Source organism: Ascaphus truei, chromosome 19 (genome assembly GCF_040206685.1).
Source record: "Ascaphus truei isolate aAscTru1 chromosome 19, aAscTru1.hap1, whole genome shotgun sequence".
NCBI classification, from domain to species: domain Eukaryota; kingdom Metazoa; phylum Chordata; class Amphibia; order Anura; family Ascaphidae; genus Ascaphus; species Ascaphus truei.
Window position 1 is genome coordinate 31295000 of NC_134501.1, and position 72089 is coordinate 31367088.

The window sequence follows — 72089 nt, forward strand, 5'->3', positions numbered from 1 at the left end:
CACAAGAACCAGGAAGCGGACCTCCCTGGGGTGAATGCAGCAGGTCTCAGGAACAAGGTAAGGCTATGGCAATGTAGCTTGTGGCAAACACAGTTACATCCAAGTGAATCTTGAGTTATGCTCAGCAATGAGGAAAAGGGAAAGCCCAGTATAAGAAGGGCAGATAGCCAATCCCAAGGCAGGGGTGTGTGGGAATTCCTCCAATGCCAGAGCAGAGAGACAGAGCTGCAGTGATTGCAAGCACAGGTGATAGTGCTTGCAAATCCAAGGGAAGGTCTGTCTGATAGCTCACCAACTCTGCAAGAGTGAGCTCCAGCCAAAACCAGGAACAGATTCCTTACAGTACCCCCCCTCTTTAGGCAAGGTCTCCGGACGAGACAAATCAATCAGAGATCTGGGTGACATAGAATTGTTTCTGAAGTGTCTTAGGCAGGAAGTAGGCCTATGATCCAGCAGTCCATTGGCGAGTACAATCTTTGGACAAGAAGACGAAGGTACTGCAATTCTTGAGGCAAAGAAAGCATCACAAAATGATTTGGAAATCCAGAGCTGTGCAAGAACAGGAGAGTCCAGAACAGGGATGTCCGAGGTGCACAAGTCAGGTGCCCGGTACTCAGCACTAGTCCCAGAGTACAAGACAAGGCAGAGTGATTGTTGATCGGTTGTGGTAGAGGAACATTCTGGAAGAGTAATGGTATTGCTCAAATGGGCATGTAGAAGTTTGAGAGAATTTTTTCCTCCAAAAGGAAATCCGGGCGGTCGTTAGCGAGGGTATAAGGCGGGAGGGTTCACCAAAAGATATTGATACAGTTTTTTTGTTAAAGTCCAGGCCTGTTAACCCTAGCAAGTTGAGTGTGATGGTTGAAGTGTTTACATATCGTTTGCCAGTACCGTGGCAGAAACTAAGAGGCCAGCATCACATGGCATATGGGGTTTAGGGAGCATCAGGTCCGAAGTCTGGACATCCGTAGAGGACGCAGTAGACACCAAAGAACAAGCAGAGAGAAGCATGCCTGTGCCCACAGTGGGAGCACCAGAAGCAGGGATAGGCACCTCAGGCAAGACAAGGAAGTTCAATGGGGGTATTTCAGTTTTAGACGATGACGACAAGGAGTCCAGAGGGAACACATCAGGCACCACACAGGAACCCGCGGGTATTGAAGCTGCTTGTAAAGTGAGAGAGCTTGGATCAATACAGATCTTATCCAGTACCGCAGGAGGCTGAGTGAGCGGAAAAACAGATTTAGACATAAAAGTCTTGGGGTTAGAACTGGGTTTAATCCTAATAAAGGTATATTAGTATTTTATCTGGTAGTGTTAGGCCTTGCGAACAGGTGTCTGCCTTGTCGTGGCTCGCAAGCTTACAACACTTTGGCCAAAGGGTTAAACTAAATGACCCTATTTCAAGAGAATATATAAGTATTTTACTGTGTGTTTCTGTCATGTTGGATGTAGCATTGGGCTTCTCTGTCGTCTGTTGTATACATATGCCACGCTCAATAGCACTCCATTTTTTTGCACACTGCACACACTCTCACTGCATACACACTGCTCACTGCACACACACTGCTCACACTGACACACACTGCACACTGCACACCCACTGCTTATTGCTCACACTGCACACACTGACACACTGCACACCCACTGCATAATGATCACACTGCACACACTGCACACTGCACACACACTACTCATTGCTCACACTGCACACACACACACACACACACACACACACACACACACACACACACACACACACACACACACATACACACACACACACACACACACACACACACACACACACACACACACACACACACCTCCCAATACACATATACATAAATCAGCCTTACCTTGGGGATGATTGGTGAGGCCTGTGGCTGCAGGGGGGGGGCGCTGCGTGCCGGTGGGGGTGGTGCTGCGGTGGAGGGGGGTGGGACGTCATTGTGCTGTGGGGGGGTGGCGGGGCCCTGCGCTGCGGTGGAGTGGCAGGACAACCCTGCGCTACGGCGGGGCGAGGGGGCCCTGTACTGCGGCGCGAGGGCCCTGTGCTGCGGCAGGGGGGTGAGCGGTCTTCCAAAGAGATTCTTTGCTGTGTGGGGGCCCGGTCCTGCGAGGGGGGGTGATGGTGCTGGGGGAGGGGAGGTGACGGTGCTGGGGATGGGGGGGGTTGGTGCTGCGGGGGTCCAGGCGGCTGATCACAGCAGGCACCTGTTCCACAATTCTGCTCCCGCACGAGCGCCGGGCCTCCCTCTCGCGCCGGAGCTTAAGCCACTTGACTTCCGGCACTGTCGATAGGGACACCAGTGCCGGTGCAGTTTTTTTTTTTTTACATATATTAAATTAACGGGCACGGCCCTTTGCCCTGGGAGGGAGAGGGAGGGGGCTGGGAGGGAGAGGGAGGAGGCATGATTTTGCTGCATGGAAAACCGAGGCAGCTAATGTCTTTTCATTAGATGGGGACATTACCGACACAGGTGTTAATAACATTAACACCTATTTTTCAGGTTTGGAAAAAATATACAAACGAAGGGCCAAACTGTGGTGGGAGGTAGCAAGTTTAGAAAACTATCTATCCACAGACCTCATTCCAAGAGGCCTGCGGGTGGATCTTGCTCCCTCCACACCATATACTGACCCTGATTTCCTGATTAAATGGAATAACATACTTGGCATTTGCTCAGCGTCCCTTATGAAGTTATTGGTTGAGACTGATAATAACACACTTCAGGTAGTAAACACAGAATTGGCAGAATTTTTACATATATTAAATTAACGGGCACGGCCCTTTGCCCTGGGAGGGAGAGGGAGGGGGCTGGGAGGGAGAGGGAGGAGGCATGATTTTGCTGCATGGAAAACCGAGGCAGCTAATGTCTTTTCATTAGATGGGGACATTACCGACACAGGTGTTAATAACATTAACACCTATTTTTCAGGTTTGGAAAAAATATACAAACGAAGGGCCAAACTGTGGTGGGAGGTAGCAAGTTTAGAAAACTATCTATCCACAGACCTCATTCCAAGAGGCCTGCGGGTGGATCTTGCTCCCTCCACACCATATACTGACCCTGATTTCCTGATTAAATGGAATAACATACTTGGCATTTGCTCAGCGTCCCTTATGAAGTTATTGGTTGAGACTGATAATAACACACTTCAGGTAGTAAACACAGAATTGGCAGTGCAAAGCAATGATGCGGATAAATGGAGAGGTAACTCCGAATTTATCAGTTTAGAAAACAAATTGGAAGAGACAATATGTAAATTCACGCGTGAACTTAAGGAATGGAAACAGCGTAAATACATTCGCGATAGTAAGGATTTTAAAGAAGGCAAAATATACAAACAGAAAAAAGAGAACAAGAAAGTTAGTTTTCACCATCCAGAGTCCTCGACTGATTGGGACACCTCCAATGAGGAGAGCGATGGTGGTGAGAGAAGGGAACCAAGATTAGTTGAACCCCCCAGGGTCGTTTTTTTAGATCAGGACCCTCGCTACCCACCACCCCAAGACAGAGTAAGACCAGAAGAGGCAAGATGGGGTGGGTTGCGAGACAGAGACACTTGGGGCTACAGGGGGGGACCAAGGAGACGATCCCGTCGACGCCGACAGTAGTCCCTACTGATGACTTTGGTCAGGTCGTGAATTTGTCCAGTGTGGTCCTCAGTGAAGGTCAGACGGCGGTCCTGGAAAAGGGACTCTCTTTCTCACCCACTGAGGACTTCAGCAGATTTGATTGGATAAAAGATACGTATCTCTTCGGACGCAAATTGTTGCTGCTTAAATGTTTCAAGAGACGAGCTCAAAACCAGCTAAGGGCTGTGGGGCAAGAAGACTTTGATGACCAATATTTAGAAAACATCAATAATCTAGCAGCCCTAGAAGAAGAGAGTTTAAGGGTTCCTGGTGAAGGTCCCTTCTCTACTCTGAAACCGAAATCTAGCTTTACACCTGCCCTTGAGACTTGTTCGAATGTAGCCACTTTTATTGGGTTAGTCACCGCCGACCTTGAACGCCTTAGGCCAAGATCTTCTCTGACTAATCTGAACTGCTCCGAAAGACAGGCACTGTCGGATTTATGAACTAACACTCTTATCACGATCAAGCCCTCCGATAAGGGGGGTAATGTCGTAATAATGAACACCTCTGATTACGTTAAAGAGAATTTACGTTTATTATCTGACAAAAATTGCTACGCACTTTTGAGAACTGACCCAACGATTAACTTTCTGCGTGACCTGAAATTGATTCTGGATCAGGATGGCCACTTTCTATTCCCTCCCCAAGATACATAAATGTCTTGAAGCCCCTCCTGGACGCCCGATTGTCTCAGGAATCTCCAACCTGACAGAACAATGTAGTGTGTATGTGGATCAGGTCCTTCGCCCCTTCGTGATCTCGTTGCCCTCTTATTTAAGGGACACGAAGGATGCACTTAATAGACTCAGGGAGGTGTCAATTGATGATGATATGTTACTCGTCAGCCTGGATGTAGAATCCTTATATACATCTATAATACATGAAAAAGGCATCCAGGCTGTAGAGTATTACCTTGAAACACGAAGCTGTGATTTTAGCAATCATAACATGTTTGTGGTGGATCTAATAAGATTCATCTCCCTCTCACAATGTTTTTACTTTCGATGGTAAATTGTATCACCAGCTCCGTGGCACAGCCATGGGGACCACCTGTGCCCCCACCTACGCTAACCTATATTTGGGATGGTGGGAGGCAGAGGTGGTCTTCCAGGAGTGTTATCGTCTGTATACCTCACACATTATGTTGTGGATGAGGTATATAGACGATATTTTTGTTTTGTGGAGGGGCACCAAGCAGCTTCTTGATGAGTTTATTGGTGAGCTGAATATTAATCCCCTTAACCTCTGACTTACATCTGAGACTAACCACACAAGCATTACGTTCCTTGACCTCACTATCATTAGGTCTCCCCAGGGAGCCCTAGTTACGTCCCTACACCGCAAATCTACTGCCACCAACAGCCTCCTCAGAGCTGACAGTCACCACCCTAAACACCAAATCAGGGGAATCCCTATAGGTCAGTTTTTATGCCTGAGGAGGAACTGTTCATCTCACGAGGATGTGAAAAACGGGTAAACAGCCAGTTAACCCACCAGGCGCTCAGAAAATGTAGCTGCAGCTGTGAAATGGTGTTTTAACAATAAATCTGATTGAAGGGTGCCACTATCCCCCAGTGTGTGTTGGAATATGTGTAATTCTCTACAACTGGCTAGCTGTAAGCACAATGAAGTTGGAGAAAGACTTGAAGGGAAATAACTTACAGTTGCACTGGGGGACGTGATGAAGTGGCCCGTCTGTCTTCCTGCATGAACAATGCTGTGTGTCCCTCTGTCTGCGATGTCTCTTGCTGGAATAATGGGAAGATCTTCTCACGTTGCCAGCACTCTCTTCCGCCGCCAACCCTGCACCCGCTCGTTCGCGGTGGGTGGGTCACCTGACCGGCGGCAGTGCCGGTACTTCCGGATGCAGCGGGGGAGACACAGAAACACCATACACAGCCCGGCGTGCAGGCAGCAGGCACCAGAACACTAGAAATCCTCCCTAGAGAGGTCAGTACGCCGCACAGCCGTGGAACAAAGCTTCAGAGAAGGCTGATCAGTGAAACATGAAGCTTTAATAGAACAAAGTGCAAACGGATCCTCTTGACGCGTTTCGGCCCGTCAGGCCTTTGTCAAAAGAGTGATCCGTTTGTAAAACATGAGGCATATATAGCAAATGCAAGTTACAACACCTGTGGTCAAGCCCCAAACAAATGGGTAACAGGTGTACCATCCTGACCTTGCTAATAATGGCATGTAGAGTTAAAAACCTAACTGGGTTAAAAATGACCAATCTATATGCGTGGAGCAAGAAAAAAACATATACAATACAATGCATGTTTAACCAAAATCACTGGTATATTGGTCATGAGAACATAAAACCATGTACATTAAAAGAAAAAAAAATGCAAAAAGCACAAATGTAAATTAAAGTTTTTTGATGAAATACAACAATAATATTATGAAATCACCCGACTCCTAATTATTTAATCTTTGCAAGAGAAAATTAAGAGAACTGTCGTTCACGAATAACTTGTTGGTATTACTATTTAAATAATAATTGTCTTGACAATGGAACAATAAAATACAATGAAATATATTAATAAAGGAATAATTGTGAAAACCAGATGAAAGGGAAGGGGGGGGGGGGGAAAGGGGTAGGAAGGGAGGGGGAGGGGTATAGGGAAGGGGGTGGGTGGGGGGTGAGGTGAGGAAGGGGTAAGAAGGGAGGGGAAGGGTATGGGGGGGGTGGGGGGGGTGAGGGGGGGGTGTGGGGGTTGAGTGGGGGGGGGGGGAGGAGAAAGTGGGGGGGGGTTGGTGAGGAGGGGGGGGGGGGTGGAGGGGGGAGGGAAGGGGGGGAAAAAGGGGGGGGAGGGGAAAGGGGGGAAAAAGGGAGGGGGAAGGGGGTGGAAGGGGAAAGAAAGAAAGGAAACATATGATAAATATGTACATTTACTTTATGCATAAATTAATCTCCAAGAAAATGTTTCAGTTCCCATTCAACATTTAGGCCGTGAGGCTGCAAAGTATTCAAGGAAAATATCCATGACATCTCCTTTTTATTTAGTCGGTTCAATCTATCGCCTCCCCTAATGCAAGAGGGGACGTGTTCGACCGCACAGAATGAGAAATTTTTAAGTCCACCAAGTGGACATTGTACAAAATGTTTGGATAATGGATGTAATAAATATTTATTACATCCATTATCCAAACATTTTGTACAATGTCCACTTGGTGGACTTAAAAATTTCTCATTCTGTGCGGTCGAACACGTCCCCTCTTGCATTAGGGGAGGCGATAGATTGAACCGACTAAATAAAAAGGAGATGTCATGGATATTTTCCTTGAATACTTTGCAGCCTCACGGCCTAAATGTTGAATGGGAACTGAAACATTTTCTTGGAGATTAATTTATGCATAAAGTATATGTACATATTTATCATATGTTTCCTTTTTCTTTCCCTTCCCCCCTTCCCCCCCCCCTTTTTCCCCCCTTCCCCTCCCCCCTTTTTCCCCCCCTTCCCCTCCCCCCCCCTTTTTCCCCCCCTTCCCCCTCCCCCCCCTCCACCCCCCCCCCTTCACCCCCCCCCCACCTTTCTCCTCCCCCCCCCCACTAACCCCCCACCCCCCCCCACCCCCCCCCCTATACCCTTCCCCTCCCTTCTTACCCCTTCCTCACCTCACCCCCACCCACCCCCTTCCCTATACCCCTCCCCTCCCTTCCTACCCCTTTCCCCCCCCCCCTTCCCTTTTCATCTGGTTTCACAATTATTCCTTTATTAATATATTTCATTGTATTTTATTGTTCCATTGTCAAGACAATTATTATTTAAATAGTAATACCAACAAGTTATTCGTGAACGACAGTTCTCTTAATTTTCTCTTGCAAAGATTAAATAATTAGGAGTCCGGGTGATTTCATAATATTATTGTTGTATTTCATCAAAAAACTTTATTTACATTTGTGCTTTTTGCTTTTTTTCTTTTAATGTACATGGTTTTAGTTCTCATGACCAATATACCAGTGATTTTGGTTAAACATGCATTGTATTGTATATGTTTTTTTTCTTGCCACGCATATAGATTGGTCATTTTTAACCCCAGTTAGGTTTTTAACTCTACATGCCATTATTAGCAAGGTCAGGATGTACACCTGTTACCCATTTGTTTGGGGCTTGACCACAGGTGTTGTAACTTGCATTTGCTATATATGCCTCATGTTTTTACAAACGGATCACTCTTTTGACAAAGGCCTGACGGGCCGAAACGCGTCAAGAGGATCCGTTTGCACTTTGTTCTATTAAAGCTTCATGTTTCACTGATCAGCCTTCTCTGAAGCTTTGTTCCACGGCTGTGCGGCGTACTGACCTCTCTAGGGAGGATTTCTAGTAGTCATCTCACGAGGACTTTGAGATACAAGCTGCCGCTATGAAGCTTAGATTTCAAGCCAGGGGGTACAGCAATAGGTCCATCAAAAGGGCCTACCAGAGAGCTAGATCTACTGACAGGAACACACTTTTTGACCGACAAGGCGATTTCAGCGAATGAGAAACAGGTCATACGCTTTTGTCGGTACGTTTAATAACCAATGGCCAGAGATTACAAACATCTTGAACAAGTACTGGTATGTTCTTCGTGAGGATAATGACCTGAGAGAGATACTCCACGAAAGAGCCACACTAGTTAGCAGAAGAGCAACTAGTATTCGTGACCTGTTGGTTCACAGCCACTACCAGAAATCCATTGCTGGGACATGGCTGGCCAACAGGTCCATTGGTTTTTTCAAGTGTCATAATTGCAGAGCTTGTTCATCTAGCACACCAACCAAAACATTTAATAACTGGAATGACACACACAGTTTCCACCATTAAACAATTTATTAACTGTAGAACTATGGGCGTTGTATATCAGACTGTTTGCGTCTGTAACAAGAAATATATTGGAAAAATCAAACGCCAGTTACGCCATAGAGTATTAGAACATCATCGCGATACTCCCATTGCCAATCACGTCCATAATCACCATCAGGGCCAAACTACGGGTTTACAGTTTATTGGTATTGAAGCTGTTTCCAACCACAGTAGAGGGGGAGATTGGGACAACGAGATTCTCAAACGAGAATCTCGTTGGATTTACACTTTAGGTACCCTCACCCCAAAGGGATTGAATGAGGAATTTGTGTTCTCTCCCTTTATCTGAAATTCTCCCCCCCCCCCCTTTTTTTGGTATTAGTGTGTCTTTTGTTCAAGGCTCTGTCACTGAGCATTTGCTTCAGAATTCCTGTCAGCTCAATTTCTTCAATCTGCTATTATGTACTCCATTGCTCCCCTGGGTTCGCTTCATTACATCATAGGGTTTAATATGTACCCTTTTGATTATTTGACTTTTTCTTTTATCCACACTGTTTTTATAAGTTCCTACACCTCACGGTTACCTATTTACCCCATCACCCCGGGTAAGTATGACCCACTTTAGTGATCTATGTGGTATTACTTGTCTCCCGCAGTATGGAGTTTTTACATATATATTTCATATTGAGACTTTATAAGAGTCCTAGACTCTGCAGGTCATTCACTTTGACTTTACAGAGCCTTATAGTCATTGTTGAGCTAACAGCCAATCTGTCTACTTTTCCTTCATCAATCATACATCAGTGGTATCCATGCGCTTGTTACTCTGCTGATATGTACTTAATCTACTAGTGTTAAGATAGCTGGTATGTTTCTTACCTATACCGAACACAACCAATATGCACAGCTTCTGGCATTATGACAGGTTTCTATCCGGCAGCATCGGTTAAATTTCCCTATGTCTGCCTATGACTACCATCTGCTATAAATTGCTCATGCTTACAAATGTGCACTCACCTTTGAGAAAGCGCGAAACGTGCGTCAGGTGATCACACGGCGTGACGTCACCCTACAGGACGGACGCTACTGATATGCGCTCCAGCGTTCTGGCGATTCCAGCTGCTTGAGTTATACCTCTGCTGCCCTGCTGCTGGAGTCTCCTGCTCTCCCCACTCCTCTGGGCTGCATTATGTATCTGCCGATACATTTGACATTGAGCTAAGTATACTGCTTCCTAGCTTTTTGTGCAGACATTATGCTGCGCTGCCCTGAGAGGGGGTACTTATGAACTTAAGTGTTTCTATGTTGGCAAGTGTCACACCATGCGGTTGCTACATGTCGAGACCTTTGTATGTATATATATGTGTTGTGCGGTAGTGCGTTGACTTTAACTGCTGCACCATAGGTGGGCATTTATGACTTCATGTGTCTCTGTGTTTGCAAGTGTTTCACTGTGCGGTTGCTACATATTGAAACCTTTGTTTGTATACATGTGTGCGGTGAGCCAGCACTTTGACTTTATTTGCTACACCATGCGTCCGATTTTGACTCATTAGGATTAGTACTTGATGCTATTTTCCTGTGCACCACCAACATATATACTCTCTATGAGACTCATACTCAGTGGTTCAGTTTTATGGAGGACACCAGCTAAATTCTGATATATGTTAACACTTTATACATTTCTTTTTATACAAAAGTTAATGTTTATGTAGAGTCTATATAGTTTTCTGTTAATGAGGCTATAACTTGATACGGTCTGTGAACCGTGCCTCAGGGCGTTACATATGCACACTTTGTGCCAGCCCTTTTACAGGACTATATACTCTAATGCTAGGTGTTTTTTCTCCATTTCAGCATGTTAATCATATAGACTAATTTGAATGTGTCTGTATTGTGATAATCACGCTGTTTCTCTTTTGATCTGCATCATCATATTAGGTTTGACATATTTATTATTTGAGTCAGCCTGATTCGGCACCTTATGTTAGTGCCAGGGTATTCATGTCCTCCAGATTCAGCATCAGCAGCCTTATTTTTAGAGACTGGTGATTTTTTAGATATAAGTGCATCCTTATTAGGGGTTAGCACTTTGTTCTGCAGGAATTTCATTAGGTATACCATGGCATCTATGCCGATGTGATTTGATGTCGTGATTCTTTCAGCCACCTTCCGTTCTTATATTATTTAGGAAGTTTTGTTTGGTATGTAATTAGGGGGTGGCCCTGGACTTTTGCACCACACCCCTCTATACAATTACTATTTTATCATTGATTTAAAGGATTTTAATATACCCTATCATTTCACATTGATCAATCCGAGTGCATTCAAGGGGGAATCTTTTGTTTGTTTGTTTACTACAGAAGGTTCCAAGAGAGATAACCCTGAGTTCATAGTAGCAGCCATGCAGTCTGTAGCGGATACCTCAAATACTGTGGGAGAGTCAGTGAGAGAAAGTATTGTCTGAGGAGTGGGAATCCCGGATTCAGAGATTGCATGCGGTACTATGGTGAAAATAGGGAGGAAGGGGTGATGCTTTGCTGTGGGAATCTTAGGATCATCCATGGTTATAACAGGACCTGCAGAACAGTCAGTGAGGGATATGTTTGTTCCAGAAATGAAAGTGTGAGAGACAGCAGCGGTTACCCTAGGCACAGCACAGGGGACCGAAAAAGGTATACAGGTCACTGAAGTGGGTATTTGAGAAACAGCAGGGACCAAACTAGGCACTTCAATTGAATCAGAGAAAGTTGCGCTTATCTCTGAAGTGGAGAGTTGAGAAACAGCAGGAACTGGACTAGGTACTTCGATTGAATCAGAGGACGTTGTACTTGTCTCTGAAGTAGGTATCTGAGAAACAGCAAGAGCCAGACTAGGTATTTCGATAGTCAGAGGGCATTGCGCTGGCCTCTGAAGTGGGTATCTGTGAAACAGCAAGGGCCAGACTAGATGCTTCAATTGAATCAGAGACAGTTGCGCTTGTCTCTGAAGGGAATATTTGAGGAACAGCAGGGACAGGACTAGGTACTTCAATAGAATCAGAGGACATTTTGGTTGTCTGTGAAGTGGGTAGTTGAGAAACAACAGGAACTGAACTAGGTACTCCAGTTGAATCAGAGGACATTGTGGTTGTCTCTGAAGTAGGTATCTGAGAAACAGCAAGAACCAGACTGGGTACTTTGAGTGAATCGGAGGAGATTGCGCTTATTTCAGAAGTGGGAATTTGAGAGACAGCAGGGACTGGACTAGATACTTCAATAGAATCTAGGGACATTGCACTTGTCTCTGATGTGGGAACTCGCGAAACAGCAAGGACCAGATTAGGTACTTCTATGGAATCAGGGAAGATTGTGCTTGTTTCTGAAGTGGGTATTTGTGAAACAACAAGGGCTAGGTTAGGTACTTCAATAGAATCAGAGAAAGTTACGCTTGCCTCTGAAGTGGGTGTTTGAGAATCCATAGTGGGGGCATCAGGCTCTATGGGAGACTTTGTGGCCAGGGTCTTGGCATCAATTAACGAGACTGCAGGTATTACAGACATAACAGAGAAGAGACCTTTTAAAACAGGAGTTTTAGCAATGGTGATAGGCATCTCACAGACTACATGAGAGTCGGAAGGAAGGAAGCCTTGCTTTACATCAGGAGTTATAGCAGTGGCACAGGTTAACACAGGAAGTGCTGGGGAATCATTAGAAGCAGTAAGGGGTGACTCAGAGCTTAGTAAGGGCTCAGAAACAGGTAATCTGATCTCTAAAGTCATAGCCTGAAAGGCAGTAAAAGGGGTACTACTCGCTGTAAAAGGTTCCAAGGAGACAGACTTAGAGTCAAGGGCAGCAATTTCAAATGTCTGAGACACAGGCGGAATAACATTGGGTATAGCAAAAGTATAGGAGACAGTGGAATCTGCGTGCTGGCTCTTGGCTAAAGCAGACTCATGAGCATCACTTTTAACTGGGATCAATGTTTCAGAAGAAGTCTCAGGGACCTCAGTAGCAGGAACTTTAGCTAGGACAGGTGAGGGAAAGCAATGAATCTAAACAGACTCAGCGACTTGAACCTCAGGAGAGGCATAATGTGCGAGGTCTGCCTTTAAACCTAGGGGTTGAGAACTATCGAGGGTTAAAGCAGACAGTGCATGAGAGTCAGAGGAAAGGGGAACAGACTTGGAAACTGGGGGCATAGAAGGTTCATCTTCAGGCTCTAGGAAGGCGACATTGGCTTGGGAATTACAAGAATGCATAAATGGTGCCTCTAAGGGTTTACAAGCAGGAGTTAAAGCAGGCAAAATATCAGAGTCAGAGAAATGAGAGGTTGAATCAAAACCAGGGATCATGGCAAACTCTTCTTTTGGCTTTACAGGAACAAAATCAGTTTGGTAATTTTCAGGAGAAGGAGGTACCCCCAAGGGTTTAGTAACAGGACTAGTAGCGCAGGGGAACCACCCAGTAACAGCGTAGCTGGTGAGAAGGTCATGCTCTTTTATGTACTGGTCCAAAGATAGGGACACTTCATGAATTTCTTAATTCCTTTAAAAATTGTGTCGTGGGATCACCCCGTAATACAGAGCAGGAGGAGACATCGCTTAATTGACGTATTGCCTCATTTCTATATAAAGTCCTGCTCTGAACCACGGTGGCCCCTCCCTTATCCGTGCCCTTTATGACCAGGGAATCATTAGATCTAAAAGTGTGTAATGCATTCTTTTCTAGACTGGTTAAGTTTCCAAACTTACATTGTAATGATGACATATCAAACATATCAAAAGTATATCCCCTAGAGAGCAGAGTTAAGTCTCTTCAACTAGTTTTTGAAATGTCCTTATACAGCGCCCTTTCATATGTGTGGGAAAGAAAGTGGACTTTTTCTTAAATCCTGAGTTTTGTCTACCCATTAGGTTAGATGGATCTATGTTCTCCCCACCCTCATTGTCATCAATAAGTGAGTTCATATCTTGCAGTCAACAGTGTTCTTTGAAGTTTAAGGTAGTGCCAACAGTGCTCAAGGAAGTGAGAGATGGAGTATGATGATTACAAACGGTAATATACTAAAATCATTCCAATATTAAAATGGCACATCTTTAATAGAAAAAAATGATAGAAGTGAGCTGGGGCGCTCCCATAACACAACTCTTGCACCAAAAACTGTGCAAATGCAGGAAATCAAAATATAAAATATACCAGACATAAAGAAATGATCAATGTCTGCTGCTCAGCCCCAAAGAGAGGATCTTCCCACGATCCTCAAAATGACACGTGGAAAAAAGAAATAGTGGGTCAAATACAATATCAGACCAGAAAATAAACAAATGCAGTGATACAGAGGTGATGGGGAATGCACAGAAAATGTACTCACACGGACCTGTGTGGTACCAGGTGTTGCTATAGGTATCTTTAAGCTGCTCCTGCTTGGCAGTCAATCCCACTCCTTCTCCCTCTGTTCGTCAATAATAGCCACTCAGGGCACATGTAGTGGGAAACGGCGCCACACAAATTGATTACAAAAGCATTTATTGAAGATAAAAGTGAGATAACAAACTCACACATAAAATAGCTGCTCCAGGGCCACGACGCCAGCCTCCAGCTCTCCGGTGCAGTGTGTTCTTGTTCACCGCGTCCGGTATACAGGTGTCCCTGTGCTGCCAACAGTACTTCCGGTCCAGGTCTCTGCATGCACAACGTGTTTCAGATGAACTAATCCTTCGTCAGGTGTGGAATTAACTGCCAAACAGGAGCAGCTTAAAGATACCTATAGCAACACCAGGTACCACACAGGCCCGTGTGAGTACATTTTCTGTGCATTCCCCATCACCTCTGTATCACTGCATTTGTTTATTTTCTGGCTTAATAGAAAGAAATATATAAAAAATAAGAAAAGGTATCTGTAGGTATTGATATACCTCTTATGTTCTCTTTTCCTAGTCAACTTATGTACAGGTTTGAATTTTCTAATGATCTAATTTTGTATGCATTACAATATTATAATATACAAAGGGTATTTTGCTATCGAAATTTTGCAATATGAGGATGTAGAATTAATTGATTCATATGGGGATGTATATGTTCTGGGTATATTATTACCAATATTAGGTTTAAAGATGTACATCTCTGTCACGGTAGACCAGGTCTTACCAACAAATAGTACCGGGATTCTGGACTGAGCAAGCAGTACAAGGCAGGTAAAATAAATTCTAATTTATTTCCTTTTAAGACAAACACACAATACTTCACAATGACAGTCAATATACACTGACTGGGATGGGGAAACTACATAAAATGTCCACAGAACAAAACAAAGTCTCTTTGCACCCCTACACGCATGCAAGTGGGTGCGCGATGTGAGCCGTGCGACAGTCCTTGGCTAGGGGCGCAACTTGCCAGCCCTATATCTCCGCCAAGAGGAAGTCTTTCGTAGTGTCCTTACAGGATTCGTTCGGGAATCCTCTGCTCAAACGAATTCTGGAAGAGGGGTGCAATTCTTCGTTACGGTGTAGTTAACCCCTCACACTCCGGAACCACTGACTCTGTACTTGGACGTTTCTTGGTAAAATCTGAGATGAATCTGACTGGGCTGCAGGCATTTTTATAGGGTTAAGGGTCCTATAGTTAACATATACACCCAATCCTCTCATGGGAATAATTTTCCCCACCTATCCCAGACTTGTCAGTACCTTACAAAGAGGGCAGAAGTTGCCTTCCGGTTAGCACAGAGCATGTGCTAACTTCACACTTGAGCTACTTAGCATACCGGGCCCAACCTCTTACCTGGCGACAGTAAGTCTTGGGGTTTGGCTACAAAGTGTGAGGTGCCCATACTTCCCACAGGTATCTGGTACTTAACAATCCCGGCCACCCTAACACCTGGGGTCTCTGAGGCTTTTCAACTCCAGACTCCTCTTAGACACGGGGGCACCACCTTAGCAGGGTGCCCTTTGAAGTCCAGAGATGAAAAATCCCTCAGCTCATTCATCCTTAAATATGGGCATGTTAATGGATTCATTGCCGGACGGGCAGAAAGGGTTTCCTGCCTTTGCATTTAGAACACCATTGAAATACAGTATGTTTATAAATGTATGTTCTGCATGTGTAACAAATATAAAATTCATATGTATGTTCATGGTACGTGTAACTGACTGCACTCAAAAAATTAGAGCGCTAGCTCTTTCCTAACACAAGTTATCCACTTAATTGAATGAGCTCTGTGATGTGGTTTGCGGTTTGACCTATAATTGGTCTGGGTTAAAAGCCGGCATACAATGTATCCATGCTGGCTATTGATCGGTAATCGCAGACACGCCAATAATTCAGCTTAAGTGGATAACAAGACTGCTGGATACATTTTGACAAGACGACATGGTACAGTATCCGGAGTCTCTTTCCAGAACTCTCACTCGGGTCACAGTCCTGCACGGGTTTCTGGGCTTAGTCGAGCTGCAGACTTGGCTTCCCAGCAGTCCCAGCCAGCATACAATCACGCAGCTCTTAGTCACGCTATCCTGCCAGTGTGCGCATGCGCACAGTCCTTTCGCTCGTGCTGAATGTACACTCCTGTGACATCACTAGGGGCAGGAAACACCCTCCGGTCAATCCTGTACCTCTCCACTCCTACATGTTTCACTAAACTATCTCGTCTTCATCAGGGATGATGCCTCAGTCCTCCTCTTGCTCTTGGTATATCATTGGTTTCCCGAGCAATTTATTCAGTCAGATGGGCAGCAGGAGACATAGTAATAAAAGCTACATCGCAGGTCACATCGACCCTTTATCAAGCTCTTCAGAAATCAATGATATACCAAGAGCAAGAGAAGGACTGAGGCACCATTCCCTGATATAACCAAGATAGTTATGCAAAACGTGTAGGAGTAGAGGTACAGGTTTGACCGGAGGGTGTTTCCAGCCCTTACTGATGTCACAAGAGTGCACATTTAGCGTGAGAGAGCGGAAGGACTGTGCGCATGCACACACGGGCGGGACAGCGTGATTAAGAGCTGCGTGATTGTATGTGACTGAAACTTCTGGGAAGCCAAGTCAACAAAGCCCAGGAACCCGTGCAGGACCGTGACCCGAGTAAGAGTTCTGGAAAAAGAGACCGGATATTGTACAATGCCCAAAAGAATGTGCAAATTGTGAATGAGACTATTGAGTGCTATAATGTATATTTTAAACTTTTGGAACATATTGCAATATTGGTTCTCTGGTTTTTTTCTCGGCCCTCTTATGTTTATGTGAGTTTGTCACTTATATTTACACTAGTGAGGCGCGCACTATTTCAAACTTTTTAGACATATGGACTTGACCCCAGTGGAGGGTGAACTTTTAGTGCTGTGCCTGCTTAATATTAACACTTACCACTATATTTATATTTGAGTAGACACTTCTAGATCGTTGCACGTTTTATACACCTGTACACATTTATATATTTTGTGCACTGATTAGCTCTACAAATAGTGTTCCTAGTTTTTGTTGCATGCCTTGCTTTGCCAATGTAACTCAATGCAGTATGACTTATGTCTAGCTCCACCTACCAAGAGGAATTAAATATATTCAGTAGAATAAGTGGGGTCCCAAGGACAGGCCGCCATCAATTAATGCGGTTCATATCATACTGTAGCTCTCACCTAAAAAATAAAAAAAAAGAACGAATTTAACAACCACAGTTTACAGCCAGGAAAGGACATAGTGTAGATTACCTGTGGAACGCCCTCACACTCAGTATGCGCCAAGCACCTTCACTCCAATCCTTTAAAGCAGCAAAACACCTTGCACTACATCTTTTTTGTTCTAGGATCAAAGCAGAGGGGCTCTGGAGCTGAACTGCATTTATTTCAGCTCCTGGTACCGCCTGCTTCCCGAGATACTTACCTCCATAGGGGGTGCCGGTATCTACAGTTGCAGATATCCCATTAGGCCCAGAAAGCAACATTTGAGGGTGGCAATTTTTGCCGCCCTCATATGCATTTGCCATGTTCTCAGGCCTATCGGACCTAATGAGAATGCAATTACGTGTCAGCCACCTCCTTGCTGCCGCACTCTATCTCATTTGGTACCCAATCATCAATTGGGACGTTGCAACATGACATCACATGGTGTCTCGTTACCATGGCAATGTGACACTGTGTGCCTCCACGTTGACTCCCTCTGCGTCGTCATTTGACGCTGGGATTCCAAAGGAGACGTAGGGCGGCAGCAAGGAGGCGGCCGACACATGGAAGTGCCATGGGGCGGCGGATTTTCAAATCTGCCGCTGGGTATCTATACAGACCGGGAGCTTGTTGGGATAATGAAATGGCTGCGTTTAAATGTCACGTGGGCTAATAGGAAGCTGTAACATCATCCTTTGCGACATCCTATTGGCCAGGGCGACCAGGGGCTTTAAACTTAAGACAGATACCAGCACCCTCTACGGAGGCAAGTCTCTCAGGAGGCCCTCAGAGCTAAAATGAACCCGGCTCAAGCTCGAAGACCTCCTGCTTTAATCCTAAGAGATATCTATTCTTTCAAAATATTCAGCACAATTTTTTTTTATTTATTACTTCTTAGAAATCATATAACGCATTTAACAGGACAGCAAAAGCATTATTTACTTGCAAATGGCAGCCATTCTACATGATCTAATATCCTAAACCTAAAACATATAAGCAGATATCTTCAGTGCTACAGCACAATAGAGGAGTATGGATCACTTTAGACAGCGTCGTGTTTTAAATACTTTAAAGAACAACATTTTCATTTTTTCTTGCTTTAAGAGTGTCACGGCTCCTTTAAAGGAAAACCCCCTCACAATTTATAGCCTTTAACTGTTATCTTAGTTGTCAAGTGCAACACGAGCTTTCGCCACACTGTACACATTCATGTGGATTCGCCCATGTCAGTGTTACAATAATTACCGGTATGTAAAATGATGTTTTAAGTAGAGCTCTCTACTTTCAGTGTATTAATAAGAGCCAACTCCAATGTGTGTCCTCAGGTGTCCTAGAAAAAGTGATTCATCTGTAAATCTTTCTCCACAATCAGTGCAACTATAGTACATATCTTCTGTGTGGATTCTAGTGTGTCGTAAAAGAGTGGACCTTTCTTTAAATCTTTTCCCACAATTGGTGCAGGCATAAGGCCTCTCTCCCGTGTGCACACGTTGGTGTCGCACAAGAGCTGAACTGCAACTAAAACTGTAGCCACACTCAAGGCATACAAAGGGCCTGTCTTCTGTGTGGCTCTTCTGGTGTCTTATGAGGTGTAAACTATGAGTAAAGCTTTTCCCGCACTGTTTACATTTACAGAGCCTTTCCGCTGTATGGAGTTTCCAGTGAGTAACGAGACTTGAACTCTGAGTAAATTGTTTCCCACACTCAGAGCATATGTAGGGCCTCTCTCCTGTGTGAACTCTCCGATGCGTAGCTAGATTTGAGCTGCTACTAAAGCTCTTTCCACATTCTTTGCACAGATATGGTTTCTCACTTGTGTGGACTCGAAGATGGACACGTAGCTGGGAACTTGAAGTAAAGCTTTTCCCACATCCAGGGCAGTGCCAGGTTTTCTCTCCCGTGTGAACTTTTTGATGTTTAACTAGATTTGAGCTGCCGCTAAAGCTTTTTCCACATTCACTGCAGGTATAGGGCCGCTCACCCGTGTGGATTCTCTGATGTGTAACAAGATGTGTGCTCTGAGTAAAGCTCTTTCCACACACTGTGCACATGTATGGTTTCACCTCTGAGTGGACTCGAAGGTGTCGAGATAGACTTGAACTCTGAGTAAAGCATTTACCACATTCAGTGCATGCATAGGGCCTTTCTCCTGTGTGGGTTCTTTGATGAACGGTATAATTTGGTTTCCTAAAGAAATTTCTACCACATTCCTTGCATTCATATTTCTTTCCTTGAATATTTCGGTGTACATTCACTGTTCTTGTACTCCCATTGATGAATATCTCCTCATGAATAAAAGAATGTTGAGTCCCAATAGGTTCTCTATTATAAACATGAGTGGTTGTTAAATTACTTCTTTGCAAAAAAGTAGAGTCTTCAGGTACGTTTTTTGTAGCGTCTGTGTTTTTATTGGTTGGTTTGGAGAAGGTCTGGGTGCTTTTTTCCTTATAACTCATCTTCAATTGCACACGAGACTCAAATGGGGATCAGTGATGTGTTGACATCTTTCTGACATCTTTCGATTCATGGATCCATCTGGTGGGAAAAGAAAAAAAAGTAAGTAACTGATTTACCATTATATAAGAATACTGTATTAATGTTAAACTGTTTAAATCAGTATGAGAACTAGAATTAATTGAACAGTAAAAATGTAGATTGCATGAATTAAAAAATATATATAATTAAGTAATAATACCCGAAGAACAGGGTATTACTGGCCAATAATGCCCTGGCTGGAAGAGTTGAAGGTTTGAGGCGAAGCCAAGTGACGTTAACCCAGCCAGGGCATTATTGGCCAGTAATGCCTTGTTCTGAGGGGATTATTACTATTATAGGCTAAATGTAGGCTTTTTTCATAAATAATAGACACTTTTGTATAGTTATATAGATTTTTTAATTAAAATAAAATGGTAAATACATTATACTACCTCTATATACTGTACGCTTACACTGCAGCTATCTATATCCACACACTGCCGCCCCCTCTGTGTACACACTGTGGCGATGGGGGGGTGGGAGGGTTAATCAGGCCCTTAATAAAAGGTATTATACCCGGCTGATTAACCCCAGCTCGCATTGGGAGTGAAGGGGTTACAAGTATATACATGACACTGATGTATTTGCCGCTGACCCAGCCTTCTTCCCCCATGTTACAGCCTATTCCCTGCCTGCAATAATAGAATTACATACAAAGTGTGCTATAAGGTTTTCAGGCACAAGATGGCGTTGTGAGCACTGAAGCCAGAGCTGATTGAGGAAGTGTGGCTGTATACGGGAGGTCTGCTCTGTAGAATAGGTATCCATTTTCAAGCACTCAACCTCGTAACCGCAAAGTTAATTGGATAAGTGGCTTGCGGTTAGATTTGAAGTGGTTTTCCGACAGAATGTATCCGTGCCTTATTAGCTCGCGTAACTTGAAAGGAGGAAAGTCGGTCAATTGACGAGAGAACTAGGTGAACTTGGTATCTCACAAGAGCGCCTTTTAATTAAGCAGGCTAACTTGCGAACGGAGACAGCTAGCACTCCAATTTTGAGTGCAAGTCCCAATAAAGAAGTCAACCACACATATAAAAATTACAGTAGTGACACCCCCAGAACATAATGTTTTAATAAAGTGTAAGATACTGTAAGTTTTAAAATGTACAGGCAGGAACAGTTTTTTGTGTGAGCCTGGGAAAAAATCCGTTGGCATGTAAATATGCTAGGGGTGAATGAGCCGAAGGGTATTTTCCTTCCTGCACTTCAAAGAGGCCCCGCTAAGTGGGAGCCCTTGAGCCTAGTGAAGTACAGGGATGAAAAGCCTCAGAGATTCAAAGTGTGAAAATGGCCGGGATGTTGCTGAGTGCCAGATCCCGGTACTCAGCATGAGCCATTCACACCTTGGGGCCAAACCCCAGACTAAGGGTTGCCAGATAAGGGGTGTTCCCCAGGTATGCTAAACCGCATGGGTGTCAAGCTGACACATGCGCATTGCAAACAGGAAAGCCTTTTTCTACAGGCAAATCGGAGATTGGTAGGTTAAATATTCCCACGGAAGGGATTGGGCATGCATGTTAGAGATAGGTCTGAACTCTATAAAACTGCCCACCGAGCTATCCCCTGTGTGATTCATGACATAACCAAGCTCTGCATAAGATTCTGTTCGAGCACAGCGGTAGCGGTTCCAGGACGCAAGGGGTTAATAACATTGCAACTAAGGATTTACCCCAAACTCAGGAATTTGTTAACCCTAGTGACTCCCGAACGAATTCTAACGAACTTCTACGAAATTCCTTCATTTGATGGAGATATTAGATCGGCAACTTGCGATCTAGCCAAACGGACTTTAAATCAGAGACTGCATTTCTTGCGCTTTCATTTCAAGGACAATTTATTTTGTTGTCCCATCCCAGTAAGTGTTGTATTAAGTGTATTCTAAAGTTGTCGTGTTTGTCTAGCAAGAAAATAAATCACAATTTATTTTGCTCCTTGTTGTGTTCAATCAAGAATCCCAAAAATATAAAAAGTGTTGATAAGTTTGTGTCCACCGTGACACCTGTTAATAAGTAGTGCGCAGTCTTGTCATAAATCTCTCTGATTACTCACTGTCCAAAGTAGAACTACTGTAGAAGTTCTATCTAGAGGTCCTTCGTTTTGGACATAACAGATTTGATTTAGAAGTAGAATTTTTTTAAATGGAAAAAAATTAAATCTGAAATCTTTTTTCTTTGACAGGACACTGGTCGTGCAACAACAACAGCCACCATCAACCATTCAGGTATCGACCAATAAAGAGCCGGTATGTAAATTAAAATCTAATTTTATACCCCCTGTAAAAAATCCAGCAGTACAGGTTTTTATGAATCTGGTTAAAAAAGATGTCAATTCATATTTTAAGAATAAACATCACATACACTACAATCTAAATATTGGTCAGAAAAAAATGCCTGAAACAATTGGCAGATAATTCTAAAATAATTTTAAAAAGAGCTGATAAAGGTGGGGAGTTAGTACTTCAGAACTATGAGCAATACAGGACAGAAGCTTATAGACAACATAGCAATTAACATCAGCTAGTTAAGTTAACACATGATCCTACGAGTACATACCAGAAAGAGATAGAACAGATTTTGCTATTGGGTTTGGGGAATTCATGGCTCACAGAAAAGGAGAAAGAATTTCTGACGATGGAGCACCCACAACGTCCAGTATTGTTTCTATTACCCAAGATACACAAGAGTTTGCATAGCCCCCCAGGCAGGCCGATCATATCGGCCTCAAGTTCTATAAACCAGCCATTATCTATGTTTGTAGACACATTTTTACAACCGTTTAGTGACAAAGGGAAGATCTTACATAAAAGACACTTGATTTTTTGAATAAAATCAGGTCTTTACAGGTATATGATAGAGATATATTACTGGTGACTATGGGGGTCACCAGTCTCTATACTATTATCCCACACACTGACGGTCTTAAAGTGGTCAGAGAGAAATTAGAGACATGTCACACAACAGACCCGCTAGTTGATTACATCATGCTCCTTGTTACATTTCATCTATATCTATATTTTTGAAAACATTGTATGTCCGTGTCTAGGGGCAATCACATTGGACCTTTGGCCCGTCATTCCGCCTCAGGCCAATGAGATGGCTCTCTTGGCCCACCTCCCCCCCCCGCACACCTCTCATTGGCCGGTGTGGTCTAACAGTATATACACACACATATGTCTCACCCTTCCGGATTGCCCGCCCCCCCCATGGCTCTCATTGGCCGGTGCGCTCTAACCCAGGGGTCCCCAACCCCTGGCCACACTGCTGCTGCTGCTGCCTGAGGTAAGGAATTGCTACTGCTGGAGGGGGGAGGGGGGAGGGGGGAGGGGGGTGGGAGGTGTTTGACCCCCCCAGCTCCGTTTTTGCCCCCTCCCCCAGCTCCGTTTTTGCCCCCCTCCAGCTCCATTTTTGACCCCTCCCCAGCTCCGTTTTTGACCCCTCCCCCAGATCCGTTTTTGACCCCCCCCCAGCTCCGTTTTTGACCCCCCCCAGCTCCGTTTTTGACCCCTCCCCCAGCTCCGTTTTTGACCCCTCCCCAGCTCCGTTTTTGACCCCTCCCCCAGCTCCGTTTTCGACCCCTCCCCCAGCTCCGTTTTTGACCCCTCCCCCAGCTCCGTTTTTGACCCCTCCCCCAGCTCCGATTTTGACCCCTCCCCCAGCTCCGTTTTTGACCCCCCCTCCCCCCGACATACACAGTGACAGACACACTGACACAACAATGACACACACAGGGACAGACACACTGACACACACAGAGACAGACACACTGACACACACACAGGGACAGACAAACTCACACACACACAGGGACAGAAACAATGACACACACACAGTGACACCCCCCTTGCCTCCTGCCTCCCCCCTGCCCCTGCCTCCCCCCCCTCTCCTGCCTTCCCACCCCGCCCCTGCCTTCCCACCCCGCCCCTGCCTTTCACCCCCTCCCCTGCCTTTCACCCCCCTCCCCTGCCTTTCACCCCCCTCCCGCCCTTGCCTTTCAAACCCCTCCCACCCCTGCCTTTCACCCCCCTCCCGCCCCAGCCTTTCACCCACCTGCTGCCCGTACTCCCGCCACCTCCCGCCTCTGCCTTTCACCCGCCCTCCTGGCTCTGCCTTTCACCCACCCGCCACACTCCCGCCTCTGCCTTTCACCCACTCGCCGCCCACACGCCCGCCGCACTCCCGCCTCTGCCTTTCACCCACTCGCCGCCCACACGCCCGCCGCCCTCCCGCCTTTCACCCACCCGCCGCCCGCACTCTAGCCGCCTTTCAGCCACCCGCCGCCTCACACCCCTGCGCCCCACAGTCGCCGCCCTCACTCAACAGACACCTGCCGGCTCTCACCCACCTGCCACATTCGACACACACCCGCCGCCTCCCGCCCCTACGCACCGACATCACTGACCAGCCACCGCACGCACTCACCAGACACCCGCCGCCTCACACCCTAGCGGGACTCCCACCCACAGCCAGTACTCCACTCCACTACCCACCCGCTACCCGTACTGAACACCCACCCGATGCCTCACAAGGGACACACACCTCACATTTTTTCTTTACTTATGTCACCAAAATATACATTGTACTGTGGTGTGTTTACAATAAACCATTTTTAAACAACAATATCGTATTACATATTCTTCCATGTTTCTTTTCAACTATTTATAAATAATAATACCTATTACGGATTTACATCCCGGGCAACGCCGGGTATATCAGCTAGTTTTACATAAAAACTACTTTAAATTTGAAACAAACTTCTACTTCCAGACGACAGGCACCGCAATGGGGAGCAATGTAGCACCATAAGTGATTAACATACAAGAAGAGCCATAAAAAATGACGCGTGTCAGCAAGTATACTACGGCGAGTAGATTTGTCAAACAAACCATTCAAAAACATTGGAGGGTTTTACAATCAGACCAAACATTAGGTCAAATTTGCAGAGAAATCCCTAGATTTGCATACCAAAGAGGTAAAAACCTCAAGGATATTCTTATTAAAGCAGACAAAAAAGAGCATTATGTAGGATCGCATTTCCTCAGTGACCCAAAACCTGGCTGTTTTAAGTGTTTTAATTGTTCAGTGTGTAAAAATTTAATGACAGGAAATGAATTTAGTCACCCGAGGAGTGGTGCAAAATTTAAAATGAATAAACGGATCACCTGCACAACTACACGTCGTGTATATCATTAAATGTCCTTGTGGTCTCATGTATGTGGGTAAACCAAACAGGAGTTTAAAGACCAGATTTATTGAACATAAAAGTAGAATAAATAATAAATCAGAAAATACCGTTTTTATTAACCACTGCATAGACTGTAAACATTCTGCCTCATTCCTTCGTTTAATGGGGATTGAGCACATTAAAAGAAGCATGACAAGTTTGGATATAGATAAACTTTTATTACAGCGGGAGACATACTGGACCTACACTTTAGATACAGTACATCCAAGAGGGTTAAACGACTACATATCTTTTAATTGTTTCCTTAAAAGAAGATAGGGCTGCTATTATCCCCATCTTATTACAGGTTGCATGGCTGCTGTTGTTGTTATTGCCTCTTGAGCAAGCACTGATTTTTCGAGTAAGTAACACAAGGGCAGATTGACAAGCATTCTAAGTTCTTAGTCCTTTTAAAACTCATTTTTCTATTCTTTAAGCATTTACTTTGGAACACTATTTCTCATATAAGGATGTCACCCCTGATTATATATGATATGCTCATGCATTAAAGGACAGAGAGACCGTTAAAGAAGGGATGCGGATGTTATAATATGACACAGAGCCTGAATATACATCGTGAGATATCCAGAGCAGGAGAGCTGAGAAAAAGGAAGACGTCACGGGACCCATGGCAACGGAGGACGCTGCATTCCTGTACAAGATACAAGCGCAGATGAAGGAAGGAGAACTAGTACACAGGACGCATGTACAGTGCTACCACCATCGCGAGAAGCGGAGGAACAATCCAGACGCGGCACATGACATCATGAAAAACCGGAACGCGGAAGAGGACGTTGAAACGCAAGCGCAGATAACGCATGCTCAGAAGACATGGGACACGCAGATGACCAATCAGGAGTTGCGATGACGTCACTGACATGCAAAACCGGAACTAAGCTCTTCTGAACTTTATGCCCTAAGCATGTGCATCGGACTAATCAGGGGAGGCGGATTGGGGTTAGCTTGGGTGATTATTTACTTGATCTCACCTGTGGAATTGTTTTTGGTTGAGGGTATATATGCTGGGCTTATCCTCAGTTGTTTTATGCCTAGTCACTTGAGAAAGACCTATCTAGGTCGAAACGTTGTGTGGCACAAATAAATTAGCATTATCAAAATCCGTAGAGCATTGGATCCCTTTTTCCTGAGATCCCCTATAGCCCCACCCTCTCCCAACAGTGCCCACATTTTTCCATTTGTCCCAGTATCTGAAGAGATTACGCATACGCTCCTCAAATTAAAACTAAGCAGCCAATGTGGACCTGACTTACAGCAATCAAAGTTCCTACGCCTTAGTGCCCCTCAGCCATTGCCATATCGCATGGTTCCCTAATCAAGTCTATTTTGTCTTCGCTCTACAGGACATATCTTAAAGACCTAGAAAACTGCCAGAGTTGTCACAATCTTCAAAAGCAGGGACAAAAACACTGCCTCAAACTACAGGCCAATCTCTCGTCTCCCAATTCTATCCAAAGTCATGGAAAAATGTGTCCACTCCAAATTAAGCAACTAATATACCAAAACAAAGGAGGCCTTTGTAAACATACTTCAATGATATATATATATCTATAGATATATATATATAGATATATATATAGGTACCGTGTTAGCCGAGCTTTAATAATCAAAAATGAATAGACGATACCGTTCCGTGATTTTATTTGTTGAAAAACATGCAACATATACAATAAAGAAACAGACTGTCAAAACATTACATATTTACATCGGGAGGGAATCAAATACAAATAAAACAATAGAACACAAATTCAGTGCAATTATTTCAAATATTTACATTTCTCCAGTTTTCCCCCACTGTTTCTGTTCTATTCTGCTTTCTTCCCTCTGTTTCTGCCCTCTGATCTGAGCAACCATCCCTTGCAATGTTTCCTCCTCAGAAAGTTCTTTATTATTTACTGACACAAGAACTCTTGATATCCAAAGGTGATACAAAATGGTGGAATTAACGATACCGTTCTGTGGCTAACGAAATGCTTTTATTTGTGCCAGCTATGTCATTCATTGTGCAAAGATAATATACCAATAGTGGCACTCTAATTCTAATTCCAAACACGTGTTAACTTAGTATTAACATATAAAACCAGATATTAAGTAAATAAGGTGATACAAACAAATCCTTTGAATGCTGCTGTAACCCAGTGCAGGATTGCTCTCTGAATCCCAGGTGAGTATGGCGACGTGACGATCAAAGGGAAGCGCAAACATGTGGAAATAAAAAATATAACTGATGGTGCAATATTGTCATATAACAGGTAAGTAGTCTTCTTTAGGTCTAGGAATATTATACTCACAAATGTGAGGATGAATCAGTGTACACATAAAGGTATCTTTAAGTAGTTCTCTTCGGTAGGGAAGGATTAACTTCAACCGTGATCAAAGGATGTATACCAAAAGTCTCCTTTTTTCTTATAGGTATTTACACCATACATATATATATATTCCCCATTGATTGCTATCCCTATGGGAGAAGCGCAGGGATTCACTTTCTGTTTTGCACATTTGTATGGCCATTTCCTTCACTAGCTGCATGCTCTTTACATGGAGAAGCGCAGTGATTATATTTGTTTTACATTATTTGTTGGGCCGATTTTAATCCTTTGCAGCACGCTCCTAGAGGGCAACACTACTATGGTGTAATTGAATATATTTAGCCAAACACCTGCAACTGCTTATTGAGCAGTTTGTGGCAGGCCAGCCCCTCCTCTTCTAGGTATATAATCTCCTAGCAAGGTCCCCTTATTCCACTTCACTTACATGTGAGTATCTGTACTGGTATATACCAGTTTTTAATTGCACTAGGTTATACAAGCATATGCTTTGATATTTTAACCCCTTCTGGGCTTATTTCACATAACACTAGTATGCATTTAGCGTAGGGACCTGCTAAAGAGACTTACCTTGACGTGGTTAGCAGGCTTGGCATTATTTGATCAAAGGATGTATACCAAAAGTCTCCTTTTTTCTTATAGGTATTTACACCATACATATATTTATATATTCCCCATTGATTGCTATCCCTATGGGAGAAGCACAGGGATTCACTTTCTGTTTTGCACATTTGTATGGCCATTTCCTTCACTAGCTGCATGCTCTTTACATGGAGAAGCGCAGTGATTATATTTGTTTTACACTCACATGATGTATGCTATATAAAAGCATTTAGATACGCAATCGATCTTGCCTCCGGTGTCTTTGGGCTTTTTGCTTCCCTTCTCCTCAGCGTGCGTCTCACGACTGCGTTCCAGCAGGTGCGGATGTGACGTCAGCTAGGTTGGGGAGTTCGGCTGGCGAAGTGGCTGTGAATCACCTTCACTCTACGCGTTTCACCCTTCTTGGTTTCTTCAGGAGTGCTGGTGACAATGTTCTAACTAGTTATATACCCTAAGCTTTCTATTGATAGGTTAGAGTACTAATTAGGGTAAACGGAATATCTGACACCAATGATTCTTCATGTGGAAATAATCTATTCCAGTCACTACCATATCGTTATCTCTTTAAGACACTAATTAGTACTCTAACCTATCAATAGAAAGCTTAGGGTATATAACTAGTTAGAACATTGTCACCAGCACTCCTGAAGAAACCAAGGGTGAAATGCGTAGAGTGAAGGTGATTCAAAGCCACTTCGCCAACCGGAACTCCCCAACCTAGCTGACGTCACATCCGCACCTGCTGGAACGCAGTCGTGAGACGCACGCTGAGGAGAAGGGAAGCAAAAAGCCCAAAGACACCGGAGGCGAGATCGATTGCATATCTAAATGCTTTTATATAGCATACATCATGTGAGTGTATTGCAACACTTGTACCATTTTAATACAGTTTTTATCCAGATCGCACTATGTTTGGTTCTCTGTGTTTAACCATTTAAGGAACTTACCTTTACATCACGGTTGAAGTTAATCCTTCCCTACCGAAGAGAACTACTTAAAGATACCTTTATGTACACTGATTCATCCTCACATTTGTGAGTATAATATTCCTAGACCTAAAGAAGACTACTTACCTGTTATATGACAATATTGCAACATTAGTTATATTTTTTATTTCCACATGTTTGCGCTTCCCTTTGATCGTCATGTCATTCATTGTAACATCGCCGGAAGAAGAGATCAGTGTATCTCGAAAGCTCGCACAAATAAAAACATTTCGTTAGCCACAGAACAGTATCGTGTGTGTATATATATATATATATATATATATATATATATATATATATATATATATATATATATATACATACACATACACACACACATGCAAGTTGCAGTAATATAGACACAGAGAAAATGCAAAACATTAGGAAGATGAAGGTTAAGTTCATACCTGTTTTTAGTCTAACCCAGTGGTTTCCAACCTTTTTATGGCGAAGGAACCCTATGTGAAATTCTGAGGAGCCTCAACCCTCTCTAATAGCGCGTCAGAGATCAAATGCATTGTAAGGAACCCCAACCCTCTCTAATAGCTTGTCAGATATCAGATGCATTGTAAGGAACCCCAGCCCTCTCTAATAGCGCGTCTGATATCAGATGCATTGTAATGAACCCCAACCCTCTCTAATAGCGCGTCTGAGATCAGATGCATTGTAAGGAACCCCAACCCTCTCTAATAGCGCGTCTGAGATCAGATGTATTGTAAATTATTCTGTATTTGGTACCATTTTAAAATGACCTGAAAATTGCAGGGAACGCTTTAGGGACGCCAGGGGAACCCAAGGGCTCCTAGCAACCCCTGTTGAAAAACACTGTTCTACCCTTAAAACAAACAGATCTGTAGTGAAATATATTAAATATTAGGAGCCACTGCTTGAGCTTTCCCTACAGCACTCAGTGGGGGTTGAGTGATAGTATTTGTTTTAATGAAAGCATTTAGTGGGTTGGGTCAGATTGGTTACCTCTGTTACAGACAGCAAAGCAAACCCACTAACAGCATCCTGTGCATTCACATCCGGGTACAAGCTACACACTCTCTATCTGACCCAGCAGCTGCAGCCTTTGTGTGATAGGGGGAAGTGATGCGGGGCAAGGATTTCACTAGCCAATGAAAACGTTCGCAGGCACGGAATTCTGGGACATGCAGTCCCACTGTCTGCGGGGTCACTACATTTACTCTGAAGTAGTACTACAACTCCCAGAATCCCCTACTGCTGTGGACGAACGCGATCACGTGATCCAGATACCAATCAGTGCAGAGATCCTATCCTGCTCTGCGTTTGTGTGCAGTTGGTATAATATAAGGGGGGCAGTAACAGATGCCCCTCACAGGTAGGAGCAGAGGAGGAGGGTGTCTGTCCGTGTCCTGGTGGCTGTGTGTGTGGCACTGTGTGTGTGGCACTGTGTGTGTGGCACTGTGTGTGTGGCACTGTGTGTGCTGCACTGTGTGTGCTGCTGTTCTCATTAGTTACAGATACAGGGCTCAGTCTCTGATTGGGATTTATTGCAATACCTGATATTTAATGTCTCATATCTCTATGCCCTCTCTCCCCATTCTGTGCCCCTGCAGCTTCTTATTCATGCTGCAGAGCTGTCATTACTGTAACATGGCTCTCATTTCCTCTCCTACAAGTGACAGGAGTGAGGCCTGTGTAATAACATGTCTGCGTGTAAATTTATATAAATAATGTCCAATCATTCATTGCTGGCGGCCATTCTTCCGCACGCAACAATTTCATATAGGATATTAGTGAGGCCAGTGTAATATATGTTTGTATATCTTTATATAGCGCCATTAATGTACATAGCGCTTCACAGCAGTAATACACATGATAATCATAAATACATAATACAAAACGCATAATGGGAAGACGTGCTTCAGATATAAAAATAACATTGCTGGGGGCGATTCTTTTGCACACAATCTCACTATTCATGCATCCGATTGCGCACATGAACCTGCAGGGTGAATGTTTTTGTTATAACGCTGCAGAGATGTTTCTTGTCTCATCAATGACAAATTGAAAATGACTAGAAGTAGGGTGATCAGATTAAAAAAAAAAAAAAACTGGGTCACAATAAAAATTTTTATGGGGTTGAGCTGCAGAGACCCCTTGCTTCAACCCTGTTATTAAAAAAATAACTTTAAAATAAGTAGCGATTTGTACTGCTGCTTTAAACAAACAAACAAAAAAATGAATGTGAAATTACAAGATAGATTAGAGAAAAGCAGCATCTCTGTAAAGCAAAGTACATTTCAAAGGGATAACATATTACAATACAGATAGAATTAAGTAATTAATAAGGGAGAAGGGGTATGGGGAGGGGGAGCTCTTACATCAGCCTAATAGGGAGGTAAAGGTCCAAGGAGGGAAAAACGGGTAGGTACACAAAGGAGGACAGGATCCCAACTCTATTGCACCTGTCACAGAGTAGGTATGGGGTAAGCGAATTTAGTATAAAAAGTAACGTTTAATAAGGTAGTAGTAAAAAAATAGGGTAATGATTGGTAAGGACAAAATGGCCAATCACATGAACAGAAACAAACAAAAACGGAGTAAGGGACTTAAGCTAGGAATATGCGCATCCACAGATCCGGACTGGTCCCCTGGTAGCCCAGCACTGTATGTGACTAATAAGGATTACCTCACGGGGTATGACCCAGAGAAGTGTATGGAATAGTATCACCTAGCCACCAGCAGGATAGTGAGGGAGAGAGGCAGCAGCTGGTGGTCTGCAACCTGCAGAGAGCCGCAAGAAGGAGCGGAAAGAGCTGCATGCCACAGATTGCCGACCCCGGTTCTATCCTAGCCTTTAATTGCTGTGTTTTTTACATTTCACAGAGTCATAATCAGGAAAAAATAACATGTTAAGGGAATCCAAATAAATTAATTGCAGACTTGTATATTGTACTCATTGTGGCCCTGATTTGGTAATGTTGTATTTTGCTTCGGCATAAATGTTAGTGTATATGACACCTGCAAATATTAAACCCAGTGAAAAATAAATGTCATTGTGCAAGCTAAAAGTTTGCATTTTTTCCTGGTGCCACTAAGGAGGTCCCATAACTTTATAAAAATGTTTTACCAGGAAGTAATACATTGAGAGTTACCTCTCGTTTTCAAGTATGTCCTGGGCACAGAGTTATAAAAAAATACATGGTTACATTAAAAGAACAGGGCTATACAGTCACTTCACAGACATTTCATGGACAGATAGAGTTGAAAAATTGGGTACAGGGGATAAAGGCCTGTGAGTTTCAGATTGAAATAGAGTATCTTTAACATCCCCAAACATCAGCAAACGACTCACACCCTTTGGCTGCGCCAAAGGCTGTCCGCCTTTGGGGCAACGCAGATGTAGACTTGGGTGGTTGAGATTCAATGCAGCTGTGAACAAACAGTTCTTTGAATCCTCTTGCCACCCAGGGTTCTTACCATACACAAATGTATCACCCCCATTTTTGCTACTGGAATCCATTTTTGTTTGAGCATTGCACTATCCTACAGTAATAAACTTGATGGACATTTATTTTTACATGTCCCATGTAGCCCCCTCTGAGATACTAAGGGTTAGGCTTGCAATGGCAATCGTGGGCTAAAGATCACTCCTATTCTGCACCTGCTGCTATGTAAGCTCTTCCAGCAGCAGCAGGAAAAATCATGGAGCACAACCGAGGAAATGAAGCAGGGTAGACGTGGTGTGGTGACTTCAAAGAATTTTATTCAAACAGACAGGTGTAGCTGGTGGATCATCTATAGTCTGAAGGGGACTGCGGTCGCAGTCATGACTGTGACACGCGCGCCCGGCGGGGGGGGGGGGGGGGGTGGCGCGTGCGCAGTGCTAACCGCGATCTCCAGGAGAGAGGGAGCTTGTGACGGGAGGGGATGTGGTCGGGGATTTGCGGGGGCGTGGCCATCACGTCACGCGGCTGGTTCGCCCTCATTGGGTGAACCGCCGGTGGGGGCGTGGCCACGCCTCCGTCGGAAGGTTTAAACTCAATTTCATTGAGTTGTAGAAAACCTTGCAGTACGGCGCGGCTGCACCTTGAGCGTGATGGTGACTACTGGGCCCAGCCCCATGCATAGCGCACGCTGCGCCGTGCGCTGTGGCAGTTACTGGGACCGCAGCCTAACTCGTGTCCAAAGCAGCACTGCACTTCTAATGAAGGCCTTGCTGGTTTTATAGGAATTTACAAGCCTGCGGGAGTTTTAAGGTAATCCCTATTTAAAAGACCTGACGAGATAATGTTGGCACATTAGGTTTGTGTCAGAGTTAGATTGTTTGCAATGACAGAAGCTTAAATATTAGGTATTTTTGTGGTTATGCCAATGGTAGCCTTTCTTGATTCTGTGGTTCTTCAGGTAAAATTAAGTTAGGGCTACATGTTGAATCGGATACACAATTGGAAGGCCTGTAATTGTCGTGTGTTGGAGTAGCAATAAGCATCACTATATCATTATATTATACAGTATATACTGTACTAGCTGAGCATTTGTCTTTCAATATCAGCATTTCCCGGCTGTGAAATCAGAACGCCAGCCTGCACTCTACCATGCTTCATCTCCACTCAGCATCATGTATGTTGCTTTCCTCAAGCCTGGTTTGTATGAAGCATTTACCTGACTGTGCTGCCTTATGCTTTCTTGGTTCAGCATGCTGCCTGCCCCTGTGCATCACTCCAATACTAATGTAGTGTTCCCTCGCACCTATTCACAGTGATTCCCTTCATGGGTCTACTCCCGGCACCCCTCTTCTATATGCAGGCCCCTGACATTCCCTCCATGCCTTCGTCTCTGGCTGTTCCTTTTGAGTATTTCAGTTACCTACATGTGGCATTCAGTTTACCTTGTATGTTTTCCCTATGAACTGTATGGTTACTTAAGTGACTCGCTCTTGTGTGTCTTCCCTTGTCACAAACAATTAGGATGGATGAGTTGGACGAAGTTCCTGTGGAGACTCCGATCTCGGAGATAAACGATTTGGGCAAATGGGGCATGAATGACACGACAGATTTATCCATGAAGGTAAATGTATAGCCCTATAACAGATGTCATCTTTCCTTATGTCATTAGGCAGTTGGGGAGATAAACTCCGTTCATTTTGTACTTCACCTTTTACTTGTTCACATTGGGCTGAAAAGTCTGACTCAACAATACATCTTTTCTCTTATTGACACATATTCAATATAGTGAGAAACCAGTTAACAGTGCATTAACTTCCACAAAACAAGTTGTTGAACCCGGCTTCCCATTACATTAGATGGGCCAATATGTCAGAGTTAATGATGTATCACTTTATTCTTCAATGTAAGTCAATTCACTGATAACTCTGACACATTGGCCCATCTAATATAATGAGAACCAGGGTTCAGCAACCTGTTATAAGGACTACCAAGTCAATGGGCAAATGGTACTCCACTCACAACTTTAGCCCAACCTAAAAAGATTCCATTTATGACAACTGTTGTCTATCCTTCAACCAGTTTTCAATCCTGGTGCAAATATTTTTACCCAAACCAATTTGCTTTATTTTGTACACTACCCTCTTGTGTGGGACCATATCAAAAGCCTTTGCAAAATCTAAGTAGACCACATCAACTGCATTACCCTGGTCTAAGTTCCTACTTACCCTCTCAAAGAAACGAATAAGGTTAGTTTGGCACAACCTATCCTTCATCAATCCATGCTTATTACTAATTTTGTTTTCCCTTAGGTATTCCTGAATTTTATCCTATACTAAACCTTCAAGTAGATTCCCCACTATTGATGTCAGGCTTACAGATCTGTAATTCCGCTGTTGTGATCTAGCTCCCTTTTTAAATATAGGTACCGTGTCTGCTTTATGCCAATCTTGTGGTACTGAGCCTGTGGAAATTGAGTCCTAGAATAATAAATATAATGTTTTGGCTATTACTGAACTTAACTCCTTAAGAACTCTTGGATGTATGCCATCGCTGCCAGGTGCCTTTTTTACTTATATTTTATCAAGCTGCCTATGAACTTCTTCCTCAATTAAGCAATTGTTCGTTAATATAGAGTTTGTGGCTTCCTCCTGTGGCACTTCTATTGCAATTGATTCTTCCCTGGTAAACACAGAGGCAAATAATTTGTTTAATACCTCTGCTTTTTCCTGATCTCCAATAATCTACCTGCCCATCTCACACTGAAAGGGTCCTACATTTTATTTTCTATTTTTTTGTTTGTTATTCATGGAATTGTACTAAAATAACTTTTTAGGGTTGATCTTACTTTCTTTTGCAATTCTTTTTTCATTATCCATTTTTGCTAATTTAATTGCCCTTTTGCCACTTTTTTGTTACATTCCTATCATTCTGATATGATGCCTCCATCCCTTCTTATTTTAAGAATCTAAAACACCTGCCTCTTCTTTTCCATTCCCTCTCCTTCCTGTTTATTGAGCCACATTGATTTAACCTGGGAGGCTTCCCCTTTGTGCTGGGGAGGTTACAGGCTAAGTGGTACCATGACCCATATCTGGTGGCAATGCCACATTAATGCAAAGTTCTGGCATTGGATTTAGAACCAGATCTCAACTGTTCCAGGCGTCACTCAATCCCTCAAACTATGACCTTTTCCTTTAGGTCTTTACATTCTGGGCTTATACTCTACTAATGATATACTAATATGCATTTCCCTCCTCCATCTATTTCATTTCCATAACACAGATATAGTTAACACTTTCACTGCCAGAGAGAGCTGCAGCACATTGCAGAGCACGGAAATGGCCAAAGCATATATATCTTTATTTATATAGCACCAAAAGTGTACTCAGCGCTTCACAAAGAATACATTATAGGGAATTATAATAATACAATAAGCGCAGCAAAATCAGACAATAGGAAAGTAATTTCCTCCCCCGAAGAGCTTACAATCTAAGTGGTATGTTGGGAGAGTTACAGAGACAGCAGGTGAGGGAATAAGTGCAGTGGATGGCAGTGCTTGGCCACAATGGTTGGTAGGTACGACTGTGGGTGTGGAACAGTAGCCATGAGTGCAGGCTGTTGGGATGCTTGATTTGTGAGGCGAGTTTTAAAGGTTATATTAACACAATTAGCAGGGGAAGAGGTGGCAGGCCTGCAGCACTGCAAGCAAGCCCTTTTATAGGACCTTCCCGAGACCTAAATCTATGAAAAACTCTCATGTTGATCCATTAAAAAAGGTATAACACCCTGCAAGATATGTATCCTTTCCCAAGACCAGTGTGGCTACTATAAGTCTGCACTAGCTCTTGGAGTTTTCTGAATGCAACTGTTCTAAGGGAACTGCTAAATGTTCAGGTTTATTCTACTCCCCATCGGATATGGAGTGTTTTTCAACAAGGATTGACTGCAAACCGTGGGCATAACCAGTGATAAACCATGCACCAGATTTACCAGATTTCTTTTTCTGGTGATGGTATTTTGCAGCCAGATGTCTGACTCCATGAAATCTATTTTTTTTTCTTCTTTAAAACGCAATTGCAAAATGTCATCATTAAACATTAAAGCATCCACATTTTGTAATGAATTAAACCTGAAAGTATATTAGCCCTGTCCGTAAGGCTGGGGCCATGGTGCCTTCTCCCGTGCGGAGGCGTGTGCGGCCGTGACCCGCTTGAAGCGGGTGCTTCTTTTGACCATGGTACGCGCGCCATCCGTAGGCGTGTCTAGGGGCGTGCCAGTGACGTCACGGAGCTGGTTCGCCCTCATTGGGCGAACCGCTCACGTGACATGTCTGTCGCGCTGAAAAATCAGTTTAACCCCCCCTCCTGCTTCCGCGTGGATGCACCTGCACGCCGCATAGACGCTAACACTGCATTAAGGCAGTCTGTTCGCTCAGCGTGCGGACGCCTCCGCACAGTGTGCAGTACCATGACCCCAGCCTAAGACTATTTTATTATGGCATGTACATATTTTCTTTGCATTTTATATTTGGATAAATGAGGGTGTATTCTACTGTACATTGAAAATAAATAAACATATGGTATTCATTCAAGTAGTGTAATTGTTACCTAATTCTGCCCCCTTAACACTGATACTGAAGGCAAACACCTTTACAGAAGGATCATTTGTGGGTAATTCTTTTGCTTTCAGTTACCAAGAAGCTTTGATGAAGTCGCAATCTATTTTTCGGAGGAAGAGTGGGAATATTTAGACGAAGAACAGAAGGAGTTTTACAAGAATGTTATGCTGGAAACTTACCATTTCTTCAACTCACTGGGTAAAGGGATTTTATTTTAAATTATGATAGAAAATTGATGATTTGTTTGCAAACAAAGTAACAGAAAAGAATCATTAAAAAAATAAAAATGGAGCCATGCTAAAAAAAATCGGCTTCCCTATTGGGGTTTTCAATAACAAAACATTTCTCTTTGTCGCGTGGGTGCATGTGTGAAAGGGGTTAATAACAAACGGCTATTTAACTGACTCAGCTCCCCACAGGGCAAATAGCACTAGCTCCCCCAAAACCGTCACACTACCCCCCAATTATGCTGCCACCATTAGGATTAATTTACGCCACAGGAGTCCTCAGTCTCCCTCATTCTAGTGAAGTATTATTATATATTATTAAAACAAACCCCAATTTAGCAAAACGTGTCAAAATGTGGTCACTCTTCATTCTTCAAAAAGGTACTGCAGGTGGAATCTTTCCTTATGGCCCAGCGTCCACAGGAAATTCTAGAGCATATCGGAGCCACTCCCAGGAAAATCCATAGCAGGCTGTAATGGACCATCCGATTAACACAGCGGGGGGTCCTTGCTTTTGAATGGGACTCGTGCTCTGTGAATCCTACCGGGCTGCACCTGTCTGTAAGAGATGCACACTTAGGCTGCGCTTATAGTGCCTGATATAGAATGGTGTGGAGAATGACGCTCAATATCCATGTGTACACAAAATCATTGTAGAGTTGAAGAAATAATAGGAGATAGGAACACTATAATATATCCATGAGGTGATATAGGTAAAATGCATTTAAGGGGGGGGCAAAATAAAGACCTAGCGGTCAGTCAGCCAGACTACCGCAGACGTGGTCAGAAATGCACACCCCTCTTAAAATATAAACTTCCCCAAAGAGGGGGTCAAGGTAATAATATAAGGGCTATTGCCCATTCCCTTTGGGTATGTTGAAGTCCAGAAAGCCGATAATGGTTCCACTGCGTGCAATCCTGAAGTGTAGAAGCAGCAATTGAAGAGTAGAGCAAAGGAGCACTGCTGCCAGAAGTAATCCTGATGGAAAAATTCACGGGCAAACTCCAAACATAAAACTGAGGGTGTTTATTGCATGAGCTCACATGGAGATGAACACAGCCAACGCACCAACGCGTTTCATCCCGTGGGACTTTATCACGGAATCAGGCATGATTCCCGAGTACATTTTAAGGGGACCGGACCTCCGGACCTCAACTACCTAGGCACATTCTGACAACAATTCCTCTGCAAAACCCCCCTTGAAACTCATCCCCTAGCAATCCCTGCTCACTGACATGCCCGGAAATGTAAAAGCACAAAAATACTTTTATTACATGTAGCATGGGAAACAGTACACTGTTACTTGGTCCAAGAGCTAACTCTCTTGAACCCTTATACATGGAGCAGGGGTAACCAAAACGGGCTTAACCCTTATTTGAGAGCCTGGTTACCCCCTACCGTCACAGAAAGCTTTATTTTATTCCCATTCATTTAATTGGTACCCTATAGTGGGAGGTTTTCTGCCACCTCCTGACCTCCGATTAGGTACTCCCTGACCCAGCTTTTGGTTCACTATCCCCTTTGGATAAACTCCTATAATAATTTATATTAGATATTAACTCTATATGTTTGTTTTTTTATAGGGATATCCAGTCCCAAACATATTGTTTCTAATTGATGTATGTGATCTGGCTTTCTGCCAGTAGAGGGTTTGGGCTAGTGCTGTCAGTACCTTATGGGTTAATGTTCACAAGTGCCTATGCACTATAACTCCTCCCCCCTCTGCCTGGGGGGTACTATAGGAGGCTTTTTCCACCCTCCTTGACGGCGTGCTTGACACGTGAAACGCGCACGTCGAGAACTCATGCGGTGATGTCACACATCGGCGTCAGTCTATCCTGGGGGCAGCACACACCGGCGCTTCCCGCTTTGCTACAGTGTTTTTCCAGGTGCTATACCTTCCGTTAGCTAATATGTGACCTGTTCACACCATATATGTTTAGGATAGGGATCTCAGCTACCCTCACCCTTTATAATTAGGCTATATGATCCACCATTGGCTGGTAAACAGCACTTCCTTCTCTAGCACAACACTGGGTGCCCCATTATCTTATACCAATAGGGCATTATCCTATGGTTTGCCTGCTAAACACAGCATTTTCCTTTAATGACAAGTCATCTGGGAGTCATTCCCTATACCTTATCATCCTGACCAATTAGACCACAATTGGCTATCATACAGTACTTTTTATTTACCAACTATAATCAGGTACCTATGGCCTGACAATCCTATAATGGTATCATTCCAGGTTGGCTACTATATAGATAATTGGCTGCTAAACAGCATCGCCCACTACCATTATGATCAGGGTGTAACAATATCCCTCACCCCCTTTTAAATAAGGCATTTGTCTACAGATTAACTGTTAAACAGTATTTATCCTAAATTTACAGCCCTCTGGGGGTGACACTCGGGCAGGAATCCCCTACACCTACACCTTTAGGCAGAGTTTGGCTGCCAAACAGCATTTATCAACAAACCACGATCTGATTGTGGGCAGGGATCTCTTGTACTGTACTTCCGATTCCTTCCCATTAAGGGAATAGAGTACGTTTTTTGGATATATACGTGTAGAAGTAATGAGCATTCCTGTTGTCCCCATTTGTCTATAGGCTCCACGATTTACAGGAGTATTTATGTGCATTTAGGCCACATTTGTCACAGGCTGAGCGGGGGGGGCTTCTTTATGTTAATAGAAGTCCCTGAAGTGCACTAATAAAAGGCATGCGCCCATGACCAATCTCTGGTACCCATCAGGAAAATAGTTCTTTTAAAATGAAAGTGAACCCAGTGGTTGCTGTACAGCTTCCACAATTTAAACCATTCATTGCTCTATCATGTTTTTAATTGGAAATTGGGTAGTTTAACTCCTCTATCTCACTATACCTGTGACCTAATAATACAAGTCTGGTATATACGATCAATGTGCTTCTATCTACAAATGCATATACTTAATTATGAATAAATGTGTTAATATGTATAGTATATTTGATAATTAAAGGAAATCTATGTATATGCAATACATTTGATTAAATTAATTTACATAAATCATCCAAGCTCTATTAAATAATGAGCAAATATGAGGAAACCACTGTATACAAATGTGTAAAAATGTATAACACTGTTTCTAATTACACATTCAATATCCATACAATATTTTTTTTGTAATGAAACTCTGTGCGTATACATAAAGATATAAATATGCTTTATAAAGCTAATTATAGAGACCTTGATCAAAGGTAATGACATAATCACGAGTAACAGACAATATTTGTCACACGTGAAACTAGTCAATTAGTAAATGGTGCGAAAAAGAACCGAGACTGGTATAAAAGTGTACTGGTTAAAGTATGAATAGTGCGACAATTGAAGATTTCTACCTTTTATCGTTACCGGGTGGGACATTAATTAGAAGAAAGGAGGCAAAAGATAGGGCAAAGTGATCCTTGGGGTAAAGGGGGATACTCATCTTTGGGGTGTAAAGGGGAAAGGAGCGGTGTGGACACCCCATTCATTTTTACATGCTTGAAAATAATCTTCAGAATGAAGAAAATGTGTGTGCTTTAAATGTCTAAATATCTAAATATTTCCACTGTTGTGAACAGGCTATTTTGATCTAAAACCTGAAATTGTATCAAAGATCCAGCATGGGGAGAGACCTTGTGTAAAGGCCACTCTTCAGATGGAGGTCCCTACGAAGGACAGGACAGGTGAGTAATGCAACATATTCCGAAACACTGCTCAGGTAGAGAAGTTTCAGAAACTAATCTCTGTAAAGAATGTATCACAAAGTGTCCTTTTGCTTCTCTTACATTTACCTCCATTCAATAATATAAAGTGGTATAATCCAGCTATAGCCAAGCTTCACTAACAATACAATCATGCAACTTTATGTATTCTATACACATAGTAATACTCAACCTTGAGCTGAAGTACTGGACTTTAAGTATTAATGACAATTATGTCTAGAGTTTATGGACATCATAAGCATACTCTGCTTTGTTGTCCTTTTAAATCTGTCTAATTTTTTTACTTGTACATTACCCTAATGTAGCTATATGTAATACATATGAGATACTTTAGCATCATTATATAAGTCATTTAGGCATTGAGTCTATCCACCATGATAGACAATATTTTTAAAAGCTTAAACAAAAAAATACAAAGATAACAAGTCAATACCTCACTGCTATTCAGGTGTCTTATATGCCCATCCCCGACACCTGATGAAGGGTCCATACGGGACCTGAAATGTTGTTCCTCCTCTGTTCTTGGCTGTAATATTAAATGGAGAATCACATTACAAACTTGTGAGTAGAGATGCACATTGTATCTCTGTCCTAGAGGAGACCTGCATTTTGAGGAATTTGTTTATGTTGTGTTGGCTTCACAAGCTGGATTCTCCTCTCCTGAAACTATTTCCCCGCACTTTGGAACTCTCTCACAAGAGGCCAGCTAGATCTTAACACGGTTAGAGGTCGCTTTTCCTGTTTAAGTCGTATGTTGGAATAGTGACTTGTAATCTTGTGATAGACCAGTTATAGCGTTATTGGTCTTTTTGTTTCAAGTGTCTTATTCACTTACATTCACTTATATACTGGCCAACTAACTACTCAGAGAACTGCCAAAGAGCAAGCTGCTCCCCTATCCGAGATCAGAGGTCAGGAGATGTAATGACAACAGAAATGTGTGAAAAAAATAAAATAAAAGAATGGGTGAATATACAAACTCCCATGTGAAAAATAGAAGAGATAATGTATAGGAAAGAAAAGGATTAATGAATAAATATAAATCAGACACCAAATATATAAAATATAGAAATGCAATATTAGCCATATATCTATAAGATATAATAATAATAGCATGTTCTTGTATAGCGCTGCTAGTTATACGTAGCGCTTTACAGAGACATTTTGCAGGCACAGGTCCCTGCACCATGGAGCTTACAATCTATGTTTTTGGTGCCTGAGGAACAGGGAGATAAAGTGACTTGCCCAAGGTCACAAGGAGCCGACACCGGGAATTGAACCAGGCTCCCCTGCTTCAAACTCTGTGCCAGTCAGTGTCTTTTACTCACTGAGCCACTCCCTCTAAACATATTGTATTAAAAAGTAAGTCTTGTGCCCCTGTGGGAGCAGATGAGAGATTTGCTACAGAGGATATTGGGCCTCACCATAACCGTGGCTCTTCCTATTGAACAGACAAACTCAGGGATTAGCCAGGGTCAAAAATAAACTAATTGCTCATTTTGCAATAGCAACGAGATGTGAGATCGCAGCAGTATGGAAGCAAAATGAAATTCCATCTGTTTCTACAATTCGAAATAGAATTTGGTTTGTCTGCGAGATGGAAAAACGAACGAGTTGAGTTAATGACACTGGCGCTAAATTCCAACAAGTTTGGTTACCATGGCTGGCCCAAACAGATATCCCAGGGGTGAACGGTGCCACAGTTATGCTTTGATAGAAATAAATGCATTCTCCTCTGACTGAGAGAATCATAGTTTAAAAAAAACATTGAATATTAGGGGATTAAAACACAACACCAGTGACGATAATAGGTGATTGAGATCATATTGTAGAGGATAAGGCACAAGATGGTTGCAAGGAGAGGACAAAAGATGGACCAAAAAGATAAGAGAACCTCCCCTCTAAACCACCCCCTCCCCCCCCGGGATTTTGAAAAATGAGAACATTACATTTTATCTGTATAATTTATGTAAACCCAATACAACTTTGAGTTACAAAAAAAAAGGAGGTCTCAGTATCAATCAAGGAAACCCAATCATGTCACAAAGGAACACACTGTTTTATCACATATATACAGTTCTATAGCGATCCTCAACCCCTAATGCTAACAACTGTATAAATATCCCAAAAGGGACATTTGACCTTACAGTCCATGTATCTAACTAAGAGACATGCAATATCCATAGCCAGGCTCACCTTTGAAAATTAGCTTGAAAACGTTCAAAGAGAAAATACAAAAAAAAATTATTGAATTTGAAAAAGACTTAAACCAACAGTCTCGGAGGAATCGTATTACAGCAGAGAGAGACTGCCAAGGAGGGAATTTTAAACCACAGCCTATATTGAAGCCTGCTCTCGTGGAGGGAGACCAAGACAAAGAGCTGGATAATAATAGTAAGCGGAAAAAATCCAATATAATAATAGTGAACGGAATAGAATACAAGGCAATACATATCGATAGCGACAATCCAGAGGATATCAATCTCCAAGAGAGACCATTGGACCCCTAGTTCATGGCTATTTGACATATAGAAGCACCCATTATGGCAAAAGTTGTATTTCTATTTATATATTTTGTGTCTGATTATATTCATTAATTCTTTTCTTTTTTTTCATATATATTTGTCTCTTCTATTCACATGGGGGTTTGTATATTCACTATTTATTTTCTTTTATTTTTCACGTGCATTTCTGTGGTGATGTCACTCATGACCTCTGATCTTGGATGGGGAGGAGCACGTTCTTTGGTGGATTTCTGGGCAGTTAGTTGTCCTCTATTTAAAGCACAACATATATCACTGTTTAAGTCCTGACAAAGGTGTGGTTATGGCACAAAAACGTTGACTTGAAAAGAACGACTTTTTTTTTTATATAACAAGTCTGGAGTGCGTTATCTTCAACAATTCCATTTATACTGGGTACAATGCAGAATAAGAAAATATTTAATTAAGTACTTGTTTGGTGTTTGATTTTCATACTCGGCGACTACATTCAAGTCGAATGGTTAATTGTTACATATTGTTTCATAACTTCCTTGATGCATTGTGTATTTTTTTTTCTAGCATGTTATGGATCCATATCTCTTCATCCATCGGCAATGGAGGATGGTAATAGTTCCCAGTGTGATGAGATCTGCTGGGAGGGATGCAAACCAATCAATCATCGTCAGTCTTCAAGAAACTCACCTACAGATGTGGGTCTATGTGGAATACAAACTCTCACAAAAACACATGTATGTAATACATTAGATCATGGAGAGACGCTGTGTACACCTTATCATAATGAGATATACAAGACAAAGACAGAAACTGCACAAATGCACAGAAACAAGCAACAAAAGAACTATAAGAGCAGTGAAAATGTTAAAAGTTCTTTTGACAAATCACTGTATGCAAGTATGTCCATAAACCGAGAAGAAAAACAGTATTCCTGTATTGCATGTGGGAAAATGTTTTCCAGAAAAGCAAAACTTGTTATACACCAGAGAACGCATACAGGGGAGAAACCTTATACATGTTCAGAATGTGGAAAAACCTTTTCTGAACAATCCACTCTTACTAGACACCAGAGAACACACACAGGAGAAAGGCCATTTTCTTGTACTGACTGTGGAAAAAGCTTTACACGGACTCAACATCTTCTTGGGCATCAAAGGGCTCACAGAGGAGAGAGGCCCTTTACATGCACTGACTGTGGGAAAAGCTTTATTTACAACTCACAGCTTGTTTTTCACCAGAGAACCCATACAGGAGTCAGACTGTATTCCTGTACTGAATGTGGAAAAAGTTTTATTCAGTGCTCAAGTCTAGTAGTTCACCAGAGAACCCACAGGGGGGAGATGCCATGCACCTGCCTAGAATGTGGAAAAAGCTTTTCTCTCATTTCAAATCTAGTTAAACACTGGTCCACCCACACAAGAGAGAAACCCTTCAGTTAGAGTTCAAGTTTTGTTCAACACCAATGGACTTGTATTAACCCCCTGAAAAAAGTGAGTGGGACAGTCAAAGTTGGTGAAACCCGAATTGAAGTTATGGAAGAATAATACTTTCACATTATTTCTATGCATAGCTATAACCAGGCTTTTGTTTTACATACTGTAGCTATAAAAAGAGTCATGCTTTGTGTTTCATTGTGTTATGTGAAAGTGTGTGTAACAATTTCTTTCCTTCAAACTTTCTTTAATGCTGAAACTGTAATTTCTTTGTTAAGCTGGGCTTCTCGTCTTATGTACTGTACTAACTCCCGCTTAGAGTCAGATGCACCAGCTGTCGGCCTTGAGAAGAATGCGTTAGCTTAGCACCTGAATTTTTGTTTTTGCTTAATTTCTAAAAAATATATATATATTTATTTATTTATAAAATATTTTACCAGGAAGTAATACATTGAGAGTTACCTCTCGTTTTCAAGTATGTCCTGGGCACAGAGTTAAGACAAATAATACATGTTTACCAATACAGTTACATAATGAGCAGGGTATACATTATATACAAGACATTGCATGCACAGTTAAAGATAATTTATATTATGGGCGTATGAAACAGTTACAGACCAGATTAAAATGTGTGACAGCCTTAGATTTGAAAGAACTTAGACTGGTGGTGGATGTAAGAGTCTCTGGTAGGTTGTTCCAGTTTTTGGGTGCACGGTAAGAGGAGGAGCGGCCGGATACTTTGTTGAGCCTTGGGACCATGAACAGTCTTTTGGAGTCTGATCTCAGGTGATAGGTGCTGCAAGTGGTAGGGGTGAGGAGCTTGTTCAGGTAGCTGGGTAGCTTGCCCATAAAGAATTTAAAGGCAAGACAGGAGAGGTGAACTTTGCGCCTAGACTCGAGTGATGACCAATCTAGTTCTTTGAGCATTTCGCAGTGATGTGTGTTATAGTTGCATTGGAGAACAAAACGACAAATTGAGTTGTAGAGGGTGTTAAGTTTGCTAAGGTGGGTTTGAGGTGCCGAGCCATATACTATGTCTCCATAGTCAATAATTGGCATTAGCATCTGCTGTGCGATACGTTTTCTGACCAGGAGACTTAGGGAGGATTTGTTCCTGTAAAGTACCCCTAGTTTGGCATACGTCTTGGTTGTCAGGGTATCAATGTGCATCCCGAATGTTAAGTGGGAGTCAAACCATATGCCCAGGTATTTAAAACTAGTAACAGGAGTTAGGGTGGTGTTAGTGTTGGTTCTAATCTGGAGCTCAGTCGCTGGAAGCTTTAAAAATTTAGTCTTGGTCCCAAACACCATTGTTACAGTCTTGTCAGTGTTTAAAAACAGTTTGTTTTGGGAAATCCAGTTTTAGAGTCTCAAAAAGTATATAGAATCCAAAAAACAGCCGGCACTCCACTTGAAAGTAAACAACGTTTGGTGCTTATCCCATAAAACAATAATAGACCATACGATACCGTTTGAAGCACGACCAGGTTTTTGTGTCTCTTTTTCAATACAAAGAAGTTGTGATCTCCTTACCTGTGTGCTTTCCCTTGATGTCGTGCTTCAACAGGTATCATATGGTCTATATATATATATCTATATATATATATATATCAAAAATGTGTCTATATATAGCAAAAATGTATAACCAAATAACAGCAAGAAAAATAAATAAATAAAAGTAAGATGTCCAATGATGTCATATGAGCTGACATTGTGATATTAAATATGCCCGCCCATTTTTCTGGTATAAGATAGGTTACTTAGAGCCTATAAAGCAGTGCCTTTGTGTTAGGTCAGACAGCATGTCTTGAGTTAATGTTAATGTACTCTTGTAAGCGGCCGCTGCAAAAAAGTTTCTCAACAGATTGCTTTTGTTTAAATAATAATAAGTGTGGACTTTTGTTTAAATAATAATAAGTGTGGACTGAGTTTTTGTCCACGACAGTTCTTGGTGCCGTGACTCGGATGGCTAAAACTCCGTGAAGATACCTGCAATAACGGCACACCTTTTTGCCAGAGCCCCAGGCGCGCCTAAAAGGAAGGTAAGAGAGACTTTGTTTTTGTTAACAAAACATCTCAATTTTTTTTTGTTGGGTTCTGGAAAAGGGTGTGAGATGTTGAAGGTATCCTCATGTTAAGTTGGCGCCATCCATTTTTTAACTAAGCAATCTGTTGGACAAACTTTTTTTTGTTTTGGTAAAACCGGTTAAATACCCCTTCGGGTGGGATTATCCAATGCTCTGGACCCCAGCGGACCGGAAGGTTGTTTGGTTAGGACCTCTGTTTTCGGGACAGTCCAAAGTGGGGTTTTCAAAGGAAAACGCCCTGGTGCCAGCTCCCAAGAGGGATCTTTCCCTCTGGGCTTGAGAATCTCAGGTTGAGTCTCATGTATTGCGAATCTCACAGGGAAACACTCTTGGTTAAGGTCCAATGTAGGGAAAAATTTGTTTTCCCCGAAACTTTTGTTAGGTTGTAAGGTATAAATATGTTCAAAAGGGTTGTTTGTTTGAGTAATCCCTGTGTGTTTATGGTAGCATAAAATCGCCGGATTTTCATGAGGCTTTGTAGCGGAGTTTATGCTTGGTATTTCCCAGCTAATCGACACTTCAGAGTCAGGCATGCAAGCATAAATCTTATCCTTCATTTCCCCACAGCAATAAGTGGTTGAGTCAGGTTCTGATACAGAGGTAGTCTCGGTGCCGTCAATTAATTGTTGTGCCCTTGACAAGAGCTGTAAAAACGGACCCGAACACCCTAAATATTTAACCTGAGTGAATCCCTGTGTGAGAGTTGAATCATGGGAACGCCGGCCTATTATATGTATACAAAATTACCATCCAGAAACTTGCAAGTTCGTACTAATATAAGAATATAATGAATTGCTTGCGTTGAAGTTTATTTTTATTTAAAGTTGTACACACCCACTACAACACAAACTAATCAACACTAAGCAGAGGAGGGGAAAAATGCACAGAGCATACCAAGGTTGGAGTAATATGTATTACAATATAAAACAAGTACAAATAGTAACTTATATATAAAATGTTAGTAATCCAGTGAGTTCTTTTAAGAAGTGATGTCCATGCTGCCCCGTTGGTAATGACAAAGGCGAGCGCAGTGCTCGAGACACACTATCCCGCGCAAAAAAAGACAGAAAAAACAACGCACATGGTGAAGTATGTAAAAAAAATCAATATATTATAAAATGGTTATAAATCTGCGTACATCAAATAAAGCATAACAAGCATTTCATGTACTGTGACATGGGTTACCAGGCGCTAGGATCATGCGGAGGAGATCTGCGTCACCACACTCTCTGATGATTGGTGTTTCATGGATCGTCTGGTCTTCCTTCAGGTAGGTAGCCTCTCACAAGATGGCACTAGTCGTCCTCCTGGTTATAACCGTGTTTGCTGGTTTTCTTCACAGATGGAAAGGAACTCGGATAGCCAAAATGTTCAAAAAATGTCCGTAATGGCAGGGCAAACTAATAAACCCCCTTAGTGGTGTAACTTCTCACCAGACACACTGCCAATGAAAAATGGCAACAGGTATAGTAGGGGGTTATGGGGGAATTGTGTCAGAGTTGCCTACTTGAGCATATATACAGTCGGTATACCGCAGCAGCACGCCGCCCGAGTTCAGATATGTACACACGCTGGCAGCAGATTAGTGAACCATCCACAACTACGTCACGAAGTGGCAGCCACAAGCAGGGGAAACACCGAATCCGTAAAACACAGCGGGAAGTGCTAGAACTACAGGTGTATAATGGCAAAGTAGGGACCCAATGGTAAATAATTGTCAGTACAGATAATCGTACACGTTTCGTAACGCAATGCTACATCCTCAGGGCATAATCTGTACCGTATGAAACCGGAACTAAAATACCCAATGTTCTACATTGTTTGGCTGCGTGTGAAATCACACAGCCAATCATAAACATAATCAACAATGCAGCAGCTGAATGCATATTAAGCCTAACTGAGTGACGCATATCACATATGCAATGTAGGGAAAAATATATAAATAAAAAGCGACGCGTACATATCAATGAATCATGAATATCATACATATTGAATGGAATTCTGAAATAAAACAGAAAATAGTTAAGTATAAATACAGCAGATAACACCATACACAAATGAAATCCCCGGCGCATGGTATGGACAGACAACAGAATGGATTATCACTAAGGTTGACAAGAGTCTCATAGATATCCACAGTGGATAAAAGTCTGGATATTTTCCATATAAAAGTCCTGCTCCGGTGCTGTCCTCAGCGATGTTATCCTAATGTATAATACACAAGAGAAGAGGAAAGCACACCATAGTGCAGTATGCAAAGTCCAAAATCTTGTACCCTGTAGACCCCAATATAAAATGCCTACTTACAAAGTGAGCATGCAATGCATGCGGTGGATAGGATCTGTGCTTGTGCTAACGTCTTCTCCCGCTGTTCCACGAACCCCACGTGTTCCAGTCTCTCTGGCTTTGTTTCTCTCCCAGCACTCCCCTACTACCAGCACTCAATTCGTTTCCCCAAAAGATAAATATAAGGGGAAAAAACACCTGGTGCAGAACTGCAAAGCTTTAATTTAAAACACACACAGAGAATCACACTTACAATGTGTCTGCTGACAATAAAACAATTGCCGTCTGCAGCTTGTCCGAACCGGAGCTCCAGCTGATGCTAGTGAAAGCCGCTATCACGTGACCCAGCACGCATACTGATAGCGTCACTGCAAAAGCGTCCTCCACACTCCTTTGGACGGCAACAAAATCAGGATTTCCAGGAGGGCTAAATGAGAATATAGAGCTAACCCCCTTTTTGAAATAGGGAGATAGTGCTCTTCTTTCCCTCTTATTTTGGTCTTTTTCTATTGGTTTGTATATGTGTCCCTGAGTATATAGGATATGTTAAATTTATACATGTAATGATGTACATCTAAATTAAAATAAAAAAATCAAAAAAGGACAAAGTAGTGCTAATTACTAAACTACTAATATACATTACAAAATACAGTGTTAATACAACTTGAGTGTTAATGGAGGAAGGTAAAGAGTCGAATATAAATAAACTTAAGTCCAGATGCTAGAGTCCAGGAGAGAGTTCCACGTCCCTCCAAATGTGAGCACAGAAGAAAGAATGTCATCTGGCGCGTTGACCCAAGTATATTTGTTACAGATAGTCCAGGTAAAAAAAATCAAAGAAGATAACAATGTGTTAATAAAAATGAACTCCCTTTTGAAAGTTCTTGCAATTAATATTCATGCACTTACAATTTGAGTATAACTTGTGCTGTAGTTTTCTTCCTATCCGGAATGTAAGAGGTTAATCAAGACAGGCTAGATCTCCAGTGTATTCAGAGTAATTTGAGTGTGACTTGTACTGTAGTTATCTTCCTATCCGGAGTGTTCGGAGTATAACAACTGTACTTGGGTCAACATGCCGGAGGACATTCCTTCTTCACATCTAAATCCATGTATTTATGTACATACATGTATATGTGTATGTTGATGTTGTTTACATTTGTGTGCTTATATGTTTATTCAGGGACTATATTATTTTCTGGCTTATTTTATTTGTTTTATTTTTTCATCCCCTTTTTTCCCTTCCCTCCCTTCCTTTCACCTCCTTTTCCTTCCCCCCCCAACCCACCCTCCCCATTTTCCCCATTTATTTCCATTCCTTGTTGTGTTTTATATTGGAACTGTTTTATTTGTATTGGATACTGTTTGTATGCTCTTGTTCTAAGCACCCACATTGGATTGATTTATATACTGATCCTTATGATGGCGACTATTTTTTTCACCCCCATGACTATTTAATCCATTTCCAAATATATCCAGAGATCATTAGTATTAAAATTTAGGGTTTCTATGACCATCATATCAATGATTTAGATCACACGGTTCTTGCAAACAAGTAGATTGAATTCAGCTGCACTAGATAGTATATTAAGCCTAATGTGGGTTCCCAGAACTACCACCTGATGAAGCAGATTAGTCTGGGAAACATGTTGTGGTAGAGCTGTGAGTGTTCATTGCTAACTAGCCCCTTGCAGAAGCGATGTGCCTCTTGAGAGAGACACTAAGCCAAGGAGACACATTGGACATCAGCATATGAGAGCCCAGCTGCTGCAGCGTTGCTTCTGGCTGGGGGCATCAGGGGCTTTGGAAGAGTTCTGCCATGCCAGGGATGCCAGCCAGCAGGTAGGTAAGGTGGGTGATCATGTGTGAGCACCCCTGAACCGTTACAGGTAATTGGGGAACCTTTCCTGGGGGTAGCTATAGACCTATTGGGACACCTCATGATTCCCAGTTGGTCTGGCAAGTGTTACATACCAAGGGGGGTAGATTTTTCTACCCAGGACCTTGAGGCTTTGGCACTTGCCACCATCAATGCTAGGGCAGGAGCAGAAGCATTGTTAGACCTTTTCACTGGAGTAGGTTGCCCTAGTGAGATTCTAACTGATCAAGGGTCACAATTCATGTTTGAATTGTTACCGGGTCCCTCTGATGTGTGTGGCGTAAAGCACCAGCGCACCATCCCTTATTACCCCCCAGGCAAACGGTTTAGGTGTGAGGTTCAATGAGACCCAGAAGCGGATGCTTCGTGCATGTATAGAGGTTGAAGCAACAGAGTGGAAGATCCAAGAGGTACTGCAAGAATCTACCAGGGTCTCTCCCTTCAAGCTGCTATATGGTCGCAGGGTCCGGGAACCTCTTGACCTACTCTGTGAGGGGTGGGAAGAGGAGACTACCAATACTGATGCTTCTGTGCTACAGTATGTGGTAACTCTCAGGGACCGGTTGGAAATGCTTATGGGGATAGCACAGGCTAATCTCAGGGAGGCTCAGACCAAGCAGCAGACATGGTGTTACTACAATGCCCTTAGCAGATCATCCATCCCAAGTCAGCAGGTAATTGTTCTGAAGCCCACTCAGCAGAATAAACAATATCAATATCATAAACATAGTTAATTATAATAATAAAACAACACACTTTTAATATATTAAAATACATTTAATCTGGGCTCGACAAATGCGGTCGCCAGGGGCAACTGCATTGTGGCCGCTGTAGACTGCCGAGTCTCGGGAAAGTGAGGGGATCAGACCACTTCTTGTGGCACCGCTGGCTCAGCATGGGCCATTCACACATAATGACCAAACCCCAGACTGAGAGTTGCCAGGTAAGGGATGGACCCCGGTATGGTAAACCGCCTAGGTGTCAGGGTGACACATGCGCTTTGCAAACTGGAAAGCCCTTTTTGCTCATTCTGCAAACTCCGGGCAAATCGGTGATTGGTAGGTTAAATGTTCCCATGGAGGGGATTGGGCATGCATGTTAGGGATAGGACTGTAAACCCTATAAACCTGCCTGCCTAGCTATCCTCGTGTGATTCATGATTTATCTAAGCGTGGTTCAAGATCCCGTCAAAGTACAGTGGCAGCGGTTCCGGAACGCAAGGGGTTAAAACATTGTAACCAAGGATTTACCCGTACTTCAGGAATTTGTTAGCGTTGGGGATCTCAGAACGAACCCCAATGAACCAGAACAAACTTTTTACATTTGGTGGAAATATCGGGCAGGCAAGTTGCGCCCTAACCAAAAGGATTGTAACCCAGAGACTTTGTTCTTTCATCTTTCATTCAATGGACAATTTATTTTGTTTCCCCATCCCAGTAAGTGATTAAGTGTATTCTGAGGTTGTCGTGTGTTTTTCTGAAAATAAATAAATGACAATTTATTTTGCCCGCCTTGTTATGCTCAATCGAGAATCCCAAAAATATAAAATTGTTAATAAGTACTGGTCTACCGTGACAAAGCCTTCATGGAGTCGCCCAGAGGTCGCTCCTAGAGGGGAGTTATACTTGCCAGGTCTGGATTGGAGAGTAGCGGATCATTGGGGTACTTTGCCAAGGTCTGGATTGGAGAGTAGCAGATCGTTGGGGTACTTTGCCAAGGTCTGGTTTGGAGAGTAGCAGATCGTTGGGGTACTTTGCCAAGGTCTGGATTGGAGAGTGGAGAGAAGTCGCTGTGAGGGTAGCCAAGGTCAGGGTTGTTGAGATCAGGATGGTCGAACGTAAGCCGGATCAGAGTTGGAGAGAAGCGGAGTCCAGCGAACGAAGCAGGGTCAGGCAGCAGGGAGATCAGGAACAAGGCAGGCAAGGCACAAGGCAGGAAACAGCAAGAACAAGGAAGAATGCAGCAAGGCACGGCATCACACACTAGGTTATGCTCAGCAATGAGTGTCTGGGCTGAGCAGGTATTTAAGGAACCTCCCTCCAATGGGAAGTGGGGCGGGACAAGATGGAACGCGCGGATAGGCTGCTGGGTCGTGCAGGTGCGCCCTATTGTGCAGCCCGATTAGGTCTGGGGGATGGAGCTTCGTCCCGTGCGTGTCACTGATGTCAGGAGGTGGCGATCTGATCACGCGCCGATCGCGTGCCACTCGCGCACCGCGAATGTCCGTCTTCAGAGCGGGGGCAGAGACTGGGGATGGATCTGGAGAGACAGGCTGATTGCGCGTCTTGGAACCGCCGTGGGACCGCGATTCTTGAGTGCCAGATGTAGAAGGCTGGGGAGGTGAGTTCCGGCCATCAGGATGGCGAATCCTCACAATAAGGCCATTTTATGGTTTTGCTTGTTAACTTTCAAACCTGTGATATCCGGATTGTTCCGTATCTGGGCTGCCAAGGGTTCCATTCATAGGGCGAACAAGAGGGGCGAAAGGGGGCACCTCTGTCGTGTGCTACCTTTGATCTTAAAGAGATCCGATGGGAAGCCCTGATTAATTACTTTAGCTGATGGACCAGAATATATTGCCAGGATGGCGTTACATTCCCTATCCCAGAATCTAAAAGCTCCAAGTGTGGCTTTTAAGTAAGGCCAGTCAATTCTGGCAAAGGCTTTTTTCTGCATCTAGACTAAACATCATAGCATGTATCTTTTTTGTATTGGCTATTTCTATCAGATCAATGATTCGTCGTGTGTTGTCTGCTGCTTGCGGATCCTTAGTAAATCCGATTTGATCTGGATGTATAAGTCTAGGCAGGATATGACTTAATCTATTGGCTAGCAATTTAGTGTAGATTTTAATGTCTGTGTTTATTAGAGATTGGTCTATATCTTTTACAATCTAACAGATCTTTCCCTGATTTATATATTACAGAGATGGAAGCCTGGAGCATCTGTTCCGGGAACGGGGCCCCCTCTAGTATCACATTAAATATCCGGAGTAGGCTAGGGGCTAGGAGTTTGATATATTTTTTACAATAAAGATTTGAGAACCCATCTGGTCCCGGTGCCTTCGATGGTTTCAGGTCCTTAACGACCTGTACTAGTTCCTCCATCGTAAAATTTGTCCCCAGTATTTCTCTCTCCGAACCATTCAGCCTTGGCCGGTTAGAGCTTTTCAGGAAGTCCCGTAAAGCTTTTTTAGTTTTATCATTATGTGCCACTTTTTCTCCATTATAGAGATCCTCATAGAATCTCTCAAATTCCTCCACTATAGACTTTGGGTTGGCCGTGTTGGCTAGAATGGTATCTGGCCTATTAGCTTTCTCAAAAAACTTCCTTTTTGACCAACTCAATGTAATGTCCGCGTTGGAGGTGAAGAGAAGGTTTAGTTCAATTTTGATACTTTCAATTCCTTGAGAGTCTCAGGGTTAGCATTCTGCTTATGAGCATCTGTTAATGTTTTTATTTTAGACTGTAATTTGACTATTTTTGCGTTTCTGTCTCGTTTCCATTTTGCTGCTATGCCAATCAGAGTGTCTCTCAGGGTTGCTTTATGAGCTTCCATAACATAGACTGGGAGCTAACACTACCATTGTTTCATTTAAATAATTGATCAATTTCCTTACCTATAAAATTATCCACTTCAGGAATTTTTAGCAGGGATTCGTAGAGTTTCCAATTTGCTCCAGGTCTGTCTAGAAATCTTTGGGAGCACCTTAGCTCTATCGGCGCGTGATCTGACCATGAAATATCATGGATCCCAGCTTGGGAGATCTTCGCATATATAAAAACAGAAATAGACTGCACGGCGCTTCCTAATGCAATACCACAGCACCACCTAGTGGGGAATGAATAGAATAGCAAATGCTATAGAGGAGAAAAAAGGAATATAAAATAAATATAAATAAATGAGTTAAGGATCACTCAACCTCATAAGGGGGAGCCACAGACCTCTAGAGAACTGGAAAAGCGAAGGATGAGGGAGTGTGTCCTTGACTGAACCGTGATGGTCGGCAGTTGCTTGAAGTTAATGAACCGCCAGGTAGCCAAACTTGAGTAGAAGGGGAGAAAACGGGATGGGGAGGGGGGAACAAGAATGGGCTAATGGTGTGGTAAATCACAAACACCTTTATTACATTAAAAATATAATAAAAGCCCCCCTGAGGGCGTACTCACACTTCGTACTGCCACTCAGGACACATAAAGGTATCTTTGCAGCAAAGTGCTGACCGGTGTGCACCTGATCCGTCTCTGTCAATCGCTGGCGATCCCCACAAGCGGCCGCTGGGGTCCTCGTGCGGTTTGACTGGAGTCGGCGTCTGATGTCACGATCAACCGGAAACGGATTTCCTCCTCTCCTCGTCCACTCTACGCGTTTCGCAAGATAAGGTAACTTGCTTCGTCAGGAGTGTATCGATTCTTCCCCTGTCTACTCCTAAATACACACTACTAGTCTCCTATTGGCTGGTAGAAAACTAAGGCACATTTATTGGAACGACTGATTCTGCATTCACATAAGGAACTCAGTATTAGACAGTATAGACTGTATAATAGTTTAGCTATTTGTAATAAATCAATCATGAATTGTCTGACTCATTCATTGGTATATGCATTCAATTCCAATGACATTATACTTCCTATTCTCAATAAATAAACTGGAGGTTCACACATTACTTATCCCCATTAAGTGGTTACATAAACAGATAACAAGATGTGCTATACATTAAATACAAAGATTAATACATTACAGATTGTATATGGATCAAACGGACTTGTGGTCAAATAAAACTACTTAAAAGTCCATGTTACAAGAAGTGTATTATTTAAAAATCAAATACATTAAAGATACATAAGAGAACATATACACAGATCTAACAGGGACATCCAGAGAATATAGAAAATAGATATAGAGATATATCCAAAGGACAGTATTGAGGATTTAGATTGTAATCAAAGATATTGGAACCACAGGCTATTACCCAAAGTATAGTTCTTATAATAAGAACACTCTCAGATCTAAATCTATATTGAGGCCATTCGGAACCAGTGTTTTTAGTTGGTGTATCCAGAAGGTTTCTTTCTTTGTGAGCTGGATGTTCCTATTCCCACCCCTCCTATGTATTGGAATATGTTCAATTCCTTTATAAATTAATCTTGCAGCATCACCTTGGTGGACATCGTTAAAATGTTTAAATACACTGTGTGTTAACACTTTTCTTTTAATATTACTCAAGTGTTCTAGGATCCGTACGTGAACAGGTCTTGTGGTTTTACCCACATATTGGAGGCCGCACGGCGGGCTCGTGGCGGGTGTTGACGCGATGTGATTTCTGCCCAGTGCTCTGAATGTCAAAGTGAAGAAATTCAATGAAGCGCGGGCAAATGGCGGGAGTAACTATGACTCTCTTAACGGCTGATATGAATGGTGTCAGTTGGTCATAGTGACCTGAACCTCCTCGTGGTCCTGCTGGAAACATACGGATTTGGCTGGCCAAATCCGTGTGGCTAATTCAGGTATCTGGTTTGGCAAGTGCTTACGGTCAAATCAGTAAACTGAAGAAAAATCCATTCAAAACAAAACTTTACCATGTGTTCTTTGATGGGACACAACGCCACTAGGGTAGAATGGCTAAAAATACTCCCCGTCAGGTGGCTTAAGGAAACGGCCCTGGATGAAAAATCATTAAATTTCCTAATTGATTGGGTAGCCAGCAGCAAGGCACTCTCGAGCAGTAAAGCAGCAACAGACCTTACTCAAAACATAGACTATCAAGATGGATACGTACCAGACAACACCACCCACAATGAGATGATCTCAGAATACCCCCTGGTATTCAACAACTCAACCATGAGTGAACAACAGAAAGAAAACAGCACTAAAGACAGACTAAAATCGCTACCAGAATGCTATACAGACATGAGCATCAACAAACCCAAGGAAAAAGCAAAGAATAATCAAATCATACTACAATATCCATGCAACAACCTAAGTTGCCAAACCTGTCAAGAAGGTTTCAACTCATTCAAACAATTCTATCAACATCAGATTATCAAACACAAAACCAATACAATAATATGCCAATGCAACAAATGTGGCAAAATCGGTCCATACCATAATATGGCTTGTCATTACCCGAAATGTCAAGGTAAGGCACCAAAGATTGGAGCTCTCAAGTGCCCATCTTGTGAAATGACCTTCGACTCAAAGATCGGTGTATCCCAGAACATGAGACATGTTCACCCGAACAATAGAAATAAAGTCATCATAGGGAAGAAAGCACCAAGTAGGAAAAACCAAGTCTGGTCAGAGGGCGAAACACAATGCCTAAGATCCCTAGAACTCAAACACAAGGGAGAAAGACAAATTAACGCATTAATAGCCATAGAACTTCCGAACAAGACAAACAAACAAATTGCGGACAAAAGAAGAGAGATGAGAAAGACCGAAGCAAAAGAAAAAGAAAGAGAAGCGACAAGGTCTACAAAGGAAGAAACAACAACATACCCAGAAAGCGTCAACGAACAACCAACAAGCACCGAAATCGAAGAAAAAGCATCTATGCCAAAAAGAAAGCCGAATTCACATCTAAAACAGAGCTCCTCATACTTCCTCCCAAACCTGGCCCTACTACCTCCTTCCGCATTACTGTTGGAACTACGATCATTCACCCAGTAGCCCAAGCACGCTGCCTAGGGGTCACACTCAACTCCTCTCTCACATTCGCCCCTCACATTCAAAACATTTCTAAAACTTGTCGCTTTTTCCTCTGCAATATAACAAAGATACGCCCTTTCCTCTGTTGCTCGACTGCTAAAACTCTGACTCAGGCCCTCATTCTCTCCCGTCTTGATTACTGTAACCTCCTGTTTTCCGGCCTTCCTGCCTCTCACCTGTCTCCCCTACAATCTATCCTAAATGCTGCTGCCAGAATCACTCTACTCTTTCCTAGATCTGTCTCAGCATCTCCCCTCCTGAAATCCCTCTCCTGGCTTCCAATCAAATCCCGCATCTCACACTCCATTCTTCTCCTCACTTTTAAAGCTTTACACTCTTCTGCCCCTCCTTACATCTCAGCCCTAATTTCTCGCTATGCACCATCCAGACTCTTGCGTTCTGCTCAAGGATGTCTTCTTTCTACCCCCTTTGTATCTAAAGCCCTCTCCCGCCTTAAACCTTTTTCACTGACTGCCCCACACCTCTGGAATGCCCTTCCCCTCAGTACCCGACAAGCACCCTCTCTATCCACCTTTAAGACCCACCTTAAGGCACATTTGCTTAAAGAAGCATACGAATAGCACTGTGAATATTCTGAACACATGATACATAAAGCTTGGCCCCCTGCAGACGCACTTACCAGAACTCCCTCCTACTGTCTCTGTACATTCTCCCTACCTACCAATTAGATTGTAAGCTACTCGGGGCAGGGACTCCTCTTCCTTAATGTTATGTTTATGTCTAAAGCACTTATTCCCATGATCTGTTATTTATATTATCTGTTATTTATTCGATTACCACATGTATTACTACTGTGAAGCGCTATGTACATTAATGGCGCTATATAAATAAAGACATACAATACAATACAATCAAACACTATTCAAAAAAGATAAGAAAAAACTTGCCAGGATAATAACCAACAACGACATTGATGGTAGCTGCGAAATAGAAATAGAAAATATTGAACAGTACTACCGAGAAATCTTCGAGGTCAATCCCTCCAACAAAACCCCAAAATTTAACGGAACAAAATCAGCCATCAACAAGGAAGGTAACAGCAAACTGATGGCACCCATAACAGTTGAAGAAGGGAAAAAGGCTTTAAAAAGCACTAAATCCACTTCGGCACCGGGCCCCGATAAAATAAAAATCACAGACCTCACATTAATTTTCAATAAAAATAATCAGCTAATGGCGGACATTTTCAACATTTGGTTGAAAACTAGGAAAATTCCAGGCTGTATTAAAAACAATAAAACAATCCAGCTTCCTAAATCAAATGACCCAGAGAAACTGAAGAACATAACCAACTGGAGACCAATAACCATCGGATCAGTTTGGTTACGAACATTCTGCAAAATTCTAACAGACCGACTGAGCTCAACGGTTAATCTTGATGACAGACAGAAAGGCTTTCACCCAATGCCAGGATGTCAAGAAAACACCGCAATCTTGAACAATATCATCAAGGGAGCCAGAAGGAATAAGGACAATCTGGGAGTTAAATCAAATCAAATCAGCTTTATTGGCATGACGAAAGAACATTTCAGTATTGCCAAAGCGTGAATAATAGGGGGTGGGGGACAATAATTACACGAATACTAGGGATAGGGTATAATGATTGCAGGGTATATGGGTAACGGTTTCACACAGGGGTGTGGGGGTTAGTGGACGTCTCTCAGCTTGTGGCAGGTGCTGATATAGTGTGCAGCCAGTTCTGCTGTGGTTTCATCTTCTCCCAGGAGGATCGCTATTTTTTGGCTCTATTCTGTATTATTAAAGTTCTGGATAACAGCAGTGAGTTTCTCTAGGTGGGCACTCCTCACTTCAGAGTATTGTGTGCAACGTAACAGGAAGTGAGTTATATTTATCGACCTGCAGAAGGCATTTGACACCGTATCCCACATACATGTATGGGAAAGCCTCAAAATACACAATATTTGCAAAGACTTCATTGGAATTATAAAAGAATGTTATAATGGAGCAACCACCACAATTAAAAACACAACCAAAGAATCCAAACCAATCGCACTCAAAAAAGGAGTGAAACAAGGAGACCCAATGTTGCCTATATTGTTCAATCTATCTTTAGACCCACTTCTGGAAGAGCTAAGAACAAAAGGCAAAGGGTTCACATTTGGGAACCTAAATTTGAAACCAGGAACAGCCGCACTAGCCTTCGCTGATGATATTGCAATCCTCGGAAACAACTGGAACGACGTCCAAACAAACCTCAATATCATAAACAACTTCTGCAATAAAACTAACCTGAAAGTGAACGTCAACAAAACCCACGGATTCCTAATAGAACACTGCGGCAAAGAAATCAAAGTCAACAATAAAAGTAAATGGAAAATCAACGGAGAAGATATAGATCTTATTAATCCGGGTGACACTGAAAAATATCTCGGCATCAAATTCGACCCCCACACCGGATCCAAATGTTCTGACGTCCTCGTAGCGGCACACCTATGGTTAAACAACTTAGACGCAACAAAACTAAAACCAAGCCAAAAAATAGGAATGTTAAATGGGTATCTCATACCCAAAAATGATGTACAACATCTCAATGGCAAGCGTCAAACAGAAAACCTTGGATGAACTGGATGGTAAAATCAGGAAATATATAAAGGAATGTCTTCACCTACCGATGTCCACAGCTGACGGCTTCTTATATGCATCAACCAAAGATGGATGACTGGGATGTATCAATATCATGGCCCAATCCTCAAATATAAGAATTAACAACCTGCTTAAAGCAAAAACAGCGAAAGACATAATCCTACCCGCCTCCTTCAAATATGTGGACACCAACATCGATGAGGCAATCCTGAAACAAGCAAAAAAGTTGGGCATCACAAAGCCAGAATTTATTCTGGATAAAGAGAACATCCCCAGCAAACTAAAAAACGACTGGAGGAAGACATTCTACCTCAGCTGGAAAAACCTCCCCGTGCAAGGGGATGGGACGGGCTACTATGAGAAAGAGAACATTGGAAACAAATCGATAAAACACCATGAAAAGTGGAAGGAAAGCAAGTACCTAGCAGCCCTACAACTGAGATGCAATGTAATCCCAACAAGAGAAACCATACAACGAGGAAGGAATCGCCTACTCGCACTATGTAGGAAGTGCGGCAACGCTTGCGAAACAATCAGCCACATATCCGGAGCCTGCGTAGCAACAAAAGACATGAGGATTAAGAGACACAACAAGATCGTAGAAGAAATCATTGATCTGGCAAAATCCCACAAATGGGTCATATTTAGGGAACCACATATTATTGATGCAATGGGAGCTTTGAATAAACCAGACATAATCCTAACAAAAGTAAATCAAACTCTTCTAATTGATGTCACAATAAGATACGAGAGCAACAACAAATCATTCGAATATGCAAATTTAGAAAAAATAAACAAATACCAGCATCTTAGTCAAGAAATTAAACTATTGACAAATTGCGAAGATCTAGAATTCTACGGTCTAGTCGTCGGCTGCAGGGGAGTATGGCCAAGGTCCAACAATTTCCTCCTGCACAAAATAGGAGTGACCAAAAAGAGCCAGATATCAAGGAAAATCTGCAACACAGTCATTCTTGATACCCTAAAAGTAATACAAGTATTATGGATGCTTAGGACGGCAAATGTGCCCATCAAAGCCACACTAATTATTAGAGTTTCACCTTAATCCACTTCGGACATCTATCATCCCATCTTCATCCACCATTTCATGTCTTTACCCCATATATTATATTATTATTTATTACCAAATATAAGAGTCACCATTAGGGACCAAGGTCCCCTTGTAAATAACTGGGAATGACTAGGATAGTCACTTCTCATAGACTACTCTAAGCGGTAGAATCAAATGCACTATTTAGATTTTGTGATATGCCGCTTATACACATACGTTAATTTATTACTATAAACAGAGATAGACACACACAGTATTGTTCACATACCTAAACAGGGTATAAGTTATGGTTTGAGGGGTATTACGGACTTGTCGTAGTTCGTGATATTACCCATTGTCAGGCTACCTCAACACTAATATTAATACACACATGCAACGAGCTGACAATAGCCCGATGTCATGTTCCATACTATATAACTACAGTACGGTTGTTGTAATCTTACTGCTCGAGAGCCATTAATCCGACAACCTGTATATGACACAGCTAATGGGCAGCTTCATTAATAACCCAGAATGAGCCAGACATGTCTGGTACAAATATAGCCAAATGCCTCGTCATCTAATTAGTGACGCGCATGAATGGATGAACGAGATTCCCACTGTCCCTACCTACTATCTAGCGAAACCACAGCCAAGGGAACGGGCTTGGCGGAATCAGCGGGGAAAGAAGACCCTGTTGAGCTTGACTCTAGTCTGCAACTGTATGAGCCAAGGGGACACAAAGGAAAGATCTTTTTGTTCACTCCAGCATACATCTGCCTTGCCCCAAAGGCACACAGCCTGATGGGGCACCCCCAAGAACTGCACCCCTCTGCACAGGACCAGCGTGCTACGGGTTAACATGTGCTTGATCTTTGTTGAATCGGCAACCCCACCCACTGGAATGTTAATGAGCCAAGGGGACACAAAGGAAAGATCTTTTTGTTCACTCCAGCATACATCTGCGTTGCCCCAAAGGCGCACAGCCTTTGGCGCAGCCGAAGGGCAGCCAAAGGGCGTGAGCCATTTGCTGCCGTTCGCTGATGTTAGTTGATGTTAAAGCTGCTCTATTTCTATCAGAAACTCACAAGCCCTTTATCCCCTGTACCCAATTTTCCTACTTTATCTGTCCATGAAATGTCTGTGAAATGACTGTATAACACTGTTCTTTTATTGTAACCATGTATTTTTTATAACTCTGTGCCCAGGACATACTTGAAAACGAGAGGTATCTCTCAATGTATTACTTCCTGGTAAAACATTTTTATAAATAAATTAAAAAAAAACGGGCACTCCAAGAGATAGATGATATGGTCTGATTTACATGTGATGTGGTTGTTTATCACAAATGTTTCCCCTGTTATGTTGGACTTGAATCCTATATTATCTAAATTTGTTGTATCTGCATGCTTTACAGCAGAAGCAGCCATAAAAACCTTTGATTGTACTTAACCAATTAGTTTGGCTCTTTTCTTTCATTAGTGCGCTAGGTGCAAGTTTCATTTTAAGATTTTCTGCCTTGGTGAATATTACGCCTGGATTCTCTGGAATTTTATCTTTAAACACGGGATCACTCGTAATGAGGTGCCAGTGTTTCCGGATTATCTTTTTAATCTCATTTGCATCTTTATTATATTTAGTCTGAAATGACCATTCAATTTTATTCTTAATGCCTGTGTTCACTACTGTTTTAGTGCTATTAATAATATCTGATCTCTCTAATACTCGTGTTCTATTGCATCCACTACTTCTTTCTTATAGTTTCTTTCCAGAAATTTCTCATTAAGGATTTGAGACTGCAGTTCAAACATCTGCTCGTCAGTACAATTCCTTTTAATTCTTCTGAATTGTCCATACGGTATATTCTCTATCCAACTCTGGTGGTGACAACTGTTATTTAATATAAAATTATTGGTGTCTACGGGTTTAAAATAGGTTTTAGTTTTAATAACCCCCTCTTCTATGAATATAGTTAAATCTAAAAAAATCGATATTACTTGAACTTATTGTATGTGTAAAACTTAAATTCAGATCATTGTTATTTAAAACAGCTAGAAACTCGTTAAAACCGACCGCATCTCCCTCCCATATGGTCAGAATATTTTCTATGAACTGTTTCCAAAGGACCAAACCCGCGCCAAAACCCGCCCTGGGCCAGACTACAGAACAACAGTGTTCAGGAACTCAAATTCTTTTTCATTCAGAATCCCTTGTGTTTTCCCTTTAATCAAAAGTGTAGATAATTCTTCCGAGAAATCTTTTGTTGGATTATCGTTAAATTTCAGATAGGTTCTATAATCTCCCAGTAATCTATTTGCTTCTGCAATATAATCTTCTTTATTGAGTACCACTACTCCCCCTCCCTTATCGGCCTGCTTTATAATAATGTCCTTATCTTCAATTAATTCTTTGAGGGCTATTTGTTCTAATCTGTTCATATTGTTTCTAAATCTCGTTTTTTTTCTTTGTTAAATCCTCAAAATCCCTCTGGATTGATTGGCTGAAAACTTCTACGTGATTCCCTTTAATATGTTTAGGATAAAACACTGATCTCTTTTTAAGATCTGTGTGTATACAATTATCTGTCTGATCACATGGTCTGGTGGGTATGTCGTTAGTGTCACAATTCCTTATTTCTGCATCCTTATTAAGAAAGAACCATTTAATGGTAAGTTTCCTAACGAACTTCTGAGCATCTATAAATAAATTCAAATTACTTGCATGACTTGTGGGGGCAAATGTTAAGCCACGTTCAATCACTCTTGTTTGTGTTTCATTTAAAATTTTAGAACTAAGGTTGAATATACTAGTCTTTATTGCCGTGCTGTCTTTTTTTCTGGATTTGCTACCTTGTCCTCTTCCTCTCTTCTTAATCTTTTTTTGTTTGCAGCTGCTGGTTCCACTTCCCTTAAGGGGAAGTACTGGTTGAGTATTTCTTTGATCGTTGGAGATCTCTCCTGATCTAAAAAAATATCCTGTATCCGGTGTATCTGCCATATCTGATTCTATTCTATGCCTTCTTTGGGGTGTGATCTCCCTTCTCTCTCTCCTTTCATCTCTCCTTGGTGAATGCTTATTATCTTTCCTATTTTCTCTCTCCTTCCTGGAGTGTGCTTTATCCTCTTCTCTGTGTCTATTTGGTGACTTTCTTGCTCCATCATTTTCTTTATATACTACTAGCTGATATACCCGGCGTTGCCCGTGAGTTAAATTTCCCGCTCCCCCCTCTCCTCCTATTTCTGTGCTCCCCCTCTTTCTCCGTTCCCCCCCCCCCGAGGGAGGGACAGTGGACAGGAGGGGGGCGGGGACAGGGGACAGGAGGGGGGGAGGGACAGTGGACAGGAGGGGGGCGGGGATAGTGGACAGGAGGGGGGCGGGGACAGTGGACAGGAGGGGGGGTGGGTACAGTGGACAGGAGGGGGTGGGGACAGTGGACAGGAGGGGGGACACATCGTGACACACACACACACACACACACACACACACACACACACACACACACACACACACACACACACACACACACACACACACACACACACACACACACACACACAGTGAGAGACACACACACACAGTGTCACACACACAAACAGTGAGAGACACACACACACACAAATAGTGACACACACACACAAACAGTGACACACACAGAGGTCTCAGTCCCGTGCCGCGCCTTTCTCGGGCGCAGTCCCCACCCCCCATGAAGTCCCGTGCAGCGCCTTTCTCGGGTGCAGGCCCCGCCCACCGCAGTCCCGTGCGGCGCCTTTCTCGGGCGCATGCCCCCCCCCCCCGCAGTCCCGTGCGGCGCCGTAAGTGTTAAAGCTGTAGATGTATTGAATGTGAAGGCAATCATGAAGGCCCAATGCGAATGTAAGCCATAGGCTGGTGGCCATTTTATAATGTGAATGTAAATTAACACTGCGTAGGTGAACGTGGCAAGACGGGCGGCCATTTTGTAATGCCAATTCAGAGTGTGAAGGGGGAAAGGCAGTTGAATGCGGATATTTTGTGTAATGGTGTTTTACATTGTGAATGCGATTATGGATTTTTGGTGTGGCGATCGCGGCTACAGGGAGTGTGGTGCGGCCGTGTGTGGCACAGGGAGTGTCGGCCGGGTGCAGGCTAATGTGGGCGCGGCTACAGTAAAATGTGCGCGGCTACAGGGAGTGTTGTGCGGCCGTGTGTCGGCTGTGTGTGGCACAGGGAGTTTCAGCCAGGTGCAGGCTATGGCGTGCAAGGCTACAGTAAAATGTGCGCGGCTACAGGGAGTGTGGTGTGTGCGTGGCTACAGGGAGTGTCGGGCAGGCGTGTGTGCGGTACGTGCGGGCGTGTGTGCGGAGCTGAAGGCGTTTTTATTAGGTGGCGTATTTTCCGTATTTATTAGGTGAAGAAGGCGTATTTTCCGTTTTTATTGGTCTCAGGTTTGAGTGTGTGTGAAGCATGGTCTCAGGTGTGAGTGTGTGTGAAGCATGGTCTCAGGTGTGAGTGTGTGTGTGTGTACACGGGTGACAGTGAGTGTGTGTGTAGGCAGGGGTGACAGTGTGATATGGATGAAAGTTACCTTGGACTCCGCAGGGGTTCTCTGGGGGTATGGTGGTGTCAGTGTGTGACAGTCAAGTAGGTGTGTGTCAGTGATGTCACTGTACCTTTTGGCCAATGAGAGTCGTGTGGGGGCGGACACAGGGACCAATGTCTGTGTGTGTCACAGTGGAGCTTACCTCTTGGCCAATGAGAGTCGCGGGTGGGCGGGCAGACCCACGGACGAATCTGATTGGCCACATCTACAACCCCACAAACTTCAGATTTAAATATTAAGATAGCTGGTTTGTCTCTTCTGTAGTCTGGGTGGCTACTCCACCTTGGTTTGTTTACATCAGTATTATCTTCTGTTTTGTACTGGACACCTCTTTTATCTCTCCAGTTTTCTCTTGGTGCTTTCTTAATATGAATACCTATTTTATGATCTTCCTCATCTCTTTTATATTTACTTAGTTTTAATATAAGGATTTTCTTTGCTAAGGTATCAATCTTTTTTTTTTTTTTGTAATTCTTGATCTTTCTCTTTGAAAGCCTGAGTCTGATCTAATGAACTCAGTCTATCTTTGATCGCATCTATTTTGATATCTAAATCATCTAGATGTTTCTTTTGTTGTTTTATAATGAGTCTCATCAGATACTCTGAGCCTTTATCCAGGATCTGATTCCACTCTGTCCTAAAGTCCTCATCTTCCAAATCGAAAGAAGGGTCTTTTTCTAATCTTAGCCCTCTTGGTATTCTTTTAACTTCTATATATTGTTCCATAAAGGTTTTATCTAGCCATTTTTTAGTATCTTTTATCATCAATTTTTCTAGTTGTATAAATTCTGTATTGATCAATTCCGTATTATCAATTGAGCTATCTTCACTTGTTTCTACTAGACTCTTGAAATCCATTAGTCTCAGGAGCCTGTTAGAAAATACATTACTGGTTGCCATACTAAACAATGTAATATAAGCTGTAACTTAAGATTGCACAGGTATGCAGTCGCAGTCTAGGATGGCTAAAACAGGAATAAAAACAGAAATAGACTGCACGGCACTTCCTAATGCAATACCACAGCACCACCTAGTGGGGAATGAATAAAATAGCAAATGCTATAGAGGAGAAAAAAGGAATATAAAATAAATATAAATAAATGAGTTAAGGATCACTCAACCTCATAAGGGGGAGGCACAGACCTCTAGAGAACTGGAAAAGCGAAGGATGAGGGAGTGTGTCCTTGACTGAACCGTGATGGTCGGCAGTTGCTTGAAGTTAATGAACTGCCAGGTAGCCAAACTTGAGTAGAAGGGGAGAAAACGGGATGGGGAGGGGGGGAACAAGATCTTCGCAACCAGTCTGCTAGAGACAAAGAAGTAATCGATTCTACTATAAGTTGCATGAGGATGTGAATAGAAGGTGTAATCCCTCTCAAGCAGGTGAAGCTCTTTCCAAATAGCTATAAGGTGACTGTCCCTCAGTCCTGCAACAAGAGCGTCTAATGTGGCTCTATTACTGGTTTTGTGTGGGCCAGATCTGTCAATCCCTGGGTTAAGTGTTATGTTAAAATCCCCGGTCAGTATAATGTTACCGTTTGCTATTCTATGCAAAGTTTGAAAGAATGTCCTGAAAAAAGCGGGATGTTGCTCACACAGAGCATATAATGTGGCTAACGTCAAAGGCTGGGCCAGGACCGAGCCCACCACTATCAAGAATCGACCGCCCCCATCTTTTTTAATCACCTCTTCTACAAAGAGGAGGTTATTGTGGAGAAGAACTGCGACTACTCTTTTTTTCTCTCTTGCGGAGGATAGAAAAAAACGCCTGTAATGTTTATCCATGAATCTGGGTGCGCTTTTTGTGCTGAAGTGAGTCTCTTGCAACATCACCACATTTGCGTGTTTTCTCCTATAACCTGTGAATGCAACTCTCTTCTTGCCCGGGCTATTCAGGCCTTTCACATTGTAAGAAATTATGTTCACAGACATTTTATATTGTCTCGCCAAGCTTGCCCGCAATCCCCTTGCATATCACTCATCTTCTGGGAATGATTCATATAGAAGGGCCTGATTATTGCCCGTGTGGACCATGCTGCTGTAGGCGAAGGAGTGTAACGGATCAGGGGACACGCGCCTCTCAGCGGGTCCCCGTCACCTCTGGCCCCACGGCGGCTCTCTGCCCCGGTTCCCCGCTCCCTTAGCCTCTTACCTGTCCCACGCCGAGCCGTTCCTCTGCGGCGCACGCTGCATCCGCACGCACGCGACCGGGGCGCGCGCACGGCAGCCTTACAGAGGGCGCGCGCACCTGATCCTCTTACCAGCCCTTCTGCGCTGCTGGCGCCGCCCCCCATTGCCTTCAGGCCATTTCCAGGAATCACACCCCTGTCTCCCTCCCTGCTCAACTGGACCTATCCCTGCGATCACCCAGACAGGCCTCCGCTCCACCCCTTGCTACCATTGGCCCTCCTTCCTTTATAACCCCAGTTTGCCCTCTCCGTCGTCGCTCAACATAGCTTCTCTGTGGCTTCTGTTTGCAGTGTCTATGCCAAGCTCTGTTCTCGGTTGCAGATCTTGTTCCTGTCCCTGCCCCTGTTTGGATACCCTTGGATTGATCTCGGCTCGGTTTGACTACTTGTACCTCTCTACCCCTGGACTCTGCTTTGGACCTCACTACGCTGCTTTCTCCTGCCACTGACCCTAGGCTCTTGGACATTAACCCTCCGACTTCTGGCACCCCGGACTCAGCAAGTATATCGTTAACCCTTTTCTCACCAGGCCCGGCAACGCATCTTACCACACTCCAGGAACGCCCTTACTGCTGTGGGTGCGTGTTATACACTTACCCACCTCAGTACTGGGAACTGGCCAGGTCTGCGGGCATACAGGCGTTACAAGGAGGAACCCAGCACCAGGGGTGATGAAGGGGGGGGAGGAGGGGTGGGGAAGGAGGGAAACCAACTGGGGAGAGCCTGGTTCTGGATTTTTTGCCCTTGGGATATGTCCGAGTCCTGGGGTCCCCCACAGAGGCAACCCGAGACCCGGAATAAGGCGGAACTCAGAATCCCAAAGGACTTGATCGTGTATCTGGATAAAATCTGTGGTACCCGTCTTGAGGAGCAGGTGACCGACCGAAGTGGTCCCATTTCCAGCACTTCTGTAAACCTAATGATTAAGTATACAAAGCATGGATTTTAACCTGAGATTAACATAAGAACACAGAAACACATCAACATAATTGAACGCTTAAATGAACACTTTAACCCCCTAGCCAAATGGGTGTGATCCAGCAGGGTCATCCGACTAGGTTCTCGCTTTCTGATCTAGCTACCTATCGAGCTACCAAGTACTCTATTCCCTAACTCTCTGTGGGTTGCGTTAAATTAGGCCCCGCCCAAATTTCCCCCCTTTGCAGCTAGAGGTCTCTTTTGGGGTGGGTGCTGTGCTTCAACTTTGGTTTTAATTATAACCCAATTTTTATTTTGTTTATTCTTTCCGATGTTGGGAGTAAATCCCTATATTCCTCATGCAGGTCAAATCCCATGGAGTTACCGCTTTAGCAGCGCCGATATTCCCCTTGCGGTGGCAACAATTTCCATTACTCCTGGCAGCTCCCGCTGGATCACCCACCCCCACCGTAACTTATTAAATTTATATATCCGCTATGGTATAACTGGGCTCCGATCCTAGGCTGTTCTCTGTGGCTAGGTCCTCCTTTATAGTTATATTCAGTCACTATCTCCGGGCCCTCTCCAGGAGGACTCACCCAGCTGATCCCAACTCCCTTGAGCTTGTGTGCCCAGGGAGTAGAGAGTTTCTTGAGTCTCAGGCACCTCGTATAGTGCTGCTGGCTAGCCTCCTTGCTATATTCCAGGATATCCACCGCCCCAGGGTCCTGTGGCTACCGCAGCACCCTGCTTATAATCAGCAACAGCCCTGGGTATAATGTATACTAGGAGTGTAGTCTATGTGAATTAATCCCGCCCAGGGATTCTCTGCACCCCATCTGCCCCTAAACCCAGTGCAACCTACCTAAGTAATGAGGGGGCACCCAGAACTAGCCCACCATCTAAACGCGAACCTCCAGAGCTCTAGGCACCATCTCCCACTCCATTTCTGCGTGGATGCGATTCTCTCATGTACGGTTAATTAAAACTTGTGCCCCCTGCATAGACTCATATCCCGGAGTGTACTCGGACAGCACATGGAGAGAACCTGGGCCAGGGAGCACCATCCCCCTTACTACTATTTCCCCCCCCCCACTCCCATCGGCCCTCTCTAGTCCCCCGCAAACTTGGCCTCTGCAGCTTCGCCTAAGGAACATACCCATTGCTGAATTGGCTCTCTGCTGCAGCTGGCTCTTCTCGCGACCCTCCCTGGCCCTCCCCTGCCCCCTACCCCGCTCTCTTTCCCTCTTGGGACAATTTTCCTTCCTCCCACCCTTCCCCTCCCTGTTATACATGCACGTCATTATGGAGTGGAGCACAGCCCAAGGATCCCTCTCCGTCGGGGAACGAAGACAGCCTCCCAGAATGGGTTCTCGCCGGGGCACCCGCTGCAGGATCCGATGCCCGTTCCATCTTCTCATCTGCCGAGGACCTAGGATGCTCCGCTTTCTTCTCTGCAAGGTCCCGAGATAGCCGCTTCGTCTTCTCAGCCACCTAGGATCCAAGATGGCCACTCCGCCTTATCATCTGCCGGGGATCCAAGATGGTCGTCCGTCTTCTTCTTGCCACTAGGTGTCGTGTCAACTGGAACCAAGGGAAGCCTTCAACTGCAAAAACTGGTATGTCCCCTTTAAGTGCTTAATTGGGCTTAATTGCCATCAATTAACGCATTAGTTCTTCCTGCCGCGCCCAGGATTTCCCATTTGCTGTCACGACATTTCAGGAGCTGGATCTTCCTCCAGATTGCGGTGAGAAGGGCTGGGGGGAGCCGACACCAGGCCTAAATTTTTAAGGAAAGTCTGTCCTTCGTCCACATGCCTCATGGTGATCACGGTCCCATTTTTGAGGACCATTAAACCGAAGGGGAATAGCCATCTGTAGCATATTCTCTTATCTCAGAGGGACTTTGTAATAGGCAGCAAACACCTTCTTTTTGATAAGGTGGTAGGGGAAAAGTCCTGAAAGGCCTGCAGTTTTATTCCCTCAAATTCTAGGTTTTTGGTGGCCCTGGTAATTTGGCATATATAGTCCTTTATTTTGAAGAAATGAAATCTGATGATTATATCTCTAGGGCAGTGTTTCCCAATTAAATTTAGTCGTGGAACCCTTTTATATTTTGTAAAACAGATTGGAACCCCCTAAATATTTTTAGCGTAGCACATGAAAAAAACAAAAAAACAAATGCGCCGAAGGCAAAACATTTTTTTGGTTCAAGATCATTTTTAAAAGACCCCCCACCGCTCCCTCCCCCCAGTGTCTCTCACTCCCTCCCCCAGTGTGTCTCTCACTCCCTCCCCCCAGTGTCTCTCACTCCCTCCCCCCAGTGTCTCTCACTCCCTCCCCCCAGTGTCTCTCTCTCCCTCCCCCCAGTGTCTCTCACTCCAGTCAATGTCTCTCCCTCCTCCCAGTGTCTCTCACTCCCTCCCCCAGTGTCTCTCACTCCCTCCCCCCAGTGTCTCTCACTCCAGTCAGTGTCTCTCACTCCAGCCAGTGTGTCTCTCCCTCCCCCCCAGTGTCTCACCCTCCCCCCAGTTTCTCACTCCCTCCCCCCAAGTGTCTCTCCCTCCCCCCAGTGTTTCTCACTCCAGCCAGTGTCTCTCCATTACCTCAGAGTCTCTCTCCCTCCAGCCAGTGTCACTTCCTCCCCCCAGTGTCTCTATCACTATCCATTCCCTCCAGTGTCTCTCTCACTCCTTCCCCCCAGTGTCTCTCCCTCCAGCCAGTGTGTCTCTCTATCACGTCAGGGTCTCTCTCTCCTTCCATCCAGTGTGTCACTTCCTCCCCAGTATCTCTCTCACTTTCCCTCCCCTCCAGTGTCTCTCTCTCCCTTCCCTCCAGTGTCTATCTCCCTTCCCTCCAGTGTCTCTCTCCCTTCCCTCCAGTGTCTCTCTCCCTTCCCTCCAGTGTCTCTCTCCCTTCCCCCAGTGTCTCCCCCTCCCACCAATATTTCTCACACCCCCATGTCTCTTTCACACCACCCCCTCTGCCCATGTCTCTCTTACACAAACACACACACACACACACACCTTATAACGCTGCATGCAGCAAGGCAGACGA

The 72089-nt window shown here is 43.4% G+C and overlaps 2 protein-coding genes across 9 annotated transcripts; one reads left to right on the forward strand and one right to left on the reverse strand.

Annotated features, from left to right (window-relative positions):
• Positions 1-14257: 14257 nt before the first annotated feature.
• Positions 14258-29803, reverse strand: LOC142470135 (uncharacterized). Of its 5 annotated transcripts, XR_012789177.1 has the most exons (4): positions 29739-29803; positions 18888-19609; positions 16958-17050; positions 14258-15003 (listed from the first exon to the last, which is right to left on the reverse strand). XR_012789177.1 is itself a non-coding variant. In XM_075577090.1 (3 exons), the coding sequence occupies exons 2-3, from the start codon at positions 19528-19530 to the stop codon at positions 17028-17030; spliced, it is 666 nt and encodes a 221-aa protein (XP_075433205.1). In that variant the 5' UTR covers positions 19531-19609; positions 29739-29803; the 3' UTR covers positions 16453-17027. The 5 variants fall into 5 exon arrangements, 3 of the variants coding, with proteins under 3 accessions (XP_075433205.1, XP_075433204.1, XP_075433203.1); XR_012789176.1 differs by having other exon boundaries at positions 16958-19609; XM_075577090.1 differs by lacking the exon at positions 14258-15003 and having other exon boundaries at positions 16453-17050.
• A 176-nt stretch (positions 29804-29979) lies between these two features.
• LOC142470134 (zinc finger protein 567-like) lies at positions 29980-47882 on the forward strand. 4 transcript variants are annotated; one of them, XM_075577083.1, is made up of 6 exons: positions 29989-30108; positions 33289-33379; positions 33704-33803; positions 36872-36998; positions 40635-40739; positions 43841-47881. In XM_075577083.1, exons 1-6 carry the CDS (start codon positions 30096-30098, stop codon positions 44713-44715), a joined length of 1311 nt encoding a protein of 436 aa, XP_075433198.1. In that variant the 5' UTR covers positions 29989-30095; the 3' UTR covers positions 44716-47881. The 4 variants fall into 4 exon arrangements, with proteins under 4 accessions (XP_075433200.1, XP_075433198.1, XP_075433199.1 ...); XM_075577084.1 differs by having other exon boundaries at positions 33289-33356; positions 43841-47880; XM_075577085.1 differs by lacking the exon at positions 33289-33379 and having other exon boundaries at positions 29980-30108; positions 43841-47880.
• The last annotated feature ends 24207 nt before the right edge of the window (positions 47883-72089 follow it).

What these genes read in the sequence shown, in the direction of transcription:
- LOC142470135 (XM_075577089.1), bottom strand. Translation starts at nt 19,530, where the DNA reads ATGAGTTATAAGGAAAAAAGCACCCAGACCTTCTCCAAACCAACCAAT.
- LOC142470134 (XM_075577083.1), top strand. An exon ending in CCATTTCTTCAACTCACTGG is followed by an intron (nt 36,999 to 40,634) that starts GTAAAGGGATTT and finishes TGTTGTGAACAG; the next exon opens with GCTATTTTGATCTAAAACCT. An exon ending in CCCTACGAAGGACAGGACAG is followed by an intron (nt 40,740 to 43,840) that starts GTGAGTAATGCA and finishes TTTTTTTTCTAG; the next exon opens with CATGTTATGGATCCATATCT.